Raw genomic sequence first — 67802 nt, 5'->3', positions numbered from 1 at the left:
GACGAGATGAGCTTAGTAAAATACATTCTGGTTCGGATTGCTATGCCGATTGTATTACTTGATTACAAAACAGCATGAATGAGATGTAGTATAGTGAGGGATATATGAATTCAAGGTTTGAAGGTGAGATGACAGATTTAAGAATGGTACAAGTAAAACCCTTAAAGGGGGGGGGGGGGGGGGAGTGAGTAAAGAGAATATCAGTGTAGAGATTGAAATGATGGACTCCAAGGTGTGACAAAAGTGGTACTCCAGAATAAAGAATGAGAGTTACGTAGAAATGAGTCTAACAACGAGTAAATAAACGAACCTGAATCGAGCAAGCATCTGACACTGTACGGGAAATCATTTATGAAGACCTCGAACCATGTGACATTGATGAGTAAATAACTCAAGGGGGTATTGCAAAGGATGGCGATGTGATACTAGAATGGAGGCAAAGGCACCAAAGGTATAGTTGTTGTTAATGATATTGCTATTTATAAGTGACAATGAAGAAAGAGACTTAGAGTTTCTATAGTAGAACACAAGATATGTTAATCAAAAAAAAAAAGCATGACGAGACAAGTTACTACAGATAGACAAAAGAGTTTAAGTATGTATGAACACCGAACCTTCGTGGTCGGGTATGATATATAAAGGATGTGTGTATGATATGATTACGAACAAGAATATGTACATGATATGCTTATGAATATGATTATTTATACGACGGGTAAATGAGTACGATTACGAATACGAATGCGGATGTCGATACTTGTATACGTATAGAAATGTGTGTACACAAATCACGCAAGAAGATTATGCCAAGCTTTACCTTAGGGAGATAGTGAGACTCCATGGTGTTCTAGTATCTATTATCTCCGATAGAGGGACTCAGTTTACAGCTAAATTTTGGGAGTCTTTCCAAGAGGGTTTAGGGACCCAAGTGCGCCTTAGCACGGCATTTCACCCACAAACCGATAAGCAAGCTGAACGCACTACTCAGACTCTTGAGGATATGCTACGAGCATGTATGATAGACTTTGGAGGAAATTGGGATGATCATTTGCCACTCATAGAATTCGCTTGCGATAATAGTTATCACTCTAGCATTCAAATGGCACCGTATGAAGCTTTATATGGGCGAAAGTGTAGATCCCCAATTAGGTGGTTTGAAACCGGAGAAACTAAGTTGATAGGGCCAGACTTGGCCCGGCAAGCTATAGAGAAAGTCAAGCTCATACAAGATCGGTTGTTAAGAGCCCAAAGTCGTCAAAGTCCTATGCGGATAATCGTCGAAGAGACTTGGAGTTCGAAGTGAAAGATTAGGTGTTCTTGAAAGTGTCGCCAATGAAGGGCGTTATGAGATTTGACTCGAATTAGCGAGAAAAGGAACTTGAATGTAGCGACCAGATGCAAAGAAAACAAACAGGGACAACAACACATACCAAACATGGTGGCCATTTCAACCATAAGTAGGTCAGGCCTATCGAGTGTAATATCTATTTATAGAATAAACCAGTAGGCAGCTAATTCCTCTTCAAAATGTAGCATTTGTTTTATCAAAGTAGTAATACTCCACAGCAAACAACAAACAGCCACAGTTCATAGCGGACTGGCTGAAGAACAGAGACATGGGATTGGAACTTGGTGAGGAAAAAGAATAAAATACACAGCTGGTCATACCAAACTCAAAGCAAGCACAAAATTCTTTTTATAAAGGGAACTGGAGTTGAAACAAATGTGTGGCAGTTATACAGACAACGATAGGGCCACAAAATATGAGCTAAGCAGATAAGTATTGGCATTAATATAAACACCAGTGAAGAAACCAACAGAGATGAGACTGGTACAGGCCTTTTTAATATCATTAAAGATAGATAAGGGCATATTGAACTTCAACAAAGCATATTCCCTTTCCAGAATCTTAAGTTCTCCTTTAATATCCCAAGAGGGCATATCCTGATTCTTTTAATATTAATGTTTTCCTTTCAGATTGCAGCCAGGGTGACAGGGAAAGAAAGAAATCAAATAGCACTTTGGGTGGCAATCAAGATCGCATTGCTGGACACTTAGCACACAAGGAAAAGATCAACTAGGTTCTATACACACATAAGCATGGATTAACAGATCTATTAGATGTGTTTATATGCGCGGATGTAGTCTAAACAAGTATGGTCATACCTTCAAACCATCTAGGTATATCAATCATAGCACACAGCAGTCCAAAACATGCTCAAAATCAGTCAACTACTCTTTTAACGTGGACAGAATTTGTATATATATATGTCATAACCAACAACACTTACATACACACAGATCAACTGGACCAGCTTATATTAGGAAACTAAGCTAAGTCTAATCTGAGATCGGATTGAAGAGGCATAATTATCAAACGACATGTATTTTAAACCAAAGTACCATATAACTAAGTAAAACTGAAAACTAAACTAAAGTAAGACATAAACATACAGATGTTGTTAACTACTGAACTGAAACTAAACTGAATTAAGACACGGACATATAAACATTATCAATTACTAAATCGAAACTAGACTCACTAAACATGAACATGCATAATACCACTAAGCTGCTAAACTGAAATTAAACCGACTGAACAACAACATACACGAACACATCAGAAGCTTTAGATTCGAAAGAAAAAAAAAACACACTGACCTTTTGTAGGTTCAGTGAACAGGGCCTCGAGGTCTCGGATTTATGCTCGAACTCGATCGAACCCGAACCCAATTAAAGTAACTAAAGTTTCAAAACGAAAAAATGAAAATAGAGTAATTGTTGGTTGCGGCTAAAGTTCACCCGAAAAGGAAAATCAAGTTTGGAAGATGGTCTGTGCCCCTCAAAATACCGAATAATTCCCTATCCCTCAAAATACTCAAAATCTTTTTTTTTCAACTGAATAATTCTTCTCCCTTTATAGAGTGAGGAGAGAGAGGAGCGTATGAGAGAGAGGAGCGGGGGACAGAGAGAGATGGAGGAGACAGAGGCGTGGGGGACAGAGGGAAGTGGGGTAGTGAAAGAGGAGCGTAGGAGAGAGGAAAGGGAAGGGGGAGCAGCGGCGTTGAGAAGAGGGAGAGAGAGGAGAGTAGGGTAAAGAGAGAAAGAGGGAGGCCGGTTGAAGGGATTAGGTTTTTAAGGAAAAAATTAGGCCAGTCGGGTTGGGTAATTATTTGGGCTGGACTGGGTAGGATTTGGTTATGGGCTGATTTGTTGGGTAGGGAAATAATGTGGGCTGGTTGAATTAATTAGAGTATGGGCTGATAATTTGGGCCATTTATTTGGCTGAAATTGTTGATCCTTCCTCATGGAATGATGCCATTTTTTTTTTATATAATAAAATCAAGCAAATAAAACAACTACACAAATATTTACTGGTTCGGTTCAAAGCAAGTTAGCTTATTTCCTAGATTAGCCAAAATACACCAATTGTTCCCCGGCAACGGCGCCATTTTTTGATAACGTCCAAATCCACCCTATTAATTAGAATGGGCACGGTCGTATGCAAATATAATTTACCCAACTATGAGTCAGGGTCGAATCCCACAGAGAACAATATGTAGGCGATTAGGAAAAGTAGGAATTTTCACCAATAATAGCTAAAGCCAAACGATAGATAATATTTTGGTTTTGTTTGAGAGAAAGTTATAACTAATGCAAAAATGTAAACTAACCTAGAAAGCAAGTAAAATGATCAATGGCCACAAGCATGGATACAAGGGAAACTACGCTCAAGTAACGATCCAATGTACTTCATGATTTACAACTAATGGTGAGTTTATATTACTTAGCCTCGGATAATGACTCTAAATTAGCTTCTTCCAAAGACTAACTAGACTACCTAATTGAATGTCCCTAAAGAAATTAGGAGCATTAAGAACACCCGAATATGGCTACAAGTGGTGTCGCCTATCCCTAGGTTGATTTCCATTAGATGAGGGTTAACACCCCAAATTCTTGTTAATTAATCTTTCCCAATCCCGAGTTTGCCTCTTCCAAGTTTAAACCGAAATAAATGGGCAAGTCTTAGGGTTAGCTACTCCCTTAAGAATCATTCAAAATGAGATTAATTAAAGAAACAATAACTCACTTCATTAGGAATAAAATCATTCAACACATAAGCAAAACAAGAGATTCAATCCAAACTTTAATCAAGAATATTTCCATAAACGAGATTCAAGTATTGAAATGAAATATTACACACATAAATATTCAATAAATAGCAAGAGATGAAGAAATGGGTAAAGAATTTCTCATTGTGTGCCTCCAAATCTTCTCTTCCAAGGTGTTGGTGATGAAACCCTAGCCTCCAATTTTTGTGTTATGCCAAAAGATGATGTTTAGAAAACCCTAGTTGGCTTTTTATAGGAACTGGAATGGCATAAATCGTCAAAGCCCAAGTTCTGGTCGAACTGGACAGAAATTCCTCCTACGCGAACGCGTCGAATCACGCTCGTTATTCAGTGCGAACGCGTGAACTTATAACGCGAACGCGCAGAGTCACAGACGCGCGTGGGCGCGAACGCGTGACATACCTGCGAGAACGCGCAGAGTATTTTTCCACGAAATTTTCCAGAATGTCCAATTGTTTTTAGTTTTGTAGCTTTTTTGCTTGTTTTCCACACTTTGGCTCTAGGGACCCCGTATTACCTGAAACATACTAAAAATTACGTAAAATAACATAGACTTGCTTAAAAACAAGTAAAACTTATAGCTGAAAAGCGTCGATTGTGGCGTAAAATCACGCCACATCAACACCCCCAACTTAAAGTATTTGCTTGTCCTCAAGCAAGCCATACAAAACAACGACTCAATCTAACACCTAGATATCATAGAGTAACAATGTCCACATTGGTTTTGATTCTGAACTACCGACATGCATGTTTTTCTTCCAAGGACCACCCTAATTTTCTATTCCAAAGCAGTATACACCGCTCAGGAACACTACGACTAACAATGAAGCTTCAATGCATGACATTACATTATCGAACATATTATGGTGCACACAAACGCTACTTTAAGGGGTCACTTTATTTTGTTCAATTTTCATCCTTATGCCCTCACATAGACCAAAGAATGTCCCAACACACATATATATACGACAAGAATGGGACGAAGATGAAAGAGAAGAGAAAAACACTCAACACTCACAAAGAATTCATATCTACACATGCAAATACCATAGGCTTGCCCTTATTTTCTATGTTCTCATCCTAGGCTCGTTCGGTTGTGATCACATTAGGATTTGTTTTGGTTTGTAATGCAGGTTTAGGAGCGGGTCGGATACTTTTTTGGATATTAGTGACTCACCCTCCTTGAACACTACAACATCTTGTCACCTTAATTTGTCTCTTTTCTTTCCACCCCTTTAACTAGTAGCATCAAGGAGGGAACGGGTGCGAAGATGGATTAATTGCACAAAGGGTAAGGTTTCATAATTGGCTAGCCAAGAAAAAGGTCAAAAGGCTCAAAAGGGAAACTAGGGGTATTTAACACTTTTGGTAAGGCTTATTTAGGCAAAGTGACTATTTTAACAAAGAAAGCCTAAGATCATCTCACAACCAATCTAACTTTCGGATTTCATACAAGACCAACCGGGCAAATTCTAGATTATACATGCATAAACAGAATCAAACTAAAAGCTCACACACACATTGGCATAAGGACAATTATTTTTACACTTGTGACCTCCTAAGTAGTCATTTATCATACACAATACCCCAATAATAATAATGTCCTATAAAGAATCAATCATGTTAACCAATCATGTTCTAGGTATGTGTTTTTCAAAATTTCGAGGGGTCCAAAATTTCCAACAAACCACAATACATGCCATTAGTTACCAAGTAGTATCAAATAAGACAAAATTACTCTACTCAACCTAAGTAACATCCTAAACATGCTAGTTTCAACAAAATAACCCCCCCACCCCCTCAGGAAAAGAACTCTGGCAAAGAAAAGCCGAGGGGGTTCCTAAACACATATTACGATACAACAATACCAGATAGCCACCCCCAACTAAAAAATTTGCAGTGTCCTCACTGCATCCCATAAGCATACAAAAAACAAAAAATTAAAAACAATATAAATCCTAGGCATACCTACTAGCACTGAGTGTTTTGGTCATCTCCGCTCACCCTCGGAACTGGAGCTGCTGGGCTCTGGCAGGACAAAATCTTCCTCATTTTTCTCCTCTTCATGTTGTGCTCCGCATACACTCCTCAGAATACTCATCATTTTGTTCAAAAACTTGCTTTGCTTTTTGGCGTGCTCCCTTGCCTTTTTCTGCCTCCTCTCTATTTTACCCTGCTTTTCCTTTATATGTTTCATGTCCTCCACCACACCTGCTAATGTCAGACCACCAGGACCAGAGGGAGTTGTAGATGTGCCCTCTCCATATGGGCCCGAAGGGAGACTAGCCACTAGCTGCTGAATCCGATTGTCCACCCCATGGACTTGGGTGGAGATATACTAGAAAGGCCTGGCGGCTTCTTGCAGTGGTGGCAAGATTGGTATACCCATGGGAGGAGCAAGTGCCCCACCAGTCGAATCTGATGCAGTAGAGGTGAACTGCCCAAATGACGGGGCTGCTACATCAATCCTCCTTTTCTTCTGCACATTCCCGGGCCCTCTCTTCTTCAATGGATGAATCGGTCCACCGGGGCCCTTTTCTTTGTCACCTGGCCTTGTGGGTACCCCATCAGTGGCGCACAAATAAGTGATCAACGACGGGAAGAATAGACTCTTAGTCCTTTCATGCACCACCTCCCGTATTTCTTGCATAATCAGCCTTCCCACATCAACAGGTAATCCTTCCATCACAACACAAATTAATTTAGCCTTCTCAAGGGGCACCTCTGAATCATGTTTAGAAGGCAGCACCCGGGATGTCACAATATCTAGCCAAGTTTTGGCCTCAGCAGTGAATTCTGTGGAGTCAATCTTCCTTTGCATTGTGGTCAACCACTTTGGTTGCTCCCCACCATGAAGGTGGGTCATAAACCATTGTTGCCTCATTTGTTCATACCTCTGTGCCATCTCATTGTTGTCACCATCCTGTAGATTGTAGTAGGCATTGATTCGAGAAGTATTGCACAGGACATCTACACCTCTGACTTTGACAATTGCCCTATGTGTAATGTCTGCCTCTGCAGCATTTGCATAGAATTCCCGCACAAGGGTATAATTTTCCTTGATTGGTTCATCCGCAAAGCGTATCCACCCGCTTGTTACCAGCCTTTCATAGAATTCGAGCATCTTTTCTTCCAAATTTTCTATTACGATGCCCCTTTCTTCGATGAAGCTCTTTCCCAGCAGTCTATCATAGAGCTTCGAACATTTTGCTGACTGAAAGGTGGTGGTGTCGTAGTATTCAATCAAGGGCACTTGGGCAGCATTGGATGATGAAGCCATTTTTCAAGTTTAAGTACCTACAAAACAAAGGCAATACATATGAACACCTACAATGATGTATAATGAGGCAATTAGGTCAAGGAAATTGGCCACCCAAGTTTTGAGCAGCTCTGTGCGAGCATTCTGTTTGTGCACTGCTTATTTTCCTTCAGCGCGATCGCGCAACAAACTGGCGCGATCGCGCCATTTTAATCATTTTCTTCACCGCGATCGTGGAACAACAGGACGCATTCGCGCTATTTTTTAGTCATTTTCCAGCGCGTTCGCGTCATTTATCAGCGCGATCGCGCTGAGTCGTTTCAGATTTTCAGAAGCATTTTTACAAACAGGTTATGGGCATGATTTTGGAGCTTCGATTCAATGATTTTAAGTACGTATTTTGCCCCATTTTTTTCACATATCAACACCCAACTCTCAACTCACCTCACTCAACAACAAACAACAATTTACATGATAAGAAATTCAACAATTTCATCAAATTTTTATGCTTAAACAAGTGAAAGACAATTTTCTTTCACAATTTCTAACATGAAAAGATGATAAAAACAACCCTATGAACAAGAAAATGAGAGAATCACATACCTTGTGGTTGCAAGTTGAAGAATTTTTCTTAAACTTTGAAGTTGGATTTGAGAGAAAATTGAGAAAAGTGAGGGAAATGGGAGAAAATGGGGTTATACCTTTTTTTTTTGTTCTGTTTTGTACCTGGGAGATCTGTATTGGCGCGTTCGCGCTGAACAAAAAAAATATTTTCTTTTGTTAAGCGCGTTCGCGTCCATTTTAGCGCGTTCGCGCAGAGGTATTTCATAAGGCATTTTTCCAGAGAGTTTTTTTTTTTTTTTTTTAAGTTTAATAAAAAATAATGAAATAAACCATTCTAAAAGATTTATAGATGATGGGTTCCCTCCCACCAAGCGCTTGATTTAACGTCGCAGCACGACGATTACCAACTTTACCGCTTTTCTCGCCATTTGGAGCTTATGAATTGGGCACCCAACTTGGACTCGAGTTTGTGACCACGAGCGGTGGGGGGTGGTAGGTAGATGAACAAGCCAAACGTTAACTTCTTCATTTTGCACTTCTTGGCTTTCAAATGAGGAATGTCATTTTGCCTTCTTACTCTTTCGAATTGCAAGATGTAAGGCACTTGTCTTTCTTATTCACCATCCAACATGGATGTATGTGGCTCAATTTCCATATCACCATACAAATCCAATGTTGAAAAATGCTTGTAGTGAGACTTCAACCTCCCAGTTTGCAAATTTTTTCGGGTTTTGACATTCTCATTTTCCTCCAACCTAGAGTCAACTTCCACCATTTTTCTCAAGACAATGATTGACTCTAGTTTCTTTTCTTCTTTGGCATCTTTAATGAAAATGGATTCTTCTTGATTTTGTTCAAATGCCCATGGAAGATTTTTGTGCTCATTCATCAAGCCATGTTGGAGACTAGTTTCCAAGTACTCCTCCAAGGCTTTTTGCTTTTCATTTCCTCCTTCAAGTATGCATTCCATCATGAGCTTGAACTCTTCATTTTGACCAATCTCAACTTCTTCCACTTCCATATCCCTATCAATGTCACAACACAAAGTAGAATCATCATAGTAGGGGTTCGGAGAAGGGAAGGACACATAAGCACAATTAGCCAAATGACCATTTTGATCTCCACATCTGTCACATATCCTCCACTCAAAAGTTCGAGATTGTGCGTACAATCCTCCCCCGGGAGACTTTAGACAAGTTTGCCAAGAGTGGGGTCCTCTACAGTAAGGACAAGGGTCATCAAAGTATGAACAACTTCTATCCGACCCATTCTCATGGAATGATGCCATTTTTTTTTATATAATAAAATCAAGCAAATAAAACAACTACACAAATATTTACTGGTTCGGTTCAAAGCAAGTTAGCTTATTTCCTAGATTAGCCAAAATACACCAATTGTTCCCCGGCAACGGCGCCATTTTTTGATAACGTCCAAATCCACCCTATTAATTAGAATGGGCACGGTCGTATGCAAATATAATTTACCCAACTATGAGTCAGGGTCGAATCCCACAGAGAACAATATGTAGGCGATTAGGAAAAGTAGGAATTTTCACCAATAATAGCTAAAGCCAAACGATAGATAATATTTTGGTTTTGTTTGAGAGAAAGTTATAACTAATGCAAAAATGTAAACTAACCTAGAAAGCAAGTAAAATGATCAATGGCCACAAGCATGGATACAAGGGAAACTACGCTCAAGTAACGATCCAATGTACTTCATGATTTACAACTAATGGTGAGTTTATATTACTTAGCCTCGGATAATGACTCTAAATTAGCTTCTTCCAAAGACTAACTAGACTACCTAATTGAATGTCCCTAAAGAAATTAGGAGCATTAAGAACACCCGAATATGGCTACAAGTGGTGTCGCCTATCCCTAGGTTGATTTCCATTAGATGAGGGTTAACACCCCAAATTCTTGTTAATTAATCTTTCCCAATCCCGAGTTTGCCTCTTCCAAGTTTAAACCGAAATAAATGGGCAAGTCTTAGGGTTAGCTACTCCCTTAAGAATCATTCAAAATGAGATTAATTAAAGAAACAATAACTCACTTCATTAGGAATAAAATCATTCAACACATAAGCAAAACAAGAGATTCAATCCAAACTTTAATCAAGAATATTTCCATAAACGAGATTCAAGTATTGAAATGAAATATTACACACATAAATATTCAATAAATAGCAAGAGATGAAGAAATGGGTAAAGAATTTCTCATTGTGTGCCTCCAAATCTTCTCTTCCAAGGTGTTGGTGATGAAACCCTAGCCTCCAATTTTTGTGTTATGCCAAAAGATGATGTTTAGAAAACCCTAGTTGGCTTTTTATAGGAACTGGAATGGCATAAATCGTCAAAGCCCAAGTTCTGGTCGAACTGGACAGAAATTCCTCCTACGCGAACGCGCCAAGCAATTGCGCGAACGCGTCGAATCACGCTCGTTATTCAGCGCGAACGCGTGAACTTATAACGCGAACGCGAGAAGTCACAGACGCGCGTGGGCGCGAACGCGTGACATACCTGCGCGAACGCGCAGAGTATTTTTCCACGAAATTTTCCAAAATGTCCAATTGTTTTCAGTTTTGCAGCTTTTTTGCTTGTTTTCCACACTTTGGCTCTAGGGACCCCGTATTACCTGAAACATACTAAAAATCAAGTAAAATAACATAGACTTGCTTAAAAACAAGTAAAACTTATAGCCGAAAAGCGTCGATTGTGGCGTAAAATCACGCCACATCACCCAGCAACATCAGTCAACCCTTAGACTTAAGATATACTGATCGAGACAAACAAGACAAAGCACTTATAATAGCTCATACAGGTTAAGCTATCCGACTCAAACCCGCTCCCTAACATTATAAAAACTACTGATTACTCTAAGCACCGAATGAAATGGATTAAAACACAAATTAAACAAGAAAAGCTAACAAACAGACTAATCCATAAATCAAACAAGAAAATTAATAAAAGCAATAAAATGATAAGGAAATACCTTTCCTAGGTGCAATGAACAGGAGTCGTTGGGGTCTCGAATCTACTCTCGTATTGACAGATTCGAAACTCGAGACAGAATTAGAGTCTTTGACGTAGGTGAAGTCCTTCACCAAACAGCGATGAAAGTTGATTGAATTGTGAAAACTTAATTTTTCAACACAAACTTCATAACAGAAAGTATTTTTTGATTTGAAAAAAAAATTCCAGACCAGATTTCCTTTGAAAATAAAAGAAACTTAAGACTTAAAAATATACCATGTCTCCTTAAGACTTAAAAATCTCCCCTCAAATGAGTAATGAAACCAATATTTATAGTAGACTTCTAGGGTTTTCTCAGGTACCAGAAATTTGAGCGGGATTCGAATTTTTGGTTTTTGAAAAAACGAATCAAAATCAGCCGTTGAAGTCTGAGCAAATCACGTGATTTGATTCGGTTTTACCGAAAATGGACCGATTTTTCTGTTCTTTTGCGAAGTTGTTGTGTTTTTGAAATGAGAATCGGAACTCCTCCTCTGTCAACGACAGAAAACTTCGGTTAAAGCAACGTAAGGGCATTTTTTGTGTGAAAATGGTGTGGACAGCACTGCTTTTGCTAAAGGTGGTCAAGGGTTTGCTAAAATGGGGATGAGGGAGAGAGATGAGCGACTGAAGAGACGAAGTTTGCACGAAAATGGGCTAGCCCAGTCTGTAATGGCGAAAGGGTATTTGTGTTGTAGCCAAAAATGGTGGAGAGAGGGAGGAGAGATGAGAGAGATGAGAGAGATGAGAGAAGAGAAAGAGGGAGGCGGCTGAAAGGAGAGAGGAAAGAGACTGATCGTATGCATAGGTTTAGGGATAAAATATTAGGCCGGTCGGGTCGGGTATTTCGGATGGGCTGGTCTGGTCTGGTCGTTGGGTAAAACGAGTGGGCTGCTCCTTTTGTATTGGGCTGGCCGAATTAGGCCTTAGCCCATATGTTTTCAAAGTTAATCACGGACTGAATTAATGTCTTGGGCTTCTAATTTAACAACTAGTACAATATATATTATGTGAAAACAAATAATAATTAGTATGTAGAAAGTAAAAGATTTAATAAAGTAAATTTAATTTAACGAGCACAAATCCTAAAATGAAACGATGACGAACCATTTAAAATTTGTGATAAAGTAATAATAGTAATGTTGATAGTAGAATAGTGAAGATGAAAGTAACGATATCAATAGTAGTAGAAATAAAATACTTAGCTCGTTAATAAATTTAGAAGCCTAAGGAAATAAATTAGAATACAGGAGGGACAAAATTGGGTGTCAACATGGGGCTTAAACTTAATGGGTCTGGACTATTTTAATTTTTTTGGGTAATGTATAAATTTCGGTTCTTCGGTTCGGTTTCATCAAAGTTCGGTTAGACTATTTCTAATTATGGAAACAAACTCGAGTTTTTCCAGTAATTAGTCAAAATGGATTTTTGGTAAATGTCAATTCTAGGTCATGCAATAGAGCAATACTTTTTGCATGTGTAGCTGAGGTAGCAATACTTCTTTTAAAGAACCGATAAGAGTTGTGATGGAGTGACAATTACTTCTTCATCCTTAATCAGAGGTCACTGGTTCGAATCCCCACTACAAGAAAGTGTAGAAATAGCAACAAAAAAATTTAATTTTTGGCAATAACTTAGTTTTATTATTGGCAAATGAACTTTTTTGTTGCCAAAGAATTTAATTTTGTTGCCATAGTATTGATTATTGTTGCAAAAAGTAATTTTGGCCACAAAAAAAAAAAAAAAAAATTGTTGCCAAATATATTTTTCCTTGTAGCACCCCTTGGATACGGAGTCGCCTATGTTAAGGATGTGAAGCTTTTCAACACGAATACGAGTTTAGTCGGAACTTAATGCGGACACCGGACACCGAGTGGAAAAAAAATAGTAGTACTTCTTTTAAAGAGAAATCTGCAATCCAAACCCTATGCTCATTGATGATAAGTCCACCCACCTCATCATCAGTTGTAGATTTGTCAAAGGCACCGTCAATATTGAGTTTATAAAAATTTGGGGTTGGGGGCATCCATTTGACAAGAATAATGCGCCTATTATGAATGCCTAGCTGTTGATGAGTTAGGATATAATATTCCCTAACCTGATCAATTATTTTAGGCATACTGACCTATTCTTTTTTCTGAAAACAGTTGAGCCTGCGATTTAATTCAGAGTTACTGGTACTAGAATGGATATAAGAATATTAATGTCTGGCTTAATCTCCAAAATTCTTGAGTCATTGCAATGTCATGTGATATGCATAATAGTGGCTCATCCCACCCATAAAGGCCAAAAAAAAAAAAAAAAAAAGAGAGGAAGAAGGGCCACACCGACACGAAATACCTAAGTTTTCAAAATTTTGCATTTGCAACATGCGAACAGGCTAAGTCTGACAGAAAATCTAGAAGATGAAACATGATATAATTTGTTCTTTCTGGACTAACATGTAACACAATGAGTTGTAGATGTTTTTCAGTTTTCAGAACTGAGTTACTAGAATGGGTCGGTATGCCTAAAATAATGAGGTGTAGATGTAATTAATTTATGCACAACAGTACCTACTCAAAAAATAAGAAAATACAAGGAAAAAGCCTCCACTCCCATAGATTACCGGATGGGATAAGAGCTCAATATATTCAGTAAATTGTTTCCAAGTATTTTTTTTCTTCTTGTAATGTGAACAAAAAAGTGCTCCGTCCCTTCACCAAAAACAAAAAAAGAACTAAAAAGATTTTTACACTACACAGCAGCCCCACAAAGTTCACAACAATAAATAATCTTAAATTTTATGCACTATGCAATGGTTAATTAATGTTTAACTACTGCATGATATATGTGTATGATAAATGTGTACACCAATAGACTTTTGTTATACATTGAATATACATCCACTACTAAAAAGCTGCCAAAAACCTACGGAATTAGACAATTTTTTTATTTATTTTTTTTTGAAAATCGACGGACTGCGTCGGTTATTTTTTATATTATGTTCTAAAATAACCGAAAATAAACCGACGGACTGCGTGGGTTATTTTTTAAATAATAAAATAATTTAATTTATATTATTAAATTAAATCAATGTAAGTATTTAATCAAAGAATATGAGTGGTCTAATGGTAGAGCCCTTTAATGCCACGGGACATACCCCGGTTCCATTCCAAGTTGCCAAATTTAATTATTTTATTTTTTTTAAAAAAAAAAGACGAAGTCCGTCGCTTTTCGAAAAGCGACAGACTGTTTGCATCAATTTTCCGTCTGTTTTCCTGTTTTTTTACTAGTGACCCATGGTAACTACAATTACGTACTATTAGGGCTGGCCAGCTAGACGGATAAATTCTTTTGGAATGTTAAGATTCCCAAAAAGCCTCCAGCCCCATGGATTATGAAGTAATGATAGCCCAATATACTATAATTTGTTTCGCAAGTATTTTGAGTTAAGACTTTGAAAAATGTCAACAGGGAAATTAATTAGTCCGACAGAAACGGTAGAAGACAGAAATGTGAACTTTTCTAAAGGATAATACATGAGGTTATTTTTTAATAATTTGAAATTGCAAACTGCAATGCGAAGATAGTACAAGAAGTTAGTGTATTTTTTGTTAATTTAAAATGGTCTGTGCATCTGGTAACATGAAACACAGTGAGTTCTACGTTTTGTTTTCCAGTTTTGAGAATTGAAAGATAATGACGCGTAGAGTTGTTTCTGACATTAGAAAAAAAAAAATCATTCTTACAAAAAATTGCTACTACTATTTAGCTAAATTTCTTCTGATTTGAAAGTATTTCTAAACAAGTCGTATATTTGTATCTAAGAAAATTAAAGAAGAGTGCCTCAGAAAAATAAAGAAGAATGCAGTATGTGTTTCTTCTTTCTTCATAACTACTAAACTATCATGCATGTTCTCACGCTTTCTGTTTATTTAATACTTAATTACTAAGCTGTATATTGAGTACGAAAAATATACTCCTCATCCCACTTTATGTGATATAATTCAAAGTACTAGAATCAACTAACTAATTTTCGATGTGAATTTAAATATTATAGAATTTTAAAAATCCTATGCATAGTCAGAAGCTATATAAAAATTACTATAAGTCACAATAATTAATAACATAAAATATTAAAAATTAATTGAATCAACAGGGCCACAAAAAAAAAAAAAATCGTTTCACTCTCCAATACTAAAACTTTCCATAAAGGGAACATGGGAGGACAATAATTTAATTTTTGAGTTTACTTTCAAGCATAATATTTAATTATATAAATACTTTTCACCTGAGAAAATAAAACTAAAGTTCGGGACGAACTGCTAAGCCAACTCACGGCTGCTAACGGTACTAACTACTTAATTTACCGTTACGAGAATAATATAATTTAGTCAATTTTTCTAATTATTGGTATTTATATTTTCTTGACTAACATTAAACATATACTGAGTTGTAGATGTTTTTCATTCTTGAGAATTGAAATATATAACGCGTGGAGTTGTTAATTGTTTCTCGCATTTGAAAAGCCTATCTGCCTTTGTTCCTTCCTATTTTTTAAATTCTTTTTTAAAAAAAAATAAAATTGTAGCACTCTACTCCACGCATGACCATCCTTCAAAAATTAAATAAAGGCGTAGTACGGTAGTGGCATCATATAATATGCACTAAAGTACCAAAACCATACCTAAACATGGCATCATATAATATGCACTAAAGTACCAAAACCATACCTAAACAAGTTAAAGAAAAAAGGAAAAGCCTCCACTCCACTTATAAGACTTTGAAATTATTATTAACTTTAAATAATAAAAATATTTATGAGAACACTCTGTTAATATTGTTATTGATCTTTAATATTTTATATTTTGCCAATCGCATGAGGTGATTTTTCTTCTTTTTAATTTGCCAATTGCAACTTGCTATATAAATATAGAACATGATGTTAGTGTAGTTTTTGTTAATTTAAAATGGTCTCTACATCGGGTAACATGAAACACAGTGAGTTCTAAGTTTTGTTTTCCAGTTTTGAGAATTGAAAGATAATAACGCGGTGGAGTTTGTTTCTTGCATTCGAAAAAAAAATATATACACTCATTCTAAGTACTTTCATTTGATTTGGATGTATTTCGAAACAACTTGTATCTAAGAAAAATAAATGAGAATGCAGTTGCATGTGTTTCTTCGTTCTTGACTTCTAATTATTTATCATGCATGTTGTTTTTATTTATTACTAAGTTGAATATTGACTTACAAGCATAATAATTTAATTACATACATATTATTCACCTAAGATCAAACTTGAAACTTGGTTAAAACTACTAATTAAACCACTACTAAGCTAAGCCACTATAAATTCCCTCTATTTAGCAAAATGATCTCATATTATTTCATTCTCTTATGATGATAATAGTTTTGTACACCAACCTAGTACAGCAGCAGCTAACTATGAGATTATAATAATTTTGTTAATTAATTACAATGCTCTAATTATTGGAATTTATATTTTCTTGAGTAACATTAAACATACTGAGTTGTAAATGTTTTCAGTTTTATGAATTGAGATGTGATTACGCGTGGAGTTGTTCTCGCATTTGAAAAGCCTATCTGCCAATGTTCCTTTTGTTTATTATTAAAACAACGGCAAAGGTGCAAATATACTCTTCAACTTTGTGATTTAGAGCAGATATACTCCTCATTACAAAAGTGGAGTATATATACCCCTACTGTTATAAAATGGTGCAAATATACTCCTGCCGTTACAAAATGGAGCAAATATACCCTTTTCGCTGAGGTGAGTTTTTTTTAAAAAAAATCATTTAGGTTATTTTTTAATGACAAAAAATTTCACGTGACTTTAAAAAAAGTCTACCTATTTTTTGTAAGTAGACATATTTTTCTAACGCCGTGGTAATTTTTTTTTCTAGTGTGTCAGATATGGTTCGTTTAAAAAAATATTTCCGTGACATTTAAAAAAAAAAGTCTACCCATTTTTTTAAACTAACCAGACCCTACCCATCAGAAAAAAAAGAATTACTATGTGGTTGTAGAAAAGTATGTCTACTAAAAAAAAATGGGTAGACTTTTCCTTAAAGTCACATGACATTTTTTTTAATTAAAAAATAATCTAAATAATTTTTTTTAAAAAAAAATCTCGTCAGCGAAAAGGGTATACTTGCACTATTTTATAACATAAGGGGTATATTTGCCCCATTTGCAACGGCAGGGGTCTGTATACACCACTTTTATAATGAGAGGTATATTTGCTCTAAATCGCAAAGTTATGGAGTATATTAGCACCTTTGGCCTTAAAACCAAACAAAAAAAAACTTATATATATATAGTACCATAGTCCAATCCTCTTCAAAAATAAAGGCCTAGTACGGACGTACTAGCATATAATATGTCACAAATGTATCAAAAAAAAAAAAAAAAGGACAATGGTATAGCCGTATGGGGATCATTTTAATAAGAGAATACCTAAAATGAAACCTTTTTAATTTGACATGAATTATTAATTGCTTTTTAGATAGAACTAATTTTTATTTCGCTAAAATGAAGGACTTCGAGCCAAATGTTTTTTTTTTTTTAAAACGAAAAAAGAAAAAACACACAAATTTGAACAAATATATCATTGCCTATGATTATGTGGCGATTAACGGTTGAAAATACCCTAGTTAAGAGCTGATTCTTCGATTTTTTCATCCCACGCGCTTAACAGTGAGTTAACCTCTTTAGGCCCGGTTTGTTCATAGATATCAATTTTTTATTTTTTATTTTACTTTTTTTTGGAATTTTGAAGTTGGAGTTGAAGTTGTGTTTGACCATAGTTTTTGAAATTGTAGTTTTTGGTGAAATGTAATTGTAAAAAAGTGGAAAAAAAATTGAAAAACAAGTTTTTTGAGTTTTTGGTATTTCGGAATACAACTTCAAGTTGTATTCAGAATTCTCATGGCCAAATGCTGATTCCGAAAAAAAATAAAAAGAAATTCGGGAATAAAGTAAATAATTCTTATCGCCAAACGGGGGCTTAGTATTCAAGGGGTAAAGGTATAATAGCCAAATCCAGAGGGATAATATAATTAAGACTGCAAATAATATTGGTGTGCAACTAATATCCCATGGCAAGTTTAGAAGATTTTTTATACGTATTTTGTCATTTTTAATTTAATTCTCAAAGTTTTATAAGAACACTCTACTAATATTGTTATTGATCTTTAATATTTAAAAATAAAAGAAATATTTGTATTTTTTGAAAAATATAAATTCACTCGCCTATCAAATACCCCAAAAAAAAAATACATATTCACTTCCATAGATTACTGAAAGAAATGATAGCCCGATATGCCACTCGCTTCGTCTTAGCTTATGTGTCCTACTTTCTTATTAGTTTATTCGAAAAAATGTCAAACTTTCTTATTAGAAATAATTTACCACTAAGTTTTTATTTACTGGTTATGTGATAATTTAAAGTCACATTAATATTTATAATTTGTTTTACAACATAAATTACAAAAATTTCTTCTTCTTTTTTAACTCAATGCACAGTCAAAATATCACCGCATAAATTAAGACCGAGGGGAGTATAATTTGTTTCCGTAGTATTTCGAATTTGACTTGATAAATTGTCAAAAGGCAAATTAAGTCCGACAGAAAATCTAGAAGACAGAGGTGTACATTTCCGTATGACACTACAATATTAGTTGAGTATATTGTTTGTTAATTTACAATGGTCTGTGCTTCAGGTAACATGAAACACTCTGAGTTCCAAGTTTGTTTCCAGTTTTGAGAACTGAAAGATTATGCAAGTTAAAAAAAAAAAAAAAAAAAGAATGCAGTTATGTCTCTTTCCTTCTTGACTTTAATTCATCGTGCAATATATATGATTTTCCACTCGACGTTGGGCGAAATCAGATCTAGATTTTGAAGTTTATGGTTTTCTACGTGATCTCATATTAGCATAAAATAATAATAGGGTCTAAAATTAACTTCTTTATATATATTTTATTGATTTTTAATACAACTATAGAATATGAACAAAAATTACTTAGTTCACGCACTACTAAAATATTCTATTTTCCCACTAATTTCTCACTTAAAAATGTTCAGTTGAAAAACCTAAAAATTAGTTTTTTTCACATGGAACAATAAAGAAAATTTCCCAGAGTTTCAATGGGAATTTGTTTCCCACCATGCGTTTTTCCAGTGAGCTGGTTCAGAAAAGTGGGAAAATTATATTTTGTAGCACAAATCCAGTGAGCTGGTTCGGAAAAGTGGGAAAATTATATTTTGTAGCACAAATTTCCCACTGAATGTCGATGGGGAAAATCTTTATTTCCTGTAGTGACGTGAACTCATATCCCAGAGGTCAGGTAGTCACTTTAAAACTCGACAATTCTGGATTCACGTCGAGATTGTATTTATAGAGCTTGTTTGGATTGGCTTATAAGTTGCTTATAAGTTGTTTTCAGCTTTTTTGAGTGTTTGGCTGGCCAGCTTAAAGTCATTTTGTGCTTAAAATAAGCTCAAAAAAATAATTGGGTCCATTTGACTTAACTTATCTAAAGCAGCTTATAAGCTGAAAACAGCTTATAAGCCAAAAAAATAAGTTAGACTACCCCAACTTATTTATTTTAGCTTATAAGCTGCAAACAGCTTATAGGCATAAGTCCATCCAAACAGGCTCATATACTAGACACTGTATATTGACAGAAAAAATTAAACTTTAGTTTTGAGTTGGCTTTCTAGAATAATAATTAATTATATAAATATTCTTTTTCCACCTGAGAAAATAGAACCTTAAACTCGGGAGCTGGGACAAAGAACGGTTTTTTATGAGGAAGTGGAAATATATCTACGTGCGCAGAACTAAATTCTTTATCCAAAATAACTTTTAAAACTTAGTTTTCCTCTATTAGAGTTCTTAATTATCATTTATTAGACTAATTAGTTGTAATTAGAAGTTTCACTGCAAACACTAATCTCATTTTCTATTGTTTTATCCAACTTCCTGTCTAGCAGGTATGAGACAAAATGTTATTAGAGGATTCTGTGGGTCTTTTTATGTTCCAACTGACTGGTGGCTAACCGCTACTAAGGGTGTGTTTGGTACGAAGGAAAATGTCTTCTATTCAAAATGTTTACTAGGAAAATAAATGAGTTTCATACTTATTTTATACTCTCTCCGTCCAAATTTATGTGATGCAGTTGGAATGTCGAGATTCAAATTTTAAAATTTTGACCGTAAAGTTGGACATAGAAACTTTAAGTTTCTTAAAATAAAATTTATATGCTTGAAAAATGCATTAAAAAAAATACTAAAATGACAATAATTAACAACTTAAAATATTTAAAAGGCATATAAGAAAATTTCGGTCAAAGGAAAACGTGGTTAACTCTCGAAATTCCAACTATGCCACGTAAAGTGGGACTGATGGAATAGTATTTGGTATGGTCAAGGGATCGGGTCGGGATGTTGAGTGAGTGGGCAGGATATGAACTTGAAATGTCACCTAGAACTTGTTTTTCCTACTTTTATTAGAGAAGTCATTTTCTTCAGTTTTAAAGAACTTATTTTCTAAAGAAAATGTTTTTCAAAATATTTTGACCAACCAAATAGTAAAAAAAAACATTTCCCTGTTTTCCTCTGTACCAAACACACCCTAAGCCCCAAATTCCCTCTATATAAATACAAAACACACACTTAAATTATGTCAATAGCATTTCCTTCTCTATGATCATCATTTTTTTTTTTTTTTGCACTGCACAAACCTAGTACAATAGCAGATAATACCTATGATGTTCCAAATAATTCCTAATTCATTTGTGATGCTTCTCTTTTTCTCGATTTTCTTGTCCCTCAATTCCTCTGTTTCCTTTGGACAAGAATTATCAACTGGAGACCAAATTGGCACAAACAAAACAATTACCATTGGTGTTACTATTGTTTCTTCTGGTGGAAACTTTGAATTAGGCTTTTTTACACCAAACAACGGTTCCAGTTATTTCATTGGCACCTGGTACAAAAACATTAGCCCACAAACAGTAATTTGGGTGGCGAATCACAACTTGCCTCTTTCTTTTCCTGAAATGGCCAATGCAGAATTCGCGATCACGAATGGCAATTTGGTCCTCCTGAATGGCACCAAACAGCTAATTTGGTCTACGAATATCGACTCCACAGAGCATAATTCTGTCGTAGCTGTTCTTGGTAATGATGGGAATTTTGTCTTGAGAGATTGTTCAAATTCAACTTCTCGTGTACTCTGGCAAAGTTTCGATCATCCTAGTCATACATTTATGCCTGGCTCGAGAACTGATTACAACAAAAATACCAATTCCACGCGATACATCACGTCCTGGAGGAGTTCAGAAGATCCTAGTCCGGGGCCTTATACAGTCGAAATTAATCCAACCAATGGCCAGTTTCGGGCAATGTGGAATAGGACTGAGGAATACTGGAACAGTGGATCCACTTGGGATGGAGATAGTTTCAGCAGCGTGCCGTATAACATTCCCAACACGACGGTTAATTATACATATGTCAACGATGACAACGAGGTTTATTACTTCAGTCCGTTAGTCATATCAAGATTCGTGATCGATGTAACGGGGGAAATGAAGCAGTTCACATGGTTGGATAGTTCCAAGCAATGGAATGTGTTTTATCTTCAACCAGCACAGCACTGTGATGTCTATGCTTATTGTGGGGCATTTGGAACTTGCAATCCGCGCTTAACTTCAGTATGCAGGTACAGTGGCGAACTCAGGATTTTTAAATCAGGGCTGCTCAATCATTTTTAATTAGAAATCACTACAAAAAAAATTAAAATTTGCTACGAACTTGGTCGCTGATCCGTCGCAAAATTGCTCGTAAATAACAAGATTTATTGATAATCCTCCGCAAAATAGGATTAGTGACGAATTTTGCTGTTTAGCTACAAAATTTGTCTGTCACTAAATCCTGTTATTTTAGTAGTGAAATGCTACTGATCCTGGGTGCACAGTTATTTATATGAACCATAACGTAGGTCGCCATTTTGCAGGTGTTTGCCAGGTTTTGCTCCTAGATTAGACACAGATTGGGATTTGGATATTTTTTCTCAAGGTTGTGTTAGGAAAAAAAAATTGAGCTGTGGTAATTCCAGTGCTACTTTTAAGGACAGGTTTAGGATGATATCCTATGTGACATTACCCAAATACTATGAAACTGTCAAAGTCACAAATGCAACACTATGTGAATCTACTTGTTTCAATAATTGTTCTTGTACTGCTTATGCTTATGATGGAACTGAATGTTTAACTTGGACTGGAGAATTGCTAAATCTGCAACAACTATCTCAAGATGATCATAGAGGAAGAAACTTGTTTATCAAACTTGCTGCTTCTGATTTTCCAAGTGATGACCAAGGTAATCTAAAAATTATACTCCCTCGTTCTATTTTATGTGACTGATTTTCGTTAAATTAGTGTGTTTAAAAAAGAATGACATACTTCTAAATTTGAAAACAATTAAGTTTACACTTCCCATTTTCCCTTAATGAGGGAGTATTATAACCGCAAAATTGTTATGTTTTGTTTAAGGCCATAAGTTTCAAAATTTTACATCCACACAAATGCGCGCTCTATGACACGTTTGAGACCGCAAATTTCAAGAGTCTTCATGATATAGTAGTAACTCAATATGTTATGCTCTCTATCATTGGTGCAACCATTTTTAGAGGTCCTTTTTCCTGTGATAAATTAAACTTTAAAAACACATAACTGGATGGCACATTCTTGTAGTTGAAATTCTTTTGTCTAATAGGTAAGGGTTTGTCTCAGCTGTGTCAATAATTTTTCTAAGTAGATATCTACTTTATTTTGGATTGAGCAGCAACGAAGAAGAAGAAGCAATCATGGACAAGGCTCAAAATCATCGTTCTAGCAACAATATCTGTGACAATTAATCTATTAGTATGCTGCTTTATCTACATTTACTGTAGAAGAAAGATTGCAAAAGGAAAAGGTAAAACCGCATTAAATCAGATGTTCTTTATTTAAAATATTTTGTGAAAGGAGCTTTCAAAGTCATTTGTTATAGAAACACGAGAGCACAACCCAAAAGAGTAGTCTATTAGATGGGAAAGCCTATACACCCATTAGCATTTCTCTTTTTAATCGATGGGGGGACAACCGGCACACAACAATCGCCCCTGATGAGAACCAGACCTCGTTACTCGAGGCTGGACCAGGGCCCAGTTGGTCATGGCTGGCACCCTTCTTGGATAGAATCCATCACTGCGAGTCACAAGCCGAAGCGTGAATCGACTTGCTCCGATATCAATTTATAAACTAAACGGGATAGCCCAACCCAAAAGACTAGTCTGTTAAGTGGGAGAGCTCATTTAGCCTATAAATACATTAGAATTCCTCTTTTTAACTGATGAGGGACGATTGACACACAACAACGTTCTCGAACTATACACTTTCTTTCACAACTTTATCTCAGTAGTGTTTTCTAACTCATCAAATTCTATCACTTTCTTCAGGTCAAAGGAATTTTTTTGCTCACTTGCAGAGTAGAGATAACGATTTGACAAATGAAGATGATGACAATAACATCGATAATGTTCCATTTTTTAGTTTTGAAAGCATAGTAGCTGCTACAAATCAATTCTCAGAGGCAAACATGCTGGGCCAAGGAGGGTTTGGTCCCGTTTATAAGGTACTTGTGATATTTCTTTACACACATATATCTATTCTCTGACCTATATATGTGTATTAGTGTGTATTACTTACTGTTTCTGTTCCTATTACTTGTCATGTTAGTCTTTTTACACATTATATATTCTCTGACTTATATATGTGTATGAGTGTGTATTACTGCCGCCTCTGTTCCTATTTACTTCTCATGTTAGTGTTTTATACACCCTTCGTGAAGATATTACTACATCTCAGTATTTCGGTCTATGTGACATTAGTTCCTTATTAATCCATTTAAAAAAGAATGACATACTTCTATGTTTGGTAATTATTAACTTTACATTTTCGAATTACTTTTAATGGGAAGCTTTTACAGCCACACAAATATTTATGGCATGTTCGACCACAAGTTTCAAATGTTTTCTAACCACAAAAATGTTATGATATGTTTAAGATCATATGCGTCAGAAATCTTTGTTTTTTTTCTTGAACTTCATGCTATTTTACATAAATTGGAAAGGAGGGAGTCATAATAAGAGTTATTTGATTAATTTACCCTTATTTATTCTTTGTTCGCTCCAATAAATATTCCTCTATTAATGCTAAGGGAAAAATTGAACAGACAAATATTTTGGAACATTTATTTTTTGCAAACATATTAAATTGGAACGGAGGGAGTAGATTTTCCCAATTATAGTTATTACTAATTGAGTTAACTACATATTGACATATGATTTTTGGAACATCTTTCAGGGTAAATTTCTAGGAGGACGAGAGATTGCAGTTAAAAGATTATCAACTCAATCTCGACAAGGCATAGAAGAATTCACGAATGAAGTGTTATTGATCGCCAGAGTTCAACATAGGAATTTGGTTAAACTTTTGGGCTATTGTGTAAAGGGAAGAAACGAAAAGATTGTACTTTACGAGTACATGTTAAATAAAAGCTTGGACACCTTCATATTTGGTTAGCAATTATTCTCTTGCTTGTTTTACTAATTATTTCTTCGTATTTATTTATCATGATTAAATGATACTAACTTTTTTGGAAAAGATCAACAAAATCGCGCACTACTGGACTGGAAAAAGCGATTTGATATTATTGTTGGAATTGCCCGTGGAATGTCTTATTTACACCATGATTCAAGGTTGACAATCATCCATAGAGATCTGAAAACTAGTAATATTTTACTAGACGGAGGAATGAACCCCAAAATTTCGGATTTTGGCTTAGCAAGGATTGTCCAAGGAGATTATACACTAGCAAATACAACAAAAATCGCTGGAACCTGGTAAGCTTAAAACATTAGTTGGTTATATATGGAGTAATTGTTTTTGTTGGAAAGGAAGTATATTTTATATAGTAGTTAATATGCATATGCAGCATTAGAAAATAAAGTGTTAGCAGTAGCACTTTGCTGGTCACTACGACAATAATCCATAGGCAGTCCATCTAAAATACTAGCCGGAAGTTAACCTAACAAAGGAAGTTCTTAGTATGTCTGTCTCAAAAACAAAAAAAAAACAAAAAAAAAAACCTTTAAGGCAAACAAAGGAATAGAATGACTACAAAATATACAAAAAGAATATATATATATATATATATATATATATATATATATATACCTAGCACCTTTCTTGACTAATATATCTACAACTTGATTTTATTCACGAAATTTATCTTGGATGATCAAGTTTCCCAACTGGTGCAACGATGACCTGCAATCAGAAGTAATAAGTACTAGTATTCTTAATCTTTGAAGGTGTTGACTTGCATAATATTATGGTTAGTCAAAAAGAGCAAATTTGATTGGAAATCTTACGATATGATACAAAAGTGTTTACTTACATTATGTGATTATTTGTTCTCATATAGTGGCTATATGTCTCCGGAGTACGTGTTGAATGGAGTGTTCTCAACCAAGTCAGATGTTTTTAGTTTTGGAGTAATAATACTCGAGATTGTCAGTGGCAGAAGAAACACTGGATTTAATCAATGCGAAGAAGCAATGAACCTCATACAATATGTGAGTAAACTATGTAATTTCAAGTTTTGTAAACAATCTGAAAGGATTAAAAACATGGCCGACAAAACAATTAGCACCTACGGAAATTTCAACAATGGCTAATTAGAAGGTAGCCCTATTCTATTTATAATATAACAAAACCTATTTTGACTAGAAACTAATAGAAAACCTATTTTCACACTATATATTTTGACTATAGATCCTAATTTGACATACATGAATTAAATAAACTAGCAAGTATTTAATTATATCTTTAACAAAACAGATCATGTTTATCATATAACACTATTTTGGTAACTATGATGTGATCACAGGCTTGGAGACTGTGGACAGAAGAGAAGGCAATCACTATGGTTGATGAATCGTTACTTGAAACATGTAACATGGATGAAGCACTAAAATGCATAAATATTGGTCTCTTGTGTGTACAAGAACACCCTTGTCAACGTCCCAGTATGTCAAGCGTCATATTAATGCTTGGGGGCGAAAGCATGATCCTTCCGAAACCTAACCAGCCAGCTTTTGTGGCTAGAACTGCTATTTCTAGTAAATCTACAACTTCGTATACCAAGAATGGGCTAACAATTACAATTGAACAAGGCCGATAATATGGGGAGCTACGTCTTAAGTTTTGGCTATCAAAATCGTGAGCAATCAGGTCGATTCCCGATATGTTTTTCTAGACATTCCTCAATGACCCGGCTATTCACACGAAATGTGAGAAGCTAATGATTAATCGTCTGTATTCGGAATCCTACAAGATCCATTCGTGTTTACTCTGATAGATGGTAATCCTTTTTATTACGACATAGATAGAATCCAAACATTAGTTGAAATTAATTTGATTGATTTTTTTTACCTGGGTAGATTAGTCTTTTTCAAGTTCTATCATTATTATGATTTTTTTCCTGTAAGTCTCTTCCAGTTACCATAAGGTGCAAATAGGATTCATTAAAAATTTTAACTCAAAATTGTAAAATTTCCATTTCCCTTATTTATGATACTAGTTCTGGATACATGCGTTGCACGTTTACTCCTTGCTAATTAGTATAAATATTTTAAAACGATATAAATAATTTTAGTAAGCGTATGATTAGTTATAGGAACACATACACATACATATCAAAAAGTTGTTGGCTGTACAGAATTTCAATTATATGTTTTCGGAAGACGCCTTGTAGATAATTGTCAATTTCATGGCATATGCCTGCAAAAATAGTAGTTATTTGTGATATATTTATTTAATAGTCACTGACATCAGAAAATTGAATTGATGTTTATAAAATCTAATTGCACGTAAATATACCTTTTGTCTAATTCAAACTTTTGGGTCCTTTCATATGTAAACTTGGTATAAAAATATTACTTTTGAATTGTATAAATATAACTCTAATACGAAATATACATGACAATAGCGTGTAAAATATTGGTAGTCTGATATTTTAGTTTTTTTTTTCATTTAATTGTAAAAACCATAAAAGAACTTGACAAACAAAAATACACACAACTAGATGCACGAGAAGGGTCATATGATTCAATCAGGAAATTAAAGGAAAAATCCCCCAACTTGATCATGAGTGTAACAACTGCTACACCAAGTCTCTCAATTTGCAAGCTTATTTTCATTCTCTCTAGTTTTAAAGGTGAAGAGAGAAATCCCAATTGGTAATGCATATTTAATAATTCTATGTTGCATTTTTCAATGCAACACTTAAATTGATAACTGGGGTTGGAAATCGAAAGAGTTGGTATAGACTTGCTGAGTAGATGAAAATCATGGGAATACTGGATGCAATGTGCATGAACAGATTTAAACAAATTAATAGGAAAACAAAAAGACTTCATCTAAAAGAGATAAATAGTAGTACTAATAATTACTAAGAAAGACATAAATGGAGCATGAAAGACGTAAATGGAGCATGAAAACTGAAATTGAGAATTGAAAAGGTCGGGTTGAACTTGGTGGATAGATGAAATAGTCGGCCTAAATTTAATGTGTCATAAAAAGAAATCTAAATAATTAAAATATTATTTAGATCTCTAGAAAAGAGCTCAACAATGATAACTAAGAAACAGATAAATAGAGTATTTTCAACTTTTTGCCAATCATTTAAGTGGAAAGTAACGGAAAAAAGTTTTAAACTTCAGATGAGATTCCACATTCCCTTCTTTATAACTAGAATTATTGCATCTCTACCCGTTCACAGTGGTATAATTGATCATTCATTGGATTTCATCAATTAGAAATTTTATGCAACAAAATTTAATACTTATTTAATAAGAGATTATAATGGTCAATCAACTTATGAAGGGTATTATCTTAATTCAACTTTCAACTATGATGTTTCCCACTTTTAATATAATATGATATGATTGTAAAAGTATTTTTTTTTTCATATTCACGTGACTATAATTATAAACAAATTATTCTTGATTGCACCACAGTAATGTCCCAAGAGAATCAAGACTAAAAATAGAAAAAGAACGGAAATGCCGATAGTAATGGTCGTTTAATGAAAATATTTACCTCAACGGTAATCACACTGTAGTGATTTCAAACTCAAAAACCTTGTTCTCCCTTCATGTTTTTGACTCAAAAAACAGAAATATGTAAAGAGAAGATGTAGTACGATTATACTTGCAGACCATGGGTATAATCGGTACCTATGCATTTCAAATCAATTCCCTCTCTACCACTAATTCGTATTGCTATGTAAATGAAACGGCCTCTTAACCAACCTCAGAAAGTCCTCATATGATACTTTTAGGACCTAGCGGAACTTGCAAGGCTACCATTAGAGCTGCAACAACCTGTTGTACATCATGAGAATCTGCTATAATGAGTGAAGCGCGATAATATTCCCAAACATGATCCAGGCGAGGCATGGAAACTGGCATTATTGGTGCAATGCCCTAGAGGCAAATCAATGACCATTTAAGTAGACATAAGTTAACTGCAATAAAGTCCGAACACATAATGTTTCCAGATTGATATAGACTACTCGGCATTTTCAGTATTATAAAGATCACCATAAAGAAAATTATTAACGACAACGTAGTATTCCCCAGCTGCAATTTTATCAGGAAGTTAAATATGTAACAGGTAAAATATTGGAGAGACACAATAAAAAGCAGAGCTGCTAGCACCTTAACTGCTCAACAAACAAAAGAACGACCATTTCTTCCAAAACACTTGAAGCCTGCCTGAAAGTATTCTGGTTATACAAAGTGACGCTATGACTAATAAAACCACTTTTGTCGCCCTCATATTAAGCTCTGTATTGGCTCTAAAAGCAAGTGAAAGAAGCATGGGATTAACTCCAATTTTGTGAGCCAAGTAGGGAACCTTTGCTGCCAGACTAACAATGCCATGCGCATCAAATACCAATCAGTGGCTGTGCTTCTCGGCATAAGAAATTGATGTAAAGAAAGGGTACAAAAGAGGAGAGGATGCTATGCACTAAGTTCAATTGATGTTTAAATAAAACTTGTGCCACAGTTCTTATATGAACAAGTGAACTTGATAATACCTCACTTTCACATGGAAAAGGAGGGTTGAAATGGAATATGACGGATACGTGCGCCTGCTCATATAAAGAACCGATATAAACTTTTTTTTCCGAATCAATGTGACAATCCAGTGGTGAAACGACATACACCACCTAAAACCAATGTTTCCTCCGAATACATAAATATTGAAAGCAAGATAAAATTGATCTCGAGTCAGTGAGTTCATCTTCTGCAGTTACATATAATAAAACAACTAACTTTTAAAAATCACATATCATCAAGAAAAACCAAAAAAAAAAAACACATTTCATTTACCCTATGGAAATAGAGAGGCAAGCAAGGAGTTGAGAACCATATGGGTATATTATTTATCCGTGAGGAAATGGATGCACGAAGACATCAATGTAACTCGAGAGAACTTTGTCAGGAAAATTATTTTTTGATGCTCGGGTAATAATATGCTCATCTTTTCTATTTTGCAATATAGTGATTTGTTAGTATGTTGAGCTTTCTTGTTAAAGAGTAGATAAAGAATTTCCATTCAAATATTAAATTCTCACTTACAAATATTCCTTGCCATAGGATTTATCTCATACTTGTCATTTGATACCCGAGTCCATAAGGTAACTATGGACTAACACTCTTCTAATGAAAGTTGGAGATCAAAACTGAAAAATAAAAACAACTAACACTCTTCTAATGAAAATTTATAAACTATACAAAGAAAAATAATCCCAGTTGTTAAGTTAAGAAATTTCTTTAGTTGTTCATATGCGAAACTACGTTTATATGCATAAAAGGCAAAACTACGTTTATATCTTCTCTGCTTTATGTTCCTTTCACTGGGGTATTTCATCAAACACATTCATTGCATCAATGTTCTTCTCTTTATTAATCTTTCTGCTTCAGCGGCACTCCCAGTGGCCAGTGCTGTAGCAATTAGGCATTGAAGCAGAAGGTGTTTCAACAAACAACTACATATATCTAACAGAATCGACCAAGGAAAAAAACATGCAGAAAGAGGAAAGCAAATATTCAAAATCAGACATGCTATTACTAAAGAAACATAAAACGAAGATTTGAATATAACTTCAGAGGCAAACTGAAGATTGTAATTCATAGAAAATCTAGATTCTATAGCAATAATCTCTCTAAAAAAATAGAATTAAACGCTTACTTGCTCATCGAAAAAGAAGTAGAGAAGAAACTAAGCACAACTTAGATATTCACTTACAGACGGGGAAAATTTAAAATGAACCGGGAGGCCAAGGCCAAACGCATCGTGGAAAAGCTAAAATACAGGGGATGGATGAGAGAAATAAGTCTGCAAATGAAAATTTTGAATGTGAAATTTTTTCCATTGAAGACATCAAATGGAGAGTCCCAAGAAGATTCAACCCTTCGCTCTCTTGGAAATCTGTAGATAAACTGATGAAGAGAGTTGCTAATGACACGTAGATCATAGGAGTTTCCTACATGAAACTACTAATTTACCCCTGCCTGACATTATATTTTCATTGTTGCCCGTGTTCGTCCTACCTAAGGGCCATTTCTATATAGTGTATGTGTGTATATATATATACAAACTATGCCCGTGCGATGCAAGGGATCCAACGTGATTAATTTAGTTACTCACTTTAGTTAGTCGTTATCGTTTGTATATTTTGCAAAGGATATTGTGATTCTCTTTAGTGAGTCTCCATATGTTGTTTGTTTTCCTCTTATTTTTCTCCTTAATTTCTCAATTATTGTTAAAATTTGTCTTATTTTGATTATATCCGCCTCTTTTTATATTTAGTAAATTGAAAATTCAAATATCCTACATGTCAAGTTTATAATCACAAGATTCAAAGGATATTTTAATTATATTATGCACATTTTTAATTTAGAACCACAAGATTCAAAAGTCTATATTTACTTTTTAAACTCCGTCACTTTAATTAGCCAGTCTTTAAGGTTTGTATTTTGTAAATAACTTTTAAAAACATTCTAATTGTTATTATATATAGCAACATATACAAAATGTATTTTATGTACCATCACTTTAGTTATAGTTAAAAATGATGGAAGTAAGTCTTTGAGATGAAAAGAGTCGGATTTTTTTCTCATTGTCATGACAATGAAAGTTGTTCATCGATGTGAAAAAGAAAATTAGTAAGAATATGAGGGGAAATTAATGTTTTGATTCTAGATTTTTTCTTTTAAATTCTTTAATATCTTATATGTATACCGACAGGTTGATATTCATCTCAATTAACTAATCGTTTAGATCCAAACATAAGAACCATTGTTGTATATATTGGATTTTTTAAAAGCAAAACTAATAAAATATTTTTATTAAATTAATTAAAAAATATGTTAATAAGGGGTAAATTAGTTACATTATAATTTTTTATATTAAAAATTATAGATAAAAAGAATTGTTACAAAGAAATCAAAATTAAGATTTAATTAATTTTATCTTGGTTTTGTAAATGAACAAGTAATTTGGACATATATTTTTAGTAATGTGGCCAAGTAATATGGGACCGGGGGAGTACTTCATTTATTAATTATTAAAGAACGTGAAAAGTCAAAAGTGGACAAGTAAAAGTGCACAGAGAAAATAAATGTGTGTCGGATAATTAAAATTGAAGTGCATGTGTGTATATATGAGAAAAGAATAAATACTTAGTATCATGACATATGTCTATGTGGGATAAAAAAGTAGTTTAGTAATTTGGTCGAGTAATATAGGACGGAGGGAGTACTTCATTTATTAATTCTTAAAGAACGTAAAAAGTCAAAAGCGAACAAGTAAAAGTGCACGGAAGAAATAAATGTGTCGGATAATTAAAATTAAAGTGCATACGTGTATACATGAGAAGAGAATAAATATTCAGTAGCTAAGTAACATGGGACGGAGAGGGTACGATGAGAAAAATTTAATTAATTTTATCTTAGTTTTGTAAATGAACAAGTAATTTGGACATACTCCCTCTGTTTCAATTCGTTTGAACCTATTTCCTTTTTAGTCAGTGCCAAAATGAATGACCTCTTTCCTAATTTGGAAACAAATTCACTTTATGAATGATTTACAGCCACACAAATTTTCAAGGCTTATTTTGAACCACAAGTTTCAAAAGTCTTCCCTCTTTCTTAAATGTCGTGCCCAGTCAAATGGTTCATATAAATTGAAACGGAGGGAGTATATTTTTAGTAATGTGGCAAAGTAATATGGAACGAAGGGAGTACTTCATTTGTTAATTCTTAAAGAGCGTGAAAAGTTAAAAGTGAACAAGTAAAAGTGTACGGAGAAAATAAATGTGTTGGAGAATTAAAATTGAAGTGCATACGTATATACTCCCTCCGTTCACTTTTACTTGTCCGGTATTTCAAAAATAAATTTTCACTTTTACTTGTCACTTTTAGCATATCAAGATGAGATAATTTATTTTTTCCTGTTTTACCCATAGTATTAATTACTCACTTCAAATCATTTTTCAAATCAAATAAAAATATGCACTAATTAATATGGGTACATTGGTAAATTATGCACTTTATTTATTATTTCTTAAACAGCGTGAAAAGTTCAAAGTGGACAAGTAAAAGTGAACGGAGGGAGTACATGAGAAGAAAATAAATATTCAGTACTATGACATAAGTCCACGTGAAATAAAGAAGTATAGTTGATTAAATTATACTCCCTCCGTTTCAATTTATATGAACCTATTTGACTGGACACGACATTTAAGAAAGAGGGAAGACTTTTGAAACTTGTGGTTCAAAATAAGCCTTGAAAATTTGTGTGGCTGTAAATCATTCATAAAGTGAATTTGTTTCCAAATTAGGAAAGAGATCATTCATTTTGACACGAACTAAAAAAAATAGGTTGAAACAAATTTAAAACAGAGGGAGTATAACTTTTGATACAAATATTCATTGTTGTATTAAAGTGTACAATTTATATAGCTTCCAGTACAAGCGTTCAACGTTGTGTTAGTCCTCTCAAGGCACTTATATATAATAGAAATATACAAGTCTCTATACATCTATCATAAGCTAATCATTTTGAAAATAGAAATAAAGCTTCATCACAAAAATACAATGAATTCTTCACCCACCTTATATTTGGAAGAATACATACTTTGGATGATAATCCTACCTGGTCAAATAAATCAACAAAGCATTTGCATAATAAAAACAGATAAACCACAGTTAAATCAAGAGTTCAGTATTTTCCTATTAAAAAAAAGAGTCCATGTTTTTTCTTGGTGAAGCAAAATTCATAGAAAAATATGGCCGAGTACAGCTTTCGGCAACCTGCAAATAAAGTATGACTAACAAATGAAAATACAATAAGAGAAGTACCGACTAAATTATCAACACAACAAAAGGAATGGGACTCCTTTGTACAATTAATTTGTTTCAATGTAGAAGACCCATTAAATTTTGAGAGGAAAAAGATGAGTTATCCAAAATTGTAACTAAAAATAAATTAAACACGGGACACGATAATAGGAAAGAACATATACCAGCCAAATTTCAATTTTTAGCAAACAAAAAAATGGCGAGAACCCGAACTAGATGATAAATGATTCAACCACAAACAGTAAACGGTATGGAGAAATTCCATATGAAAACTAAGAGGTGAGTAAAAGGAAGAAGCAGGGCAAAGAAAAAAAAATGCAGAAACGCACCTAATTGAGGAATAGAGAAATCAGCAATAAGAACTTGCAAACTAAATGGAGAAATCTGAAATAAAATTTAAAAAAAAAAAAAAAAAAAAAACGTATTCAAAGTCTCAGATAGGAACAATGAAAAAGAAGAAAATTAGGGGTTTCTGGATTGCACCATTGCAGGTGAAAAAGGAAGAGCAATACACGTGTTTAATAGGAAAAGGACAAAGATTGGCCAAACTTCATAGTACACTTCACGTAGCTTATTGTACAATATGTTTTTGCTGTGTTCGGACATCACAACAACATTGAAAAGAATGAAACTAAATTACCAAAGTGCCCCTGTTCGTCCATGTTCGTCCCTTAACTCCCATTTCTATAACGGAAAAGGTCCATAAATACCCCTCACCTATTGAAAAAGGTTCATAAATACCCTCCATCCATCTTTTGGTCTAAAACTACCCTTCCATCCACCTTTTAGGTTTAAATTATAGTGCATCTATGTGTATGTAGTTGTCTTTGAATAGTGATTATATATATATATATATATATATATATATATATATATATATATATATATATATATATATATATATATATATATATAACATTATAGTTTGTGCTCCATATCTAAAATTTTATTATATTAATGTTTGCTACGAATATAAAATCGGAAAATTTATTAATATTTTTTAAAAGAGAAGACTTGTTGTAGAAATTGATTTTCTATCTAAACGAAGAAATACTATTTTTAATTGTTGGTAAATATTCTCGGTTTAGCTCATTTTACTTGTCATGTTGTCTTTTGCATTAAATTCTATCTTATTTTAAAATATAAATATTTTAAGTATATTTAGTGAACATAATAACTTGATTTTGTCAATATGGATACTATGTTCAAAACACGATTAATATAATAATGTAGTTTGTGCTCCGTATTTAAAACTTTATTATATTAGTGTTTGCTACGAATCTGCATGTTGTTTAATATGGGGCCCACATTTTTTTTAACATTATTTGTTTTTTAAATATGGGTTTCACTTCTTTTTTTTCAATATTGCTTGATTTTGTTAATATGGGGTCCATTTTTTTTTTCCCGTGAGTTTGGATGTGGTGGATTCCACTTTTTTTTTAATACTGGATGGTGTTTAATATGGGGCCCACAATGTGGGATTCATTTTTTTTATATATATTGTCACGACCCAACCCCGTGGGCCGTGGCACCCGTACATACCTGTTTACCAAATCGATATAACCATATCTTATTCGCATTCAGCATATAACAATTGACACAGATTTTTTTTTCTTTCTGAGACGGTCACGTATATCATACATATCAGACCAAAGCATAAATACATACAAGCCGTTGAGGCTGTCATAGCAAACCACAAACGTAATCGAACATCAGTGACCCACGACCCACATATATGTCTACAGGCCTCTTAAATTTGTGGACTGTCTAGAAATATATATATAGATATGCATGAAGGTAAATATTGAGGATTTACAGGGGGCGACACGGTAGCTATATAGTCAGAAAAGTAAAAGAATCCTCTCTAGACCAGGGTGGGACCCACTACGAGAACTTTTCGAAAATTGTCAAGACCCCCGACTTGCCTCGAATTACGTGCTAAAGGTTGTACGGGGTAGTGGGTGCAATTATACCAGCATTAACGCACCAAAATTCATCAGAGTTTCGAGGTTAAGCGTGCTGCGGCAAGAGAAATTTTAGGATGGGCGACCCCCTGGGAAGTGTACCAAAATTTTTATGAATGAAAAAATAAAAGACAAATGGGAAATCTGGGGTAACCCAAAGAAAATTTGAATGTACCGAACGGTCAAAAACCCTGAATAGGTCGGGTAGGCCAAGGCAGACTCGGCAGGTGAAAAAGGAGAAAAACGCAATACAGCTCTGGAACCAGAATAAGTTTGAATAAACGTTTGGAAATGTTTTATGAGGAAATGATAGTAAAAACATAAGTATACATATGATATCCTGTTTATGACTGTACCGATCCGCGGTGGGCCCCAGTGGCCAGTGTCGCGACGTGTGAAAGATGTTAGCTAAATAAAAATTCAGGAGACAAGTAATAAGCGTAATATAGAGATGTTATGAAATAAACGAGTACTGACCTCACTACAACAAGGGTAGAAGCTTCTAATACAATAATAGTAGGAAAGAAGAGAAAAGTAAGTAAAGGGATAGCAACTGTAACGTTTGGAAATTTTCGAAGGAAAGACGGGGACCTCCCCGGATGTATCAAAAGACCCCATAAGGCCAGTTGAACATTCGAGGACGAATGTTCCTAAGGGGGGGAGGATGTTACGTCCCGGAAAAATTTTGCGTTACCAAAGTTGTGGATGGCCTAGTATGGGCCAAATGAAGAGTGAAGTTACACCAGGATCAAGGAGGTTAAGCTTCCGAGGCTTTGGAAGAAAGTTAGGCAAGGTCTGATACAAAAAATTGAAAATCAAGTTCGGAATGAAGGTTGTGTTATAAGAAGGTAATGATAGCTTATATATGACATTTGGAGACCATATGGTGTAAATTAGTTCATATGTTAATTGACGAAAAGCCCTCGTGGCTGCAAGCTAAGTGGGGCCCACACGTCGGAATTTTAAAAAGGACATATGAAGATACATACGCGTAGTATATGGAAAGTTGAGCAAGTCATAAGAAGGACCCATAAGCCAAAAATGGGCATAAGCCCTCCAAAAGGACAATTTAAGGAAACATTTTCGGATGATCTGACTTCTAGGGGCAAAAACGGCATTATAAGTTTGGAATTTGGGAAAACCCCAGAAATAAAAGTTGTAGATAATTGAAAGAGATTTCCAACCATAGGTCGTGGGCCCTCATACGATATCAGGATCAAGAGTTATGACTGTTTTACTGAACGAACATCCAGTCAGAAATTTTAACCCTGCGCGAACGCGCCCAAAGGGGGCGCGAACGCGAGAAGGAAATTATTTAACTCTACGCGATCGCGCCAGAAGGCAGCGCGATCGCGCTGAACACTTTTCCAGCTGCTTCTGGCAGCTTCCAAAACAATTATAAAGAGGGGCAGACCCCCTCATTTTCAGCCCAAAACCCCGAAAAACACCCCAAAAACTCTCCAAAAATCTGGAGAGTTCTCCCCAATTCTCCACCAAATTTTTGCCCAAACCAGATATAAATTCCAAATTCCAGTCCGGGTAGCGTATAATTATTGGTGCAGAATCATATAAAAGTGTGTGGTGGCCTAAATTTAGCGTGGAAAAGTGGAGATTAAGCAATATTAAAGGGAGAAAGGTATGAATCTCTTTCTATTTGTGCTAATACTGGTTTATTTACGAAGAATATGCGATTAAATAATTGTATACTGAGTTAATTAGTTATGAAAGTTGGAAAACAGCGTGTGGGCTGTTTTATGAGATATTTTGGAGTTGGAAACATTATAATTAATGTTGGTATTGTTGTTGTTGTTGTTGGCTGTTGAATTAAAAATTCGGGCTAGGCATATAAACAGGGGAGATGCTGCCCAAATTTCTGTAGAAAGGTGTTAACTTAAGATTCAATTCTTAAGGGCTTATAATTAATATTTGGTAATTGTGACCATTTGTAGATTTTGGAGAGTTTGGGATTTGAATTTGGAGTAGCGTAAGAAGTGGAAAAGGTATGTAAGGCTTCACCTTTCCTTCTTTTGGCATGTCTTAGATGTATTAGGCTTGGTTATGAGTCTCGGGGACGATTCTACTCCTCGCAATCCGAATCTGAAATTGCCCCGTTTTCATTCAATGGAATTGAATCCAATTCTTCATGCTTTGTTCGAATAAGTGTTGAAGCATCTATAATTTTCCAAATGTAACCAAATGACACTAAGATGGTTGTGAGAGACTCCATAAGGCTTAATATATGTAATTTGCGTACGCCACCTCGACTTGACCCGGGGTGGGCCCACAGTCCCCGAGACCTAATTGTGTTGCCCTATTTGGTTCATTTCCGTACAATAGTTAAGGAAAACCTTTGGCTACCGTTCCGGGTTTGTTCTGATTCGTATGCGCCCTCCGAGATAGGTATCTAGAAACTCCGATACGAATATACTGATTTGACTATCACGATATAAACAGTCCGACAAGTGATTTGATATAAGTGTTTCCCACTTTGATATAAGTATCCTATTATGAACATTTTGATACGAGTATTTCAATATGAGTATTTGGTGTAAGTATCTTAATATAAATGCTCTAATATGAATATTCTGATATGGGTGTGTAATCTGACATAAATGGTCTGTTACGAGTATTCTGATAAGTATTTGATATAAGTAAGAGAATTGTGTTTCTAAAAGAATTCGGTAAGTCTTAATGTCCCTAACCTTCGTGGAAAATGTTCTAAAAGGAGTCCGTAAGTATGATAACACGTTTGAAGGTATAATATGATATGATAAGATATGATATGAGGTGATATGACGGTATGTATATGATATTATGGATCGGGTTGCACGTTCCGCAGCAATATGTTATATTATTTATGGATCGGGCCGAACGTTCCTCGGCATTATAAATGATATTACGGATCGTGTCGTACGTTCCACGGCAGTATATGTTTATATGGACCGGGTCGTACGTTCCACGGCAGTATATGTTATAGACGGATCGGGCCGAACGTACCTCGGCAGTGTATTCTATATTATGGATCGGGCCGTACGTTCCACGTCAATATGATATGTATATATGGATCGGGCCGTACATTCCACGGCAGTATATGATATGTATATATATATGGATTGGTTATACAAATACGTATATGGAGACATATGACGCCAGCACGTAGGATCTGTGTTTGGGAAGTAATCATTGCGGTGCTCTAGATGATTTATTCGTTTTTGGTACTTTTCCAACATATGGCACCTGTAAGTATGATGTACGTTCGGAAAATAAGCATCTTGGTATTCTGACTATTGCACCTACTTTCTTGCACCGTTGTTCTGGTTACGTTTCTATTTTCCGTATTTTATGTCTTACATACTCAATACATATTCCGTACTGACCCCCTCTCTTCGGGGGCTGCGTTTCATGCCCGCAGGTACAGACGCTCGTATAAGAGATCCGGCGGTCTAGGTTACCTGTTCTGCTATTCTGGAGTGCTCCCTTGTCCCGGAGCCCATCTTTTGGTACATACCTTTCTGCCATGTACATATATGTGTATATTCAGGGGTACGGCGGGGCCCTGTCCCGTCATATGATTATGTTATGTCTGTTAGAGGCCTGTAGACATATATGTGGGTCGTGGGTCACTGATGTTCGATTACGTTTGTGGTTTGCTATGACAGCCTCAACGACTTGTATGTATTTATGCTTTGGTCTGATATGTATGATATACGCGACCGTCTCAGAAAGAAAAAAAAATCTGTGTCAATTGTTATATGCTGAATGCGAATAAGATATGGTTATATCGATTTGGTAAACAGGTACGTACGGGTGCCCAGCTCGGGCACCAGTCACGGCCCACGGGGTTGGGTCGTGACATATATATATTGCTTGATTTTATCAATGTGGATACTATGTTCAAAACACGATTAATATAACATTGTAATCTGTACTCTATATTTAAAACTTTATTATATTAGTGTTTGCTACGAATACGCACGGTGTTTAATACGGGGCCCACAATTTCTTTTTTTTTTTAATATTGCTTGATTTTGTTAATATGGGGTTCACCTTTTTTTTCCCGTGAGTTTGGATGTGGTGGGTTCCACTTTTTTTTTTAATGTTGGATGGTGTTTAATATGGGGCCCACATTTTTTTTAATATTAGTTGTTGTTTAATATATATAGGGCCCACAATTTTTTTTAATGGGCCTGTTTAATATGGGGCCCAATTGTTTTTTTTTTTTTTTATATATACTATGTTCAAAACACGATTGATATAACATTGTAATTTGTGCTCCGTATCTAAAACTTTATTATATTAGTGTTTGCTAAGAACACAAATTCTGCACTTTTTTTTTTACATTGTTTATTTTTTTAATATGGGATTCATTTTTTTTTATATATTGCTTGATTTTGTCAATATGGGATACTATGTTCAAAACACGATTAATATAACATTGTAGTTTGTGCTCCGTATTTAAAACTTTATTATATTAGTGTTTGCTACGAATACGCACGGTATTTAATATGGGGCCCACAATTTTTTTTTTAACATTGTTTATTTTTTTAATATGGGATTCACTTTTTTTTTTAATATTACTTGATTTTGTTAATATGGGGTTCACTTTTTTTTTTTTAATATGACTTAATTTTATTAATATGGGGTTCACTTTTTTTTTTCCCGTGAGTTTGGATGTGGTGGGTTCCACCTTTTTTTTAATACTGGATGGTGTTTAATATGGGGCCCACATTTTTTTTAATATTAGTTGTTGTTTAATATATATGGGGCCCACAATTTTTTTTTATAATTTTTTTTTATGGGCCTGTTTAATATGGGGCCCAATTTTTTTTTTTATATGTATTATGTTCAAAACACGATTGATATAACATTGTAATTTGTGCTCCGTATCTAAAACTTTATTATATTAGTGTTTGCTACGAATACGCATGGTGTTTAATATGGGGCCCACTTTTTTTTTTAACATTGTTTGTTTTTTAAATATGGGATTCACTTTTTTTTTTTAATATTAGTTGTTGTTTAATATATATGGGGCCCACAATTTTTTTTTTAATATTTTTTTTTTATGGGCCTGTTTAATATGAGGCCCAATTTTTTTTTTTTATATGTACTATGTTCAAAACACGATTGATATAACATTGTAATTTGTGCTCCGTATCTAAAACTTTATTATATTAGTGTTTGCTACGAATACGCATGGTGTTTAATATGGGGCCCACTTTTTTTTTTTTAACATTGTTTGTTTTTTAAATATGAAATTCACTTTTTTTTTATAATACTGGTTGATATTTAATATGGGGCCCACAATTTTTTAAAATATTAGTTGTTATTTAATATATATGGGATCCACAATTTTTTCTTTTTACAATTCTTTTTTTTTAGGGCCTGTTTAATATAGGGCCCAAAAGTTTTTTTTTTTAATGGGGCCCAACAACGGACGACGAAGAGGGACGACCAAACTCCCTCTTCTAAGTAGTAGTTTTTTTTTAATGGGGCCCATCAACGGACGACGAAGAGGGACGACCAAACTCCCTCTTCTAAGTAGTAGTAAAAAAATAAAATAATAATAATAAAAAAGTATATAAATAATAATAAGTGGAGACGAGCCACTACTTGGGGACACGGTACGGTCAGCACTTTATATGTGTCCTCCTCACTGCTTGAATTACACTATAGCAGCTCAGTGATGAAGTGTGTGTTGGAATACAGGCATACGCAACGAAAGCAAATAGCGAGGGTCAAACTTTCATGTAATATAGACAACACATAATCAAGATATTAATCAAACATAAAATTGATACTTATCTCTTGAAGCGTGACCGCGACCAAGAATCGAATCTTCAACCACGAGCACACACCATCCAGTTGATCGTCATCCTTCAGTTCCACAGTCTTCTGCTGTGTAACCCGAATAATACCAGAATTTGTGAAATTCGTGTGGGCGAATTTCTATGGAAAAAGAGTAGACACTTGTAAAAACCCTCCACCTTCTTATGAAATAAGACCCTTATTTTATAACTACAGGTTTTAGGGTTTTCCCCTTTTCCAAAACCTATTGGGTCTTTATTTTCCACCTAGAAATAATATTCCATATAATTCTTTATTATTCGGGCACAACAGGGACCACAAAATTTAATTATCGAGGCTTCCTATTATGGAATTAATTCAAGAAATCTGAATTAATCATACCATAATAAATTATGAATTATTCCACTAAAAAATCGTAACTGCACTCCTCAGTTCAATTTCAAAATCATACATTAAAACTTATTTAACTCCCCATGTTAAGATTACAAATACCAATCAATTAAATTAAATTACTGACAATTTAATTCATTGACTAATTGAATCCTTTATATTTCTGCTTAACTTACATCATGTGACGGATACAAAATCCACCTGCAGAGTTTTCACATGAGACTTATAAGCATGCATAAAGGGGTATCATCAATCTCAAAGTCAAGACATGGATTCTATCAACTAATTATTATTTCACAAATGTAATTTGTCATTATCCAATTCACCAGGAATACATAGACCCGCAATTGAGTCGTACCTTTTAGTAAATCAAAATAATGAACAAATCACATTGATCATAATAATTATATCAAGATTAAGAGTATAAGTACATTTAATGAACTAGAGAATTTGTTTTATATATTCAGTACAAATACACTTATCTCTACTTGGTCCGTTCAATACATACAAAATGTACTAGCACAAGAAGACGAAACTATACCGTTCCCATAATGAAGATACATTAGATTAATCTTGGGCTACAATCATACCGATGGCTTTGTCCAATTTCCATCTTAGATTGTGAACATAAATTTTATACTTGTAAGAACCGACGATTTAATCTTCCGTGTATAAGCTAAACTCTATACACTAAATCATCTACTATATAAGTAAAGGACACACATACTGGTACATGATCTATTTAATTCTTTATTAAACAATGAATAAATAATTGTTCTATAATAAATATTATATCCAAACACATGGTTAATAATATATATTCCAACAGTGTGGTCAGTTGGAAGATTCCGGACCACACTTGGACATTGTGGTCCGCACTTTTTAGTTGCGGTCCGTGCTTTTGTAGTTCCTGATTCTTGAATTCAAACCAGCCCTCTGAAGTTTCCGAGTGCGTCAGTGTGCTCAACACTTCGGCATTGCAGTCTGCAATCGGTCTCCCTTTACGGCTCCTCAGTGGCCTTTTAGTGCGGTCAACACTCACTTACGGCGGTCAGCACTTGGCTCAACACAATTTTCTTCTAGCTTCAGTTTTTGATCTTTTTCAACTCATTTTTCACCAAGCTAAGCCAATTGGATTAATTCAACACCTGAAACCAAACATTTTTATTAAAAGGTAGTGACAAGTGAATAAAATCACCACTTATCAAATATACATCAGATCGTCTACCACTAAAAATTACATCGAACTTCATTTCACCAGAGGAGTGAATTGTGCTTCCTTGGAGTAGCTAATTTAGCTGAGTAACCTAATCTAGGTGGGTCAGCAATATTTGTACCTTTTCACTGCCTTTTTGGATTACATGAGTACAAAAAGATGATATGACTCGCACCACAAACAGAAGGACAAGAGAATATAGTCCGGGGGCAAAATGACTTATTTTTGGAGCTAATAGCTCAAAATAGAATGCGTTTTTTTTTTATATCAAAATGGGTATTTCGTTGGTTATCCAACTTTGATTGGACGATCATAACTTTGATTGGAGTGGACAGAATCGTGAGACGGGTGGACCAAGTAATGCTACTATGCAGTTGGATAATTTGAATTGTAATGTACGACACCCTTCACATTCTGGTCCAAGTGAATTGGACAGTGATAGGTAAATATAATCATATTTTATTCACTTTATTCATGGATTGTATAATTGTGTTTGACTTGTAAATTCTATGAATTTTTCTTATTTATAGGCATAACGATTTTGAAGATAACCCCACATTGACTCAGCTCACACAAATTGTGAGCAATAACGATTTAGCTAATGATATAATAAATGAGTCGGATAGCGATAGTCCATTAGATCATGAAGGGACGGACGATGATCAATCGTCTGCCGACGGTGACGATTCTGATGAAGATGTTGCGGCCCCCAGTAATCTTAGTGTTAATTATCATTCAAATGTGATCCCATATTTGGATAATACAGAAGAAGTAGAACCGGAAGATTTTGCATACATGAGAGATAACGAGTCTGTTCGGGCTGCACTTTGGAATTCCAGTAATCCTAAAGTTATCAAATCAGGTTAGTTTGGTGCGACTAATTTTTTTAATAATATATTATTTTTGAAATTTGTGATTTTAATTGGTGTAATTAGGAGTTGATATTTTTTCTTGTACATGCAAATAGGTATGTTATTTCACAGCAAGAAGCAAATGAAAGGTGCAGTGAGACTCTATAATATAGTCCACAAAAAAGAATTTAAAACAGATCAAGCCAAAGGTACATTTTGGAAGGTTATTTGCAAGCAGCATGAGGAAGGTTGTAGTTGGATGATCCGTTTTTCGTTGATCGGAAGTGGTATGTGGAAAGCAGGAAAAATGATTGAGCCACATAATTGTGACACGGATGATTATACAGAGGATAATTTCAATTTGAATAGCAACATGATTGCTACTTCGTTGATACCATATGTTATGATCAATGCACAAATCAGTATTAAGTTTGTTCAGGAAACTATAAAAGGCATCCATCACTATACTCCTAGTTATAGAAAAGCGCAAAAAGGGCGTAAGAAAGCTTTTGAGATGGTGTATGGTGATTTCGAAGGTTCTTTTAGGGCATTGCCTCGATACATGGATGCCCTAGAACATTTCAATCCGGGCACTATTGTTGAGTGGACACACGAGTCAACTACAATGCAAGGCGAACACATCTTCAAGTATCTTTTCTGGGTCGTTAAACCAAGTATCGATGGATTCAAAAGTTGCAGGCCGGTCATCTCAATAGATGACACCCATGTCTATGGTAAGTATGAGATGAAATTGTTGATTGTTGTTGGCATTGATGCAAACGGAAATATTTTTCCACTTGAATATGATATAGTTGCACGTGAGAGCTATGAGTCATGGACTTGGTTTCTCAGTTTATTATGGAGACATGTTGTTTGTGATAGAAAAGGCATTGGACTAATTTCTGACCGTCACCAAGGGATCTTGCAATGTGTAATGACACATGAATGGTTACAGCCACCCACCACACATCATAGATTTTGTGTTCGACATTTAAAAAGCAACTTTAACAAAAAGTTTCTTAACTCTGATCTTGAGAAGCTAATGTGGTTGGTTGCTACAGAGCACAAATATTATACAGTCATTTATAATTTATAATACAAATTATACATTTTCTCATTACAACAAACATCCATTATGCATTTTCAGTTAAGTAGAGATTAGAACATTCAAGCAATTTCCTTCCTTCTAAATACACAAAATTTCATCATTTCCAAACCGTGCAAATGAAGAATAAAAAATACTCAATAGTAGAAAGCGTATCATGACCAAATCCTTTCTAGGAGCACTTTTTTTTTTATTCAGTTCCAAAGCATAACAAGAACATGCTAACTTGAAAATTCCATAATGGATTTTGATGGAAATAAAAACAAAATAAAATAGTTTAGTAACCTTCTAGCCATTAAAACAAACCTAGACAAAATACTAATTATGTTAAAAGAGAAAAGCTAATAAAAAATATCAAAACCAGTAGCAAGTTGTAGCAAATTAGCTATAACAAATTAAAACAAAATCAACCCATTATCACAATACGAGTTAGCAAAAAATGAACAAATCTATAAAAAATCTATTGTTGTTATATTTTTCACATTTCTTATCAAAAAAATTTTAAAGGAAAAATACCTGATCATCAGTTAAGTTGTCTAAAACATCCCTACAAACTACTACCATAGCTCGCGCCTCGCTTTCACGAACTCCACGACGGGTCCACTTCTGCGCAAATACAATATCTCATTCGTTTACTCTTAGAGGACGAAGTAATGGCTGCATCGGGATTATTCGCTCCCAAGCCCAAACCTGTATAAGTAAATTTAAATATATAAATATTTTTTGAATTAAATAAAATAACCCGAAAATACACATGAAAATTGTGTTGTTATGGTTGGGTTCCGATAATGCGCTAATATTGTCGTGCAAGCCATTCAACAATATTATAATTTTTAATGATTTATTATACAAATTATAACACTAAGAAATCTAAAATATTATTTAAAAGATAGCAGAGAAGTTGACTATTTAAACGTGTATCAAGCAATACTTTTAAATTGTTAGCGTGATAACTCAAGAAAATATGGTTAGCTGACATTTAGATATATACACAAATATTAATAATCCAGATTGCATTATATATAGTGGTACATTTAGTGTTTATAATAAAGCTCAAATTTCGGTTCCTAATTTTATTTTTCAAAATCTGGGTAATGGTGGTTATAAGAATGCTGCTTGATCTCTTATTTCTACTGAAGTAGAGCAATATAATATTGAAATTCACGTACCTGTAACAAAGCAATAAATCCACAAACATCACGGCTATTAGCCATCGAACCACGGCATAGACAATTGTACAAGTATGATAATGCTGCTGCTCCCCAAGCTTTCCCGCCTATTGCATCAAGGTCTATTGTGTCAAGCAAAAAGTGTAAACTAAGCTTTGAACCAGTATTATCAGGGAATATAGTGCCACCAATCAACCAAAGCAGGTAAAACCTGACCCTCTTTTGTACCTCAGCCTCATCAGTGTGTTCATTAATAATATCATTTTTGGCAATTAAGATTTCCAAATGATTAGATAATTGTGTTATTACCAACAAGATATTACCTATAATTGCTTCTTCTCCGGGCAACCAACCAGTAAGGTCGTACATCAATTCCCGCCACGTTGATTTAGTAATATTTTTAACATTTCTCTGCACCAATGGGTGGCCATGCACGGGAATGCCATATAACACCTCGACATCCTGCAGTGTGATGGCACATTCGCCAGTCCGCATATGAAATGTATGCGTCTCTGGACGCCATCTCTCAATAAGTGCAGTGATGATTCCTTCATCATACTGCACATTACCTACTGCTAAAACTCCCCCAAATCCACACCTCTCAAAGTAATTAAGGATGTGATTATGTAAAGGGTATTGCCTCACGTGATTCCAGAATTCATGATTCGCACGACGTATAGTTAAACACGCATTCTGTCCAGTCAATTTTCCATCCCACACAGCCTGGGATCGATGTTGTTGCTGGAGTATTAATAAATCATAGTTTTCTAGACCTGGATGTACAGTGACTTTGGGGCGATCCATATCTATAACATTGCAACACCAAGCCACTGCTGTTAGAATAATTGACAACACATTACACAATTGTTTACTATATATTCAATAGGAAAGTCAACAAAGGTCAAACTGCAAGATATATTATCACGTGAGAAAAGAAAAAAAATTAATAAGAGTACAACTGTCAAAAAATAATTGCAGTTCCCTATGTGGTCAACGAAATGTAATTAAACTTTTGGTTAAGCTCATAATTAATTTTCATAATAGTATTCATCTTACATATAATTACTTCTTTTCTATTTAAAACAAACCATATGACTGGATAGGGGATGCAAGGACAGTTAATTATTTTTTTTTACCGGATTGAAACAGTATTTCGTTAGTTATCCAATGAAATACCCATTTTGGTATTAAAAAAAAAGGACATGCTATTTTTGTCTATTAGCTTCAAAAACAAGTCCAACTTCCTCACAGTTTCTTGATCTTATACTTTTAATTTGAAAAGTAAAAATTCTTCATGCTTATCAACAGAAAATAATCTCCAACGACTAGTCACAATTTGAACATAGAAAATGACCCAACAAATGATACAAATATCTTTATGTTATATTTAACAATCTTACTTTCCTCACAATTTCTTCATCTTTTTTTTTAACTGTTGTTCTATGAAAATGACTAACTAAAAGAACATTTTATAATATAAATTTATACCTTTTTAATCAGTAGCTTCGATGATCTTTTTAGTATTTTAATTGTAGTTCGTTGACCAATAAACTCTACTAACATTTTTTAAAGCTTTTTTTAATTGAAGCAACGACTGAAATTACCAACTATTGATTAATTAAACTTGTAACTTTTATTTTCTTTATTATAGTCTACTACACTAAGTATAAGATATAAATAAATCAAAAAAATAAATGTGAACTAATTTATAATGACTAAATAAAAAAATATATGTAAAAACTTATAAAATTAATAAATTACCTCAATTTGAAGAAGATTATGGAGCAAAAGTTGAGGAATCCTTGTGATAGGATTAGTAGAAAAAGAAGAAAAGAATGAAGAACGGAAGAAGAGGAAGAATGGAGGTAGAGGGAGAATGGAGAATGGAGAAGGGAAAATGGAGAATGGAGAATGGAGAGGATAAGGTAAAATAATTTAGGGCAAAAGTGGAGAGTAGAAAAAGGGTATATGAACGAAATAAAATAAAATAAAAACTCCTATTTCGTTGGAATATAAATGAAATGCAAAAAAAAATAAAAAAATATTTTCCTATTTCGTTTTTATATAAACGAAATACAAATTTTTTTTTATATATTTTCCTATTTCGTTTTTATATAAACGAAATAAAAAAAAATATTTATTTCGTTTTTTTATAAACGAAATACAAAAAAAAAATTATCCTATTTCGTTCATATACCAACGAAATACAAAAAAAAAAAATTATATTTTCCTATTTCGTTTTTATATGAACGAAATAAAAAAAAATTCATATTTCGTTTTTTTATAAATGAAATACAAAAAAAAAAAAAAAACCTATTTCGTTGGAATACAAACGAAATGCAAAAAAAAAAAAAAATTGTTACATTTCGCTACAAGTGTAGCGAAATGCAACAATCTGGACCGGAACAGTATTGAGTGTGGGTATTTCGTTGGATAACCAACGAAATACCCATTTTGGTATTAAAAAAAACACATCCTATTTTTGTCTATTAGCTCCACAAACAAGCCATTTTGGCGCCGGACTCGAACAGAGCACACAAGGGTACAATAGCTATGAAAAGTCTTTCAAAATTCGTTCTTTCCCAGTTTGGAACTCTTTAGTTATTTTTCTTTTCTCTTTGCAAGGACTATTCAAAGTCATTGAAGCTTCTTTGGAAAATTCTAGGGTGAGTGGTGCTTGAGAAACATTTTTGGAACATTTAACTGGAGAAAATTGCGAAGCAGAGCAATATTATTTGTCCACGTTGGTACTCCACTATAAGATTTGACTACAATTTCTTAAATTCTCATACGGAGGCTAAAGAGCTAAGACCATATATTTTGTTATACCACAAAAATCACCATTCAGTGCAAAATCCAAAAGCACTTAAATGATCTTATAAGATTTCCCTTTTCTGGATGATCATAGTTTTGTGCAGCAATAGATATGGAGTTCCAAGTAAGTTCTTTTGTGATGTTTTACTTGCTCTTGACTTTCTTATCACTCAATTCCTCTCCCATTTTTGGACAAGAGAACCAACATTATGCATCAATTGGAAACAAAATTGATGCAAAAAAATCTATCATTATTGGTGTTACTATTGTCTCTTCTGGTGGAAACTTTGAGTTGGGATTCTTTGCAACACAAAACACTTCAAATTATTACTTAGGCATATGGTACAAAGACATAAGCCCACAAACTGTCATGTGGGTAGCAAATAGGGAAACAAAACTTTCTTTCTCTGAGATGGGTAATGCAGAATTCAGAATTAGGAATGGAAATTTGGTCCTCTTGAATGGGACGCGACGAATAATATGGTCAACAAATGTCAACTCCAAAAATCCTAACTCTGTCACTGCTGTTCTTGGTGATGACGGAAATTTTGTTTTAAGAGATGGAATAAATTCAACATCTCGAATACTCTGGCAAAGTTTTGACCATCTTAGCAATACGTTTGTGCCCGGATCAAAAATTAGCTACAATAAAAAAACCAAAGAATTGAAATCCATCACATCCTGGAGGAGTTTAGAGGATCCGAGTTCAGGGCCGTTCTCTATAGAGATCGATCCAATAGGTGGCGCGTTCAGAGCCATGTGGAACGGAACTGAGGAATATTGGAGCAGTGGAACATGGAATGGAGATACATTTACCAATTTGCCACATACTAAGCCCCATACTACTGTCAACAATACTTATATCAACGATGACAAGGAGATTTCGTTTACCTATACCTTATATAGTCCGTTACTCATATCAAGATTCGTGATTGATGTCACTGGGGAATTGAAGCAATTCACATGGATTGATAGTTCTAAGCAATGGAATGTATTTTTTCTTCGACCGGCACAGCCATGTAACGTCTATGCTTATTGTGGGGCATTTGGAACTTGCAATCCTAACTCAAGTTCATTATGCAGTTGTTTGCCTGGTTTCGTTCCTAGATTAGACAACGATTGGGATTTGAATATTTTTTCTCAAGGTTGTGTTAGGAAAGCAAATTTAATCTGCGGTAGTTCCAGTGCTCCCTTTAAGGACAAGTTTTGGTTGATGTCCCGTGTGACATTACCGAAATACTATGAAACTATCAGAGTTACAAGCGCGACGGAATGTGAATCTACTTGTTTTAATAATTGTTCTTGTACTGCTTATGCTTATGATGGCAGTGAATGTTTAAATTGGAGCAGAGAATTACTAAATTTGCAACAACTGCCTCAAGATGATCAACAAGGAAGAAATTTATTTATCAAACTCGCTGCTTCTGATTTTCCAAGTGACCAAGGTAATTGAATTTTTGAACTAAAATCAAATGTTATGCAACTGTGTCATTGCTGCAGCCATTTTAGAGCCCTTTTTTGACTTGTTATCAACCTTCAAAAACACAATACTTTGATTGACAAACAGGATGACACATTCTTGTAGTTAGTTGAAATTCTTCTGTCAAATTGACTTTTCAATCCTCAAGTTTTCTAAGTAGATATATACTTATTTTTTATCTAGCAGCAACGAAGCAGAAGCAATCTTCGATGAGGGTCAAAGCCATTATTCCTGCAATAGTATCTGTCATAATTCTACTAGTATGCTGCTTTACCTATATTTACTTTAGAAGAAGGATTGCACAAAGAAAAGGTAAATCCAAATAAGATGAGAAGATGTTATATATAACAATAGTTCTTGATTTTTTGGGTCACAACTCTATCTAAATAGTGTTTCTAACTCATGATATTCGATTTTTCTTTAGTCCAAAGGAATCATTTGGATCAATGGCAGAGTAGCGAAAACGCCATTAATGATTTGACAAATGAAGATGAAAATATTATCGATGTTCCATTTTTTAGTTTTGAAAGCATATTAGCTGCTACAGATCACTTCTCAGAGGCAAACATGCTCGGACGAGGAGGCTTTGGTCCTGTTTATAAGGTCATTTGAGATCTTACATATGCATTCGTAACTTATTTTTACCCCTCTGTGTGTTTTCAACTATATAAATTAAAACTGAGTTCATTATTTTGATACATTTTATATATTACGTAGGGAAAATTTCCAGGAGGAAGAGATATTGCAGTAAAAAGGCTATCAACACAATCTGGACAGGGCATAGAAGAATTCAAGAATGAAGTGCTATTAATTGCAAGACTTCAACATCGAAATCTTGTTAGACTTTTGGGTTACTGCGTAAAGGGAAACGAACAGATTGTACTTTACGAGTACTTGTCAAATAGAAGCTTGGACACATTCATATTTGGTTAGTTTTCTCTTGCTAATTTTTTTATTTTATCTTTTGATCAAATTAAGAGTTATTATTGCGGTTAATTGATATTAATTTCTCTCGATACAAGACAAAGAAAATCGGATATTGTTGGATTGGAAAAAGCGATTCAATATTATATTGGGAATTGCCCGTGGACTGTCATACTTACACCATGATTCAAGGTTGAGAATCATCCACAGAGATTTGAAAACTAGTAACGTTTTACTAGATGAAGGAATGAATCCCAAGATTTCGGATTTTGGCTTAGCAAGGATTGTTCAAGGAAACACCACACAAGCAAATACAAGCAAAGTCGTTGGAACCTAGTAAGTTTAACATATTAGTTCTAATGTTTAGAGTTATGGCTCACAGAGGGGGATCCAGGATTTTTACTTATTAATGGCTTTAACCTTAAGGTTCTTAACACTGAAATTTGTACTTTTGGAATAATGTGCTCGGAACTAATATCCATTCAAACTTTCGTGGGATTTACATAAAAATCTATACATTGTGTCGAAAAATACTCTGGATCCGCCCCTAAATGCTTAATATTGTGATTAGTTTAAAGAGCCAGTTTGATTGGTCTGATTAATAATTTACAACAACAACATGACCAGTGTAATCCACCAGTGGGGTCTGGGGAGGGTAGTGTGTATACAGACCTTACCACTACCTTGGGAGGTAGAGAGGTTGTTTCCGATAGACCCTCGGTTTTGTTAAGAATTTCTTTTTCTGTTTTTTACGATATGATTCAAAACTGTTTACTAATATTTGTGTGATTGTTCGGTCTTAATTAGTGGCTATATGTCTCCGGAGTATGCATTGGATGGATTATTCTCAACTAAGTCAGATGTATTTAGTTTTGGAGTAGTTATACTTGAAATCATCAGCGGCAGAAGAAACACGGGATTTTACAATGAAGGAACAAACCTCTTAGGACATGTGAGCGAAAAAATCAATTGACCATTTTTGCAAAATTTGATGTTCACTTTATGACATTATTTTGGCATTATGGTGCAATTGCAGGCTTGGAGATTGTGGACGGAAGAGAAGGCAATCAACTTGGTGGATGAATCGTTACATGAAAGTACATGTAACATAGATGAAGTAATAAAATGCATTAATATTGGTCTCTTATGTGTACAAGAAAACTCTAGTGATCGTCCAAATATGTCCAATGTTATTCTAATGCTTGGTGGTGAAAGCATGAGTACTCTTCCAAGACCAAATCAACCAGCATTTGTGGCAAGACCAACTGCTTCTAGTACATCTACAACTTTATCTTCCAACAATGAGTTAACAATTACAATTGAGAAAGGTCGATAAATATGGGAAGATAAGTGTATCAAACATTTGAGTTGATATTTATGTGATTCACTTTTTCCCCAGGGAGATGAGTGTATATGTTATATGCCATGTTACTGAGGGAAGGGTAGACTTGTCATCTCATGTAAATAAGGAGGGCATATTAGTCATTGATTGGAGAAATATTAGTTATGTAGTTAGTAGGTATAAGTTGGGAGAATTCTTGTATTGCTCATTACATTTGAAGATGAAATAGTATATCTCTTTGTTCTCTCTAATCACACGACTAATTCTGTTCAGAAGTTGTTCTTCTTCTCAGCTTCTTAGGAATTGCAATTCCAATGCTTTTTCATTGAGTACATTACAGTATCTTCAAAAAATGAAAAACTGCTATATATCATTTTTATATTTCGCGCAATGCTAAATTTAAACAAATTACACCTTGTGGTGACCTAAATGGTTTCTGAATCCAGATTACTAATAGAGGTACCAAGTGGTGGCACGTTCTATTAGCTAACGTTGAATTGAAAAGAGAATTCAAGGTGAGTTAACATATGTGCCTTTATTAAGGTTATTTTCTTTTAAATGTTCCCATTATTTTAAGAATTTATATAATGCATTCATATTTCTTTGAGTCTCGTTCCAGCTCTAGTTAGGAAATTATTGAAATTCACTGAGCATCGTTATGGTGACCAACATTTATTTACTTTATGTATTATGTAAGCGCAAGTTTTACATATGAGTTGACTACCGTTATGATGTGCTGACGTTCCATTTACTAAGCGGCTTTAGCCCTTATACTATTAGTGGTCGATTGGTGTATGGTCAAAATTATTCCGAAATTATAATTTTGAGATTAATTTATTTCATATCTTGAGACTATTTTATCTCATAGATGGGATAAAATAGTTCTAGCATAAGTGGATAAGAAGGATATCCCAGATTATTCACCCAAATAGTCGAATGGTGTCCTGTGGGCCCAAAACAAACTCCCACCATTAGCTACTGGTTGACGTGGCCCACGGCCTTTAAAACTAGGCGTAAATGAATCCACGTCAGCAAATCAGATCCTCCCTCCAGCCTCATTCTGCCATAAATTTCTTCAAAACATCATATTCAAGTGCTATAAATTCAAAAATTATTATTACAGTCAAACTTCTCTATAATTATTATTCGTTATAACTACATTTCAATATAACGGTCTGATTTTTCATAATATAATTTACTTCTCTATAACATCTTTTTACCTATAACGGTAGTGTCATTCATTATAGCGGTACACTCTTTATAAAATTATCTCTCTATAACAGTCATACTCAAATATGTGTAATAATATTTTATAAGAAACATATTATGTGTAAAAATGAAATATTAAAATATTTATATTAATCATCAAGGGAAAGCTATTGAATTCCTTTTTGCTGACACTTTGGACAAAACTCTTTGTCAATGCAAGTGCTATATTATCACTAAGATACTAGAATTTACGAAACAACCTACCATTGTAGAATTATTACATCAAACTTGAAATATTTAAATTTTTAATTAATTTTAAACGCATATGTTCCTTAGATTTTAATTTTTTATTGGTACAATACAAAAGTTATAGATTTATCAATCACTTCAAATTTTAATTAATGAAATATGACAATCAATTAAGATTTAAAATTAAGGAGATTTAAAATTAAGAAGTGTATTTGTTTTCGTTTATAACATAAAAAGTACAGAAAAAATAATTTTTTGTGTACCTTTGTTTAGAACAGCTAAATGAGATCCAAACATCAAATGTCAGTATATATACATAATAGTATCTCACTATAGCAGCCATGAAGATTTCAGATAAATACTGTCATTACAAAAAAAATTGACCGTATAGAACAAGTTAGAAGAATAAGATACTTTTATATAAAGTTATCTAATACTTGATATTCGTATAAAATAAAACCCAAGCCCCATGAAATTTTTACACATATATTCCGTTGAGTTACTATATTTTGAAAATTCATATTGTCAAATAATTAGTTGAAAGTATTTATAGAAATGGTAACATCTTTTTTTGGTACAATAGAAATAGAATGCTAACATCGTTATATGATACTCCCTCTATCTCAATTTATGTGACACACGTTTCTTTTAGTTTGTTTCAAAATAAATGATACATTTATATACTCTCTCTGTTTCAATTTATGTGAACTCATTTGACTGAACACTACATTTAAGAAAGAATGAAGACTTTTGAAACTTATGGTTCAAAATAAGTTTTGAATATTTGTGTGGCTTTAAATCATTTCATAAAGTGAATTTGTTTTCAAATTAGGAAAGAGGTCATTCATTTTGGCACGAATTAAAAAGGAAATAAGTTCACAAAAACTTAAATAGAGGGAGTATTTAAAAATAACTTAACGTGAAACTTTCTCTTTTATCTTTAATGATATGATTTACAGCCATATAAATATTTATGGCTTGTTTTGGACGACAAATTTAAAAAATCTTTCCTTTTATTTTTAAATTTTGTGTCTAGTTAAATTATATCACATAAATTTGAACAGATGGAGTATTTATAAAATTCTCAATGATATTTGCATCTTTATCTTCTTCAAATAGTCAATGATGTCCTGTGGGCCCAACAGACTCCTACCATTAGTTATTGGTTCACGTGGCCCACAGCCTTTAAAATTATGCCCAAATGAATCCACGTCAGCAAATCAAATTCTCCCCTCAGGCTCATTCTGCCACGTCATCTGCCCAAAACGAAATATCTCGTTTGAACCGCAGGAAAGAGCTCCGCACTAGAACTCTGTCGTTTCGTTGTCCGTTTCTGAACATCTCTCGGTCCCAAAATAAGAAAAAACATTAGCCCAAAATAATTGTCATTTTATAAATTCAAGACAATAATTAAAAATTGCATTATATTAAAGAATTGCTTCTTTAGTAGTGCGCAATTCTAAAAAATATATATTCTCTCTGTCTCAATTTATATGACACACTTTTAGTCTATTCAACAAAGAATGTCACATTTCTATATTTAGAAACAATTTAATTTTTATTTTATTTTGAAAGAGAAATAACAACAAGAAACTAGCTCGAAACTAGGCGAGGGGATGAGACCCTAACTACATCTCCAACAGCACGCGAAGAAATGCTAAAAGGCACGTGTGAATGACATTCAAAGCGAAATTCTTAACTAAATGTCAAATTGGACAACCCATCAGCAATCGAATTAGTCCCTCGCAAATATGGGCAACAGAGACCACCCAGTTCATAGTCAAGAGGTGACGAATGCGGTTGACAATATTACCATTCTGATGAGGCAGCAGAGATCACACAGTTCTTCCAGCTTGCAGCACCTGAACTACACTAGCATTATCAATTTGCAAGGCAACTTGGTGCCATCGTCTGTCTCAGACTTCCTGAAGGCCAATGGGGACTCCCCATAGTTGTGCTCTAAATGATGTACAAACTCAAATTTTGATTGAAAATCCTCCAAGCCACCTGCTATCAGAATCACGAAATACACCGCCTGTAGTTCTCATCAAAATACTCCTTCGAAGAGCCCCATCTATTCAAAGCTACCCACCCAACGCTAGGAGGTGACCAGAAGAACGAAACTATGTGCTTGTTGTTAGACACTTCCCCAATATTCTTCAACGAAAGCCAAGAAGTAGCACATGTTGTAACCATGCTAACAAAGGTTGTTATCTTTTTGTCGACTGAAAGATACTCATTTTGAAAAAAAGCATTATTACGCAACATCCAAATTTTCCAGTAAGTGTATCCGAAGAAGATTCTCCAATCATCTTCTATAACTTTATGAGATAATTTATAGCCATACAGATAACTAAAGTTTGTTTGAAACACAAGTTTCAAAACTGTTACTTGATTTCTTAATCTCTGCGTCAAGTCAGGTGCTACATAAATTAAGACGGAGAAAGTAATAAATAAGGACAACTAACTAATGACACCTTTTATTTATTGTTTTTCTTATGAAAAGAGCTAAAATGATACTCTATCAGTTTCAATTTATATGACATCTTTCGCTTTCGGAGAGTAAATTTAATTAATATTTGAAGTTAAATTGAATTAGATCAACTTAATATTATAAAATTTAAAATTTGGATATTTAAAAACTATATAAATTATAAAATATTAACCAAAATTTACATAATTTAAATCACGAAAAATGAAAAATAACACACAAATTGAAACAAAGATACTCCATCCGATTCAAAATAATTGAGGTTTTAGACTTAAGCACATAAATTAAGGATTCACTTACTCCTAAAACTTAAAAGGTATATTGACTAAAATACCTTAATTAAGAGAAGCTTTAAAACTATAATAAACATTAAATTAAGAATATATCAAAATAAATTTTAAAAAAGAATAAAATACGTTTTTGATATACTACAAAACCTCTTCTTCTGTTGTTTTTGCCCGCAAGGAGTAGTAATACTTATTTTGGGATGGGGGATTACTTCTCGCTTCTCTGAGTCTTCAAGATCCCATTAATACCCCTCTACTAAACTGCTAACCCGTGGTAATTTCGTGAATTTATTCAAAATTGAGGTTGTTTCAGCTAAGGGTTGGAAGTTGGTCCTCCTTTTTGATCACACCATTCCCTACTTCTCTTCTCTCAATTTTCTCTCTTTCCAAACAGAATTACTCCAATTTTCCATCCCTATAATTCGTTCTCAATATTCTCTTACAAAAGTTTATTTTTTCCTTATTAGCAATGAAAAATTGTGAACTTTGTAATGGATTGGCTAGGATATACTGTGAATCAGACCAGGCGAATTTGTGTTGGGAATGTGATATGAAGGTGCACTCGGCGAACTTTCTCGTAGCGAAGCACTCGAGGTCGTTACTATGCCACGTGTGCCAAGCGCCAACAGCTTGGTCGGCTACAGGTACGAAGATTGGCCGAACAATCTCTCTATGTGAGCGGTGCGCCAACGAAGAAGAAAATAAAAATGATATTGAGCAGGAGATTGATTTAGAGGATATTCAGGTTGTTCCGTGGTCATCTACTCCGCCTCCACCACCGCCTTCGAGTTCATCCAGCAGCGATGAGGAGTCATTGAATAGCTATGGAAGTTTCTCTTTGAAGCGAATGCGTGAAGATGATGTATGGACTTTATCTCTTGCTTTTTTTAATTGAGTTAATCGTAAAAAAAACATACCTGCGAGTTTTACTGTTTAATTATCAGTTATTTCTTTTTTCTGGCTGGACTATCACCATCTTTGAAGTAATATATACTCCGAAGCTGATTAGGTGAATTATCAGTTGTTTTATTTTTTTACTTAAACTACTCAACTAGATATCTTTTAATACATGAATAGAAAAAAAAGGAGACAACTGATGGTTAAAAGTGTGAAAGTGGCGAAAAAATATTAGTTTTAGTGCGTCTTTAACAATTATCTCTTTTTAATTCATAATTATGTTTGTTTTCTTATGATTTAATGACATAAGATTCAATGGATAATTGTGTTTTTTTTTTTTTTTTCCATGGTAACAGGATGATAGTTTGAATGTGTTTTTTTACCGTTATCTGTTTTCTAATTCTTAATTTTTATTTGTTTGCTTGACGATTTAATGACATTAGATCAATGAATGATTGTGGTTTTTTATTTTTTCCTTCATCACAGGATGATAGTGGAACTTCAACATCTCATCGGGAAGTTGACGCGCCGCCGGAGGCGCGTGGCGGCGATGAAGGGGCGGCGATTGCTGTTGACTCATTTTCAACGAGGATGAGAACGCCTTCAAAGATCCAGAGAACTGAAGAGAGGTTAACGGATCGGGTCGGGTTGAAATTGAAGAGATCCAGTGTGGTAAAAGTTTAACGTCATTTCTAGCTTTTATTTTTAATTTTGTAATTCCAGAAAGTCATTTCAACTTTTACTTACCCAAATCTTGTAGTCAGTGAATTTCACATCATATATGGTTATTACTTATTAAGAGAAGACTTAATTTATTCCATCTCAATCTTTAGACAATTTGAATAATGGGGTTAATTGGGGTGTACCTTTTTACCATGTGTAACTTTGTTTTAGGATAATGTTAAGAATTCAACAAATCTAATTCCATGGATTATAAAGAAAATATTAAATGAACAGTTTCTATTGTTTAATGGTCAGCAATAGGTCTCTAGAACTTTTGGTATAGGTTCATGTTCTCTTTTTGTGTTCTAATATCAAAGTAATGGGTAAATTGCCCGCTACTGAAAATATGTTTTGCAACAGCAATCCTGGACATTTTAAAGGATTTCAAAGTCTTGCAATTTGTTTGGTTTTGATGAAAGATGTCGGTTTAAAACTTTAGAATGGATGTTTTAATCTAATCTTACATGTATTGAAGTTTTAACAAGAGAATCATGAGAGCATAGAGATGTGAAAATGCAATATATACTAAGAAATGAGCATCTATTAGTGTCAACTTGATTATGGAGAGGCAGATTTGGGTGGAATTTTTAGAGATGATAAAAAGTGTAATGAATGTTGGGATACTTAAGTAAGATGAAGCATACTTGAAACCTTATGTTAAATTCAGTGTTTGATCAGTGAATTTAACACTAGACTTGAGTTCTAACTAGAAGCCATTGAGAGAACTTTGAAGAAGAAGAAGAAGGCAGTTTTTGTATATCTTTATATATCTGTTACAATAACAGAATGAGTATATATACCCTTTCATGCTACATACTCACGTGCACAACATGTGCTCTATCTAACTGAATCTTAACTAACTACTGATCATTACTTTTGACAACTAATATACAGCTAAGAGCCTAACCACTTATAACAAACTCAGTTATTAATACCTTATTACATAATTATAGTGTATCAAACAAAGGCTAAATAGTAAGGAAATGGATATAAGAATTGGGAGTCGAACACACTATATTCTGTGGAACTTCTCAAAGATGACATATGATATCACCCTTTTGGAGCTATTATTGAATAATGTAAAAATTTGTTGGAAGCCAATAAGGGCACTATTAATCATATCTGACGGAAGGCAAATCAATATGCTGATTTTCAAGCAATGAACGCCACTTAGATGACAAAAAATTACTAATTTGGAAACTTACCTCCCGTTTGGCCATAAGTTCTTTTTACTTTTTTTGAAAAATACTTTGAAAATGTTGTTTGGTTATAAAGGTGACCAGTTTTGGGCAGTTTTTTAGGATGAATTTTTCAAATTTCAAAAAGTGATTTAGACTAGTTTCTAAAGTTTTTTAAATTTTCTACTCACAAAATTTCAACTTATTTTCAAGTAAAATGCATGTCCTATTTCAACTTCCAAAATCATTTTTCAGCTCATCTTAAAAAAAATCATTTTTCAAATTTCAACCAAATATGTCTGCTAGCTTATACTCATTACTCAAGGATGTGGAGGTACTGTTTCGGCATATTTGAACCGTGTTAAGCATTTTATTTTAAGTTCTTTTCACTTTTACCAATAAAAGGAACTAGTGCCAACTGGCGATTAGACAGTCTTTTAAAATAATCTTTTAACTAGGTCTAAAATCGCTTGGCCTTGCTGGTTATAATGTCTGTGGAGTATTTAAATGCAGACAAGAATTTGATCCACAAAAACAGAACAGAGAGATGGGACCCCCTCTGCCTCTAAGAGTTCTTGGTTTATTAAAGGTGTGTTGGTTGCACCACAAGTTTCCACCAGCTATTCACCTCTACTTTGGCAAGAAATTATTATGGTAATAGACAGAAGTAGCACATTCTCTTGGTTCTGGTTACAGCTTTGAAATTAAAGTTTTAAGTAGTATATACAATTCACGGTGTAAATAAATTGCACCTTATTAGCAAGTTTACTTCCTCCGTCCCTATCAATGTGTAATATTGTTTAAAACTTGTAGTCTACATCGAGCCCTAAATATTTGTGAATTATAAATCAACTCATTGAGAATAAAATAAAGATCTTAATTAATGCAACAACAATAACAACATATCCAGTTAAACCCCATAAAGTGAGATCTGAAGAGTGTAGAGTGTACGCAGACTTTATTCCTATCTTGGAGCTTGGAAGGTAGAGAGACTGTTTCCGGTGATCATGTTATTTACTTTATTTTTACAAGTATTATATTATATTGTGTGGGTCATAAAGAGTTGATTATTACAGGTAATTTAATTTATTAATACATCAAATCATTATACACAATTGGTGCATAAATTTTAAAGCTAGCCTTAAATGTGTAATAAACACCTGTTCTACCAGAAGGAATCATATGTAGTGGTTATAATTGTAATTCAAGTTTGGGGATGAATGGCCGAGGTTTGGCAACACACGTACTGACATAGATGTTAAAAATTGCTTGTATTAAAGTATATTTTCCTATCCTATTATTTTAGTCGAGATATTTTCAGGTTCTCTGTTAATAACCAAGTGACTTTCTAGGGGTTTGGTAGGTAGCCAAAATTATCCCGAGATTATAATCTCGGGATTAATTTATTCGACCTTTTGGGATTATTTTATCTCATTTGGAAGATGGGATAAAATAATTTCAACCTTAGTGGAATAAGGTGGGATATCCCACCCTTGGAATTATGCTTCATTTTGTACCGTGTTTGGTAGGAGGTATAAATTTATCCCAGGATAAATTTATACCTCCTACCAAACACGGTACAAAAAATTAGTGCTGGGATATTCCAGGAATCCGGAACCAAAATGCCTCAAAAAAATCATTTTGAACCAAAATACCCCAACAAAAAAAAAAGTTACAAAACTACCTTTAGCGCAGTAAAATAGTGCGCTAAAGCAGTTCATAGAGACGGAGCCGTTAACTGCTTTAGCGCAGTATTTTGCTGCGCTATAGAAGCAGTTAAAAAACAAATTCTATAACGCAGTAAAATACTGCGTTATAGAAACAGTACCAAAAAAAAAAAAAATTGGCCAACTTTATTTTTTGCAACACTTAGTGTTTTTTTTCATACTTTGACCAATGATTAGTCGTATGTCAAGACTCCGAAACGTCAATATTTTATATAAAACCTAATATTTTTTTCTGTATACAATAATGTAGGCTCAATACATCAAGGTTACGTAAACGTTCGAATCGTCATTTTATGGGTTGAAAAGGTGTCCGAAGTAAGTTTTATTTGTAAACTTTAGGTTTAAGTATTCTATATACATAGACGTCCATTTTTGTTTGAAGACTTATTGTCATTAGCTTAAGGTTTTTTATTTTTAGGGTTTAGATTTATTGAAAATAAAGTCGTTGCCAAAAGGTTTTTAACTGCTTTAGCGCAGTATTTTACTGCGCTAAAGAATATTTTTTTTTGTTTATATAGCGCAATAAAATAGTGAGCACTAAAAAAAAAATTGGCAATTGTTTTTTTTGCAACACTTAGTGTGTCATTTCATACTTTGACCAAAGATTAGTCGTGTGCCAAGACTCCGAAACGTCAATATTTTATATAGAACCTGATATTTTTTTCTGCGTACAATAATGTAGGCTCAATACATCAAGGACACATATACGTTCGGATCGTCATTTTAGGGGTTGAAAAGGTGCCCGAAGTAAGTTTTGTTTGAAAAAACTTAGTGTTTGACTGTAAGGTTATTTTAGTCAATTTTATATGTCGAGAAAATTAGTCAGCTTTATTTTCAAAAATTGAAACCGCAGAAGTGAAATTGACATTCACAGCTACATTACCCCGGGAATTTTTACATTGTAATCTATTGCGTATCATCATCTTATAAGTAAATAAAATTAAAAATTTCACGCCAATTTGGGGAAAAATTAAAATTGAATGGGATAAAAGGTGTTTTTTTTTTTAAAATCGGCTTGGCCAAACCGCCTTGCGGCAGTTTGTCCGCGTAGATCTCAAAAAAATACCCAAGTTAAAAAAAAAAAAATGCGTAAAACGGACGTCTGAGCGCAAAGTTATGACCATCTAAAGTTTGACCACTTTACAACTAGTTTTTCTCCCTATATTTTTTAGAATTATATTTATATTCAAAATAAAGTTATGTCTTGATTAAAAAAAAAACACGCTTAAATCAAAACCTTAAAAAATAAAACACTTAAACCTTAAACAAAACTTACTTCGGGTACCTTTTCAACCCCTAAAACGACGATCCGAATGTTTACGTATCCTTAATGTATTGAGCCTACATTATAGTACGCAAAAAAAAAAAAAACAGGTTCTATATAAAATATTGACGTTTCGGAGTCTTGACACACGACTAATCGTTGGTCAAAGTATGGAAAAACACTAAGCGCTGTAAAGAAAAGATTTATTAAAATAAGATGTTGCGATCTTTTTATGGAAAAAAACACTAAGTTCTTTAAGTGTGTTATTTTTTAATACGTAACTTTCTTTCGAATATGTTGCAAAAAAAAAAAAAAAATCGCGTAAATCGGACGTCCGAGTGCAAAAAACTGCGTATATTCGAAATAAAATTACGCTTTAAAAAATAACACACTTAAATCTAAACCCTAAAAATAAAAAACTTTAAGCTAATGACAACAAGTCTTCAAACAAAAATGGACGTCTATGTATATAGAACACTTAAACCTAAAGTTTACAAACAAGACTTACTTCGGGCACCTTTTCAACCCCTAAAATGACGATCCGAACGTTTACGTATCCTTGATGTATTGAGCCTACATTATTGTACGTAGAAAAAAATCAGGTTCTATATAAAATATTGACGTTTCGGAGTCTTGACACACGACTAATCATTGGTCAAAATATGGAAAAATACACTAAGTGTTTCAAAAAATAAAGTTGGTCAATATATATTTTTTTTGGTACTGTTTCTATAACACAGTATTTTATTGCGTTATAAATTTTTTTTTTTTAACAACTTCTATAATGCAGTAAAATACTGCACTAAAGCAGTTAACGATTCCGTCTCCGTGAACTGCTTTAGTGTATTAAATTACTGCGCTAAAGATAATTTTGTAACTTTTTTTTTTTGTTAGAATATTTTGATTCAAAATAATTTTTTTGGGGGCATTTTGATTCCAAATTCGATATCCCAGCTATATCACGCAACAAAGGACCTTAAATATCTTGGAGATTGATTAGACTCGATTGTAGGCCACAGTATTGGATTAGTATTCCACCTCGTGTCTTTTGAAAATTTTGGCTAATGTGCTTATCTGCCGGCAATCACATCAAGTTGAAAAAAAAAAAAGATTTACGTATGTATGCACACAGCGCGGATACATACGAACCTCAAGTTGCCTTTGTGTTCTATTATATTTGTTACAGTCAACTTTTACCGGAGAGACATTATTGAGAGGTTGATGATAAATTAAATGTTATTAGTTTAGTTCATTTAATTAGTTTAGTAATCATATAATGAAGAATTAATGCATATTCCAAGTATAATACATGTGGTAGAGAAAGCTAGGAGACTTGTAGCTAAGGGGTTCTTGTATCCACGGGTTATTGTTTTTGCAAAAATAACAATATATTCAGTGTAATTTTACAAGTTGAGTTTGAAAAGGATAATGTATACGCAAACCACACAATTATAATGTTGGGAAACAAACCCTCTTTTAAGAAATTATAAGAATGAAGAGTTTCTCAGAGGATATATAGATAAAGACTATCTTTTGGATATGGCAAAAAGAATTGAGGGTTGATTTATGGTCAAATAACTTATATATTTTTGTATTAACAAAAATTTTACAATATTAAAATTATACAACTGATCAAGTATCAGAAAAAATCACTAAATTATCTTTTGAAAAAAAAAATCTTAGTAAGTCACTTAAACTACTTTTTCTTATAAGAAAAAAGTCATTTAACTTGCCTAAATATATCTATCCTTCAAAGACTTTCTGTAATACTTTCGCAATAAAAATCAGTTTGTGATTTTCATGATACTTTAAATAAAATAAAGTGGTTTTTTTCGTCTACAAAAATAAACTGAAAAATTGAGTGGACGTTTATGAAATCAACTCAAGGAATTGATTGACTGAGACGACTTGAAGGAAGAGAATAGAATCAGATGTCTTTTCCTTCTTTTTGGTGAAAATTTCCACAAAGAAGAAGATATAATGAATGAAAAGAACTAAGCATACGATTTGGACCAATCAAACCAGTAAATTTCGAATAACATATGCTTAAATCAAAATCTCAAACAGATGAAAAAAAAGCTGGCTGAGAGGTACTAGCAATGACATGACTTTAGTATATGTGTGGCTCCCAAAAGTATATTATTGCTTGGAAATTCATCTTAAGATCCTGACCATCCCTTTGATTTCATTATGTGATTATGATTTATGAATCAGAAGTAATGAAAGACAAAATTCAGTAAGGCCTTTCCTTGACATTGGCAATGCGTTTTCCAGCGCACCTTCTTAGAGGGTGCTGCAAATTGGCTTATACGCATTTTTTGCTTTATTTACAAATTTGGCTAGCATCCAAAATGTTTATATGTCAAGTGTTTTATGTGCTAAAATCATCGGAAAGCAATAAATTTCCCCTTCCCTCCCAACTTATGATTTTTTCGATTTATAAGCATTTTCAGTTTGACCAACACTTCTTAATATTTTCTCTTAATTCTCAAAATATTATTTAGAAATAAGATCCTTAATATCATATTCGTTCTATATTTATCGTTAATCCCTTTTTAAAAAAATTTATATATAAAAAAAACTTAAGGTTACTTTAGTTATTTTAACAAAAATAACTTATCAACATTTTTTTACGAAATAGATCAATTGTTTATTTCAGTTTGAGAACTTCTGTTCAAACACATAAATTGGAACGGAGGGGTATATAAAATTCTCAATGATATTTGCATCTTTTATCTTTTTCAAATTGTCATTGATGTCCTGTGGGCCCAGTGTTGACACCCAATTTTGTCCCGCCTCTCCCCCGAAATACCTATTAAATACTTCTAGTGTTTTGAGAAATTAAAAAATATGCATTTAAATTTTACTATAATTATTAGTCTTTTATTAACACCCACGTTTTATTATTCCGCTGCAGTTATTATTATTATTATTATTATTATTATTGTTATTATTATTCTTAAATTATCATTTTATTACTAATTGTCATTAATTATTATTTCTTGTTATTTCCATTATTATTATTATTATTATTATTATTATTAATTACTAATCATTATTATCAGCGTTATTTTGTTATCAATTATTAATCATCATTATCATCGTTATTTTATTATTAATTATTATCATTGTTTTATCAATAATTGTTATTTATTATTATTATTATCATCATTATTATTTCTTCTTCTTATTATTATTATTATTATCATTATTATCTTATTATTACCACTATTATTGTTATTATTATTAATTTATTAACATTTTGCCACTATCAATAATTGTAATTTATTATTATTATTTTTATTATTAATTATTATCATCTTTATTATTATTAATTATTATCATTTTTTAATTATCAATATTTGTTATTACTATTATTATTATATCTATTATTATTTTTTATCACCATTATCATCAATATTATCATTATTACCATTATCATTATTGTTATTAGCAGTATTACTACCGCTATTTATTTGCTGCTATTATTTAGTATTATTCAAACTTGCATTTCTCAACGTTTCTACCAACTTCCGCATACGCATCGCATTTACTTCGCACATTTTAATGATAGCGTTTGTTATTAAATATTATTGCACGGTCATTTACGACATCATACAATTTTTACCCGGGTCTTTTTATAATTACATATTTCTATATTAGGTGATATTCTGGCACCCTTAGTACATCGTTAATCAAAATGTGTCTCTTATTCAAATTTAGAAGCCAAACTATTTCTTGCACTCAGTCCGTATTTTGATTTACCAAACCCCAAATCAAGGTCCGATTAATTCTTAATATTTTTTGGACTAGACCATATTTTCTATCTCAATTTTTTTAGACCAGTCCATGTTTTAATTCTAGCCCATTCTTTCAATACCCAGTCCGAAATTTGACCCAGTCCACAAATGGACTGGGTCCAGCCCATTTTCGTCCAAAATAAGGGAAACCTAGGGTTTCCCTCTTTCATTTTCCTCCATACCCACCGCCGCACCCCTCTCTTCTCCTTTCCCTTTCTCTCTCCTCCTTTCCCGCCTCCCTCGCCGCCGCTCCCACTTCCCCCCTTTCCCTCATTCTTCTCCGCTCCCCACTCACCCTTGTCCCCCACTTCTCTCTCTCCCGCTCCTCCTTCCCTTTTTCAGTACAAAACAACAAAAACAAAAGCTATAAAGAGCAACAGGAACCATCAGGGGATGGGGGAATTGGGAGAAATCGCAGAAGTCTCCCTACAATTAAGTTCTGAAACAAGCTCCTTTTTGTTGTTTTTTTTCGAAATCCCGAAAATCTCTAAAATATAAGTCTTCTAGTCACCTAAATCCCCTAAAAAAATACGAGTTCTACTAGCGTTTCGATCTTGTTTTATTGTCGAGTCAAAATACTACATCATTTTTTTTTCATTGGCTTGTTGTTGCTGTGAACTCGAGCATCGCAAGTCCGGATTCGATAGTGTTCGAGTGGATATCGAAGCCCCGCACCCACTTCGCTGCACCCGAAGAAGGTAATTTCCCATTTCCCTTTTACTTTCTGTTTTATCCGCGTTTTCTTAATCGCTATGAAGGTTTAAAACAGGCTGATTAGTTAGATTAGTTTGGTTTAATGGATAGTCTGTTTGTATGTTGATGTTAATTCGGACTTAATTAGTTTGTATGATGGTTTAATTATCGAGTTTGGCTCTGTTTATGTAATTACATGTATTAGGTGTGATAACTTGTCTTTAAGTTAATTCGAATGTGTGAATTAATTATGCTCGTTGATTTAAGTTGCGCATTGCCGTGAACTTGGATAATTAGTTAGTGGGATATTCGATCTTGATTAAGTAGTGTCGTTAAGTCAAGCATGGTCCGTAGTTAAAATCTGTAACTGATTTCCATTTATTCCCGATTATGTTAACAAAGAACACCCCCATAAGATTTGATGTAGTTTGGTAATGACATAGTAATGTGGAGGGCTGCAAATTGTAATATAGAGAAAGCATATCCAGTTTGTATTATGATAAGAATGATAGCTAGTGGTTGAGATAATTGAATCTGATTTGGTTCTTATCTGAAAGAAGTTTAAATCTGATCTTTGTTTGAAGATATGCATGAGTCCTTTAGGAATCTGGCCCAGCCCAGCATATTCATGCATTAATTCGGCTTTGTTAATACCTTTGAGATAAAGTTAAGCAGATGATTTAAATTGATAGTATGGTATCC

The 67802-nt window shown here is 33.8% G+C and overlaps 4 protein-coding genes and 1 long non-coding RNA gene across 9 annotated transcripts; 3 read left to right on the top strand and 2 right to left on the bottom strand.

Annotated features, from left to right (window-relative positions):
- Positions 1-20746: 20746 nt before the first annotated feature.
- Positions 20747-26270, top strand: LOC132637876 (G-type lectin S-receptor-like serine/threonine-protein kinase At4g27290). The gene is made up of 8 exons (XM_060354900.1): positions 20747-21702; positions 21997-22361; positions 22827-22958; positions 23482-23657; positions 24389-24602; positions 24690-24927; positions 25512-25662; positions 25977-26270. The coding sequence occupies exons 1-8, from the start codon at positions 20747-20749 to the stop codon at positions 26268-26270; spliced, it is 2526 nt and encodes an 841-aa protein (XP_060210883.1).
- Positions 26271-28592: 2322 nt separating this feature from the next.
- On the bottom strand, positions 28593-30701 carry LOC132636621 (uncharacterized). Of its 2 annotated transcripts, none has more exons than XR_009581349.1 (2): positions 30350-30701; positions 28593-29401 (listed from the first exon to the last, which is right to left on the bottom strand). It is a non-coding gene; the product is annotated as an uncharacterized LOC132636621 (long non-coding RNA). The 2 variants fall into 2 exon arrangements; XR_009581348.1 differs by having other exon boundaries at positions 30407-30701.
- A 15282-nt stretch (positions 30702-45983) lies between these two features.
- On the bottom strand, positions 45984-46826 carry LOC132637875 (protein MAIN-LIKE 2-like). The gene has a single exon (XM_060354899.1). It carries the CDS (start codon positions 46824-46826, stop codon positions 45984-45986), a length of 843 nt encoding a protein of 280 aa, XP_060210882.1.
- Positions 46827-48287: 1461 nt separating this feature from the next.
- LOC132636620 (G-type lectin S-receptor-like serine/threonine-protein kinase At4g27290) lies at positions 48288-52833 on the top strand. 4 transcript variants are annotated; one of them, XM_060353576.1, is made up of 7 exons: positions 48335-50281; positions 50500-50628; positions 50741-50919; positions 51034-51244; positions 51339-51576; positions 52048-52192; positions 52277-52833. In XM_060353576.1, exons 1-7 carry the CDS (start codon positions 48949-48951, stop codon positions 52574-52576), a joined length of 2535 nt encoding a protein of 844 aa, XP_060209559.1. In that variant the 5' UTR covers positions 48335-48948; the 3' UTR covers positions 52577-52833. The 4 variants fall into 4 exon arrangements, with proteins under 4 accessions (XP_060209562.1, XP_060209559.1, XP_060209560.1 ...); XM_060353577.1 differs by having other exon boundaries at positions 48339-50281; positions 50503-50628; XM_060353579.1 differs by lacking the exon at positions 52048-52192 and having other exon boundaries at positions 48288-50281; positions 52277-52416.
- Positions 52834-57011: 4178 nt separating this feature from the next.
- LOC132638673 (putative zinc finger protein CONSTANS-LIKE 11) lies at positions 57012-58535 on the top strand. The gene is made up of 2 exons (XM_060355476.1): positions 57012-57680; positions 58202-58535. The coding sequence occupies exons 1-2, from the start codon at positions 57288-57290 to the stop codon at positions 58397-58399; spliced, it is 591 nt and encodes a 196-aa protein (XP_060211459.1). The 5' UTR covers positions 57012-57287; the 3' UTR covers positions 58400-58535.
- The last annotated feature ends 9267 nt before the right edge of the window (positions 58536-67802 follow it).

Source organism: Lycium barbarum, chromosome 4, assembly GCF_019175385.1.
Source record: "Lycium barbarum isolate Lr01 chromosome 4, ASM1917538v2, whole genome shotgun sequence".
Classification (NCBI taxonomy): domain Eukaryota; kingdom Viridiplantae; phylum Streptophyta; class Magnoliopsida; order Solanales; family Solanaceae; genus Lycium; species Lycium barbarum.
The sequence above is the reverse complement of the archived record's forward strand: the minus strand, read 5'-3'. Positions and strand labels throughout refer to the sequence as shown.

Excerpts from the sequence above, each read along its gene's own strand:
- LOC132637876 (XM_060354900.1), top strand. The coding sequence starts at position 20,747 with ATGATGTTCCAAATAATTCCTAATTCATTTGTGATGCTTCTCTTTTTC. Across the intron at positions 22,362-22,826 it reads TTTTCCAAGTGATGACCAAG|CAACGAAGAAGAAGAAGCAA; the intron begins GTAATCTAAAAA and ends TGGATTGAGCAG. Across the intron at positions 24,603-24,689 it reads CTTGGACACCTTCATATTTG|ATCAACAAAATCGCGCACTA; the intron begins GTTAGCAATTAT and ends TTTTTGGAAAAG.
- LOC132637875 (XM_060354899.1), bottom strand. The coding sequence starts at position 46,826 with ATGGATCGCCCCAAAGTCACTGTACATCCAGGTCTAGAAAACTATGAT.
- LOC132636620 (XM_060353576.1), top strand. The coding sequence starts at position 48,949 with ATGGAGTTCCAAGTAAGTTCTTTTGTGATGTTTTACTTGCTCTTGACT. Across the intron at positions 50,629-50,740 it reads AAGGATTGCACAAAGAAAAG|TCCAAAGGAATCATTTGGAT; the intron begins GTAAATCCAAAT and ends ATTTTTCTTTAG. Across the intron at positions 50,920-51,033 it reads GCTTTGGTCCTGTTTATAAG|GGAAAATTTCCAGGAGGAAG; the intron begins GTCATTTGAGAT and ends TATATTACGTAG.
- LOC132638673 (XM_060355476.1), top strand. The coding sequence starts at position 57,288 with ATGAAAAATTGTGAACTTTGTAATGGATTGGCTAGGATATACTGTGAA. Across the intron at positions 57,681-58,201 it reads AGCGAATGCGTGAAGATGAT|GATGATAGTGGAACTTCAAC; the intron begins GTATGGACTTTA and ends CCTTCATCACAG.